This window comes from Taudactylus pleione, unplaced genomic scaffold (genome assembly GCF_031769625.1).
Source record: "Taudactylus pleione unplaced genomic scaffold, aTauple2 ptg000089l, whole genome shotgun sequence".
Lineage (NCBI taxonomy): Eukaryota > Metazoa > Chordata > Amphibia > Anura > Myobatrachidae > Taudactylus > Taudactylus pleione.
Window position 1 is genome coordinate 7,753,392 of NW_028284491.1, and position 59,182 is coordinate 7,812,573.

Consider the following 59,182-nt stretch of genomic DNA (forward strand, 5'->3'; position numbering starts at 1 on the left):
GGAAAAGAGGAAGATTGCTCCTCTTCCAGACTATTTATAATGAATAGTAGGTGCCTTGCCCCTTAATACTGCCATAGGCTGCAATTTTGATGGACACATTTCTAGCTACGCCCCCTCCTTTCCTTTAACCCCTAATGAGCTAGCAATATTCCATCACTAAGCATGGTGCTTATCTTTCCTCAAACTTAGGCCCTGATTCAGAGCCGGACGCTCTGACCAGAGCGCTCGCTCTGAATCAGGGCCCACCTCCATTAATATGGAGCGTCCTCCTGGACGCTCGTATAGCTGTGGGTCACCACCCACAGCATATACGAGCGTGCAGGATGATGGTCGCGATGGTCTTGACCATCGTGGCCATCGAAACTGTGAGCAAAAGCCTGCGGTTGGGTTTTTCAACCGCAAGGCCAGGAGTGATTTTGGCTCTATCAGAGCCAAAATCACTCCCACTGACATCACTAGTGATGTCAGTGGGGCCAGCTTCAGACGGTAGGCGTTCCCTTGGGAACGCCTACGTCTGGCAGGCATGCCCACCAAAGGGGGCGTGCTGTCAGTCACCATCGACAGCACGCCCCCTTTGATGAGACACTCCGAGCGAAGGAAAGTCCTTCGCTCGTCGGGTCTCGCGCATGCGCACGACGGAGCTCCCTCGACCCACTTGCGAGCGGACAGCCGCTCGCGAGTGTGTCTGAATGAGGGCCTTATTCAAGTATTCGGATCTATTAATAATAAATGACTCATAGTAAAATACAATTTGAAAATGGGACAAGCAATCTCACAGTCTGCTTAGTCTTATCCTGTCATCTTATTGGGGTCTTTTAGTTACTATTTTGTTCATTGCTTATGATCATAAAGGTTGTGTATTGTTAAGGTATTTTCATGCTCTGGATCATTGCTTGTAGGATGGAGTACCAGGGCGCATGTAGGGGCCAAAGCAGAGTTTAATGCAAGTTGGTATTGCAGATATATCTTTTGTATTTCCGCACAGTGGGCCTGAATCAGAAATGTGTGCTAATGCCATGGCGGCTGCGATCCCGTACACATCTGCTGTGCGTAAATATACTAATGTCGCAGATGCTGAGAAATTGTATTGAGAATGAGATGCCCACCTGCGGCTATGTATATTCAAGCTTTTGTGTACGAACGTGCAGCATCGGTCGCAGATCCTTCAATAATCGGACTTCTATGTAGCCCTATGGTCACACAGAATGGCCGCGTGTACTGAGACGCTGGAGCCACTTTCACTGCATATGGCAGGCTGTGATGGGCCCCAAAAACGGTTGTGACATGTCTGCGGAGCCAAGAGTGTGACATGTCTGCCGAGCCAAGAGTGCGCAACTATGGGCAATGCTGAGTTGTATGCAATTCAATCACATCCCCACAAGGGTAAGCAGAGTTGTGCGTATGGGTTATCAATTATGACAGTTTTCAGATGTATCTATTGCACCAGGTAAAGAATTTGTTCATTATAAAGTATAATGCTTAGAGTTAGGGATGAGCGGGTTCAGATTTCTGAAATACGAACCTCCCTCAGCCCCCCCGATCAGATTCGTATCTGAGTCAGGCTCGACTTTTCCCGCCTGACTTGGAACTGAAATCGAGGCAAAACGTCATCATCCCGCCTTCCGGATCTCGCGGGTTTTGGATTCTATAAAAGGTCCCCGTGTCTGCGCCATTTCTCACTCCGGCTGTGGACAGCAAAGAGGGAGGGTGGGAGCTAGGGCTGGCTGGGCTGTGTTGTGCTGCTGTTGTCCATAGGGGCTGGCTGGGCTGTGTTGTGCAGTCAGTTGTCCATAGGGGCTGTGTCCACTCCAAAGTCTATAGGGGCTGGCTGGACTGTGTTGTGCAGTGTCCCATAAAGGCTGTAGTCCTAGAGGGGTCCTGTAGTGTTGTCCAGGGGGTGATCTGTGCATCAGGGGTGCTCCCCCAAAGTGCACTCCAAACAAAAAATATATATTTTTCTGTGTTTGTGAATTGTGTTCACAGTAGCCGCACGTGCATCAACAAAGTAACGCCAAGCGTGCGCCTGTGTCATAAGTAAAGGGCCGGCTGCCTTGACCGTTAAAGGGTGCTGTAACCCCCAAAGTGCACTCCAAACAAAATAAAAAATTATTTTCTGTGCTTGTGAATTGTGTGCACTGTGGCCGCACGTGCATCAAAAAAGCAGCGCCAAGCGTGCGCCTGTGTCATAAGTAAAGGGCCAGCTGGCTCGTCTGTTAAAGGGTGGAGTAACCCCCAAAGTGCACTCCAAACAAAATAAAAAAATATTTTCTGTGTTTGTGAATTGTGTGCACTGTGGCTGCACGTGCATCAACAAAGTAGAGCCAAGCATGCGCCTGTGTCATAAGTAAAGGGCCGGCTGGCTCGTCTGTTAAAGGGTGGTGTAACCCCCAAAGTGCACTCCACAAAAAAGAAACAATTCTTTTTTTTCTGTGTTTGTGTGCGAAATGTATGCGCAGTATCCGCAAGTGCATCAACACAGCAGCAGCGCCAAGCGTGCGCCTGTGTCATAAGTCAAGGGCCGGTTTGGACATCTGGTCCGGACTGAAGGACGTGCTAACATTGTCAATTTCTGACATGACTACTGTCACTGCATATGATACTGTCACCACTGACAGAATGGTGGAGGAATTATTTTCTGTGTTTGTGAATTGTGTGCACTGTGGTTGCACGTGCATCAACAAAGGAGCAGTGCCAAGCGTGCGCCTGTGTCATAAGTAAAAGCCCGGATGACTTGTCCGTTAAAGGGTGCTGTAACCCCCAAAGTGCACTCCAAAAAAAATAAAAAAATTTTAATTTTTTTTCTGTCTTTGTGAATTGTGTGGGCTGTAGCCGCACCTGCATCCTCAAAGCAGCAGCGACAAGCATGCATCTGTCTGTTAAAGGGTGGTGTAACCCCCAAAGTGGGCTCCAACCAAAATTAAATAATCTTTTTTTCTGTGTTTGTGTGTGAAATGTATGCGCAATAGCCACACCTGCATCCTCAAAGCAGCAGCGACAAGCGTGCGTCTGTCTGTTAAAGGGTGGTGTAACCCCCAAAGTGCGCTCCAACCAAAATTAAATAATCATCTTTTTTTCTGTTTGTGTGTGAAATGTATGCGCAGTAGCTGCACCTGCATCCTCAAAGCAGCAGTGACAAGCGTGCGTCTGTCTGTTAAAGGGTGGTGTAACCCTCAAAGTGCGCTCCACAAAAAATAAAAAATTCTGTTTTTCCTGTCTTTGTGAATTGTATGGGCTGTAGCCGCACCTGCATCCTCAAAGCAGCAGCGACAAGGGGGCGTCTGTCTGTTAAAGGGTGGTGTAACCCCCAAAGTGGGTGCCAACTAGGGATGTGCAGGCTCGGTTCTACTCGGTTCCGTTCGGTTCTTTTTACCGAATCTTATTGGCTATCCAAAACTCGTGACAGCTGAAACCCAATAAGATCCGGTAAAAAGAACCGAACGGAACCGAGTAGAACCGAGCCTGCACATCCCTAGTGCCAACCAAAATTAAATAATCTTTTTTTCTGTGTTTGTGTGTGAAATGTATGCGCAGTAGCCGCACCTGCATCCTCAAAGCAGCAGCGACAAGTGTGCGTCTGTCTGTTAAAGGGTGGTGTAACCCCCAAAGTGCGCTCCAACCAAAATTAAATAATCATCTTTTTTTCTGTGTTTGTGTGAGAAATGTATGCGCAGTAGCTGCATCTGCATCCTCAAAGCAGCAGCAACAAGCGTGCGTCTGTCTGTTAAACGGTGGTGTAACCCTCAAAGTGCGCTCCACAAAAAATTAAAAAATTCTTCTTTTTTTTTCTTTCTTTGTGAATTGTGTGGGCTGTAGCTGCACCTGCATCCTCAAAGCAGCAGCGACAAGTGTGCATCTGTCTGTTAAAGGGTGGTGTAACCCCCAAAGTGCACTCCAACAAAAATAAAACATTTTCTTCTGTGTTTGTGAATTGTGTGCACTGTACGTGCATCAACAAAGGAGCAGCGCCAAGCATGCGCCTGTGTCCCATAAGTCTGTTAAAGGGTGGTGTAACCCCCAAAGTGCGCTCCACAAAAAATAAACAATTCTTTTTTTATGTGTTTTTGTGCAAAATGTATGCACAGTAGCCACACGTGCATCTACACAGCAGCAGCGCAAAGCGTGCGCCTGTGTGATAAGTCAAGGGCCGGTTTGGACATCTGGTCCGGACTGAAGGACGTGCCAACAATTTCTGACATGTCTACTGTCACTGAATATGATACTGTCACCATTGACAGAATGGTGGAGGATTACATCGGTGACAGCATCCAAGTAGGCATGTCAGACAGTCCGTACCTGTACTGGCAGGAAAAAGAAGCAATTTGGAGGCCCCTGTACAAACTGGCTCTATTTTACCTGATTTGCCCCCCATCCAGTATGTACTCCAAAAGATTGTTTAGTGCAGCCAGGAACCTTGTCAGCGAAAGGCGTAGGAGGTTGCTTCCACAAAATGTGGAGAAGATGATGTTCATAAAAATGAATTATCAACTCTTCCAGGGAGACCAGCCTCCAGAACGTACAGAGGGATCTGTGGTGGTGGATTCCAGTGGGGACGAATTAAAACTCTGTGAGGATGAGGTTGTACACAACACTGAAGAGGGTAAGGAATCGGTGGATGAGGAGGATGAGGACGACATCTTGCCTCCGTAGAGCCAGTTTGTGCAGGGACAGATTAATTGCCAGCTTGTTTTGTGGGGGCCCAAACGAACCAATCATTTCAGCCACAGTCGTGTGGCAGACCCTGGCGCTGAAATGATTGGTTTGTTAAAGTGTGCATGTCCTGTTTATACAACATAAGGGTGGGTGGGAGGGCCCAAGGACAATTCCATCTTGCACCTCTTTTTTTTCTTTGCATTATGTACTGTTTGGGGCCTGGTTTTTCAAACTGCCATCCTGTCTGCCACTGCAGTGTCACTCCTAGATGGGCCACGTGTTTGTGCCGTCCACTCATGTCGCTTAGCATAGTCATCCAGCTACCTCGGTGCAACCTTTTGGACATAAAAACACTATTGTGAGGTGTGAGGTGTTCAGAATAGACTGGAAATGAGTGGAAATTAAGGTTATTGAGGTTAATAATAGCATAGGAGCAGCAAAACCCACAAATTTTGTGATTTTAGCTGTTTTTATGCTTTATTTAAAAAAAAAATACAGATCCAAAACACAAAACCCAGAACCCAAAACACGGAAGGGTGGTTTTAGCAAAACCAATCCAGATCCAAAACACGAAGAAAGATCCAGATCCAAAACCAAAACACAAAAAGTGGCCGGTGCACACCCCTACTTATAATTCAGTCATTTATTACATTTATTAAAAGTCACCTAAAATCAGTAATCCCAGCCCTATTCGTCAGGAGGCATTAGAGAAATGGCTGCATCTTAATGTTTTTCCTTTACCTTTATTTACAGTAACTTGTATGGCACATGGTGTTGGGAACTTGGTGTGATCCATAATTTACTTTCAATGGCCCTGTACAACATAAATTGTGACGACCCTCATTGTTGTTAAAAATTCGAAGACAACACAAAAATAATAATAAGAAAGGTACTCTAGGGTTTGGGGGGTATCCAGATAGAAGATCGACAATGTAAAGGTCGACAGTCAATAGATCAACACTAGATGGTCGACATTGACAAAGTCAACATATACAAAAGGTCAACAGAGCAGAAAGTCGATAGGGTTAAAAGTTCGAAAAGTTCAAATAATCGACCCACAAATGGTTGACACAAAAATAGTTGACACATTTTTTTATATGGTTTTTCAAAATTGTTAAGGTTAGGGTTAGTGTTAGGCACTTGGGGGAGGGTTAGGGTTAGGCTACCAGAGGGGGTTGTTAGATTTAGGCACTATGGGGATGGTTAAGGTTAGACTAGGGTTAGGTTTAGGCACTAGGTTGGAGGGTCAGGGTTAGGCACCAGGGGGAGTGTTAGGGTTAGGACCTAAAGGAAGTGTAAGAATTAGGGTTACATTACATAAAAAAATGTGTTGACCATTTTTGTGTCAACCATTTGTGTGTTGACCATTTGAATGTCTACCTTTTAACCCTGTCTTCACTGTCAACCTTTTTTCAGTCATCCTTTTGACCTATTGCATGTCGACCATCTGGTGTCAAACTATTGACTCTGGACCTTTACATTGTCGATCTTTTATACCACACCCCGTTTGGGAGCACGTAAGCACATAACAAAAATAAAACTAGTATTTTAATTAATATAAAAATACCATATTGTTATTAATATTATTACTATCCTTTATTTATATGGCGCCACAAGGGGTCCACAGTGCCTTACAAAGTACATTACAGCAACAATATGAACAACACAATAATAAAGTATTTTACAGTACATAACATAGCAGGACATGGACATGGTGTATAACTATACACATTTCTGCAGCAGTAGCAATGTTGGTAGATTGCATAGTGTGTATGCACTATATCGTTTGTCCGGTAGTTCAAGATAATTGAAGGGAAATCTGGACGACCATTTCATCGTTTGCTGGTCATCTGATGTTAACCCAGCGACTATATAATAGTGAGTACATGTAAACAGTGGTAAAGTATACCGCACAATAAATTTACTGGTTTCTATTCTAGCTCATGTGTAATTATTATTATTAGTAAAGCATTATGTAAGAAACATAATTGTTAAATCTATATTACTGTTGCCAGCACTGCCAATGTATAATTAAAATGTAGAGCGTTGCCCTTCAGGACCTTTATTATTAACAATATTAAAAGGTTTTATGTTACACTAGATTTTATTTTCAACATAATTCACAAAATATTCAAAGAGTTGCAGAGAGTTGGAGAATTTAATCATCAAAAAGCAAATATGACAAAAATGTATTTGACATGATCTTATATTACTAGATAACAGTTAAATAATTTCAATGAAAACAAATAAATATTAATCTTAAACTAGTAAAACAAAGATAAACAAGATAGACAAAGTAAGAAACTTAGCCAAGTACCATTAAATAAACTTAGCTAAGTCAGGGCCGCAACTAGCTGCACCCGGTGCCAGTGACCTCCAGCCCGGCGCGGCAGAGAGGCTCCAAGCCGGACGTCCGCTGGTAATATTTATTAACAGCGGGCGCCCGGCTCATTTTCTGCTGCAACGCGATGTAGCCGGAGCCGGAGGCTGGAGTTCTCTCCTGAACTCCAGCTTTCGGCTCTCCCCACGGGCACTATGGGAGCAGCCGGCGGACTGGACGCGACGCTGGATGCAGGAGCAGGGTTCAAGGTAAGTATTTTTTTTTAATAAGCTGCTCTACAGGGGCATTATTATGGGGGCATGGGCATTACTACAGGGGCATTACTATGGGGGCATGGGCAATAAGGTGCATTACCACAGGAGCATTACTGTGGGGGCATGAGCACTACAGGGGCATTACTGTATGGGCACTACAGGGATATTACTATGGGGCATGGGCACTACAGAGGCATTACTATGAGAGCATGGGCACTACAGGGGCATTACTATGAAAACATGGGAACTACAGAGGCATTACCACAAGGGCATTAGTATGGGAGCATGGGCGCTACAGGGGCATTACTGTATGGTGGGCACTATAGGGGCATTACTATGGGGGTATTAACATATGGGCATTACTATGGGGGCATTACAATTTGGGCACTACTACAGGGGTATTACTATATGGGCACTACTACAGGGGCATTGTTATGGGGGCATTATCATATGGGTACTACTACAGGGGCATTACTATATGGGCATTACCTCAGGGGGCATTACTATAGGGGCACTGCTGCAGAGGGAATTACCAGGGGGGGCGCCAAATTACTGTCCTGCCCCTGGAGACAAAAATCCTAGTTTCGGCCCTGGCTAAGTATTACCTTTAGCTATGCTCAATGTAACTTAGCTACCCTAAACAAATATATTTTTCTTAGAGCTTAAGCAACACTAGAGTGTAGGGTGATAGAGCATAATGTTATTAGGGGTGAGTGGGTTCCGATTTCTGAAATCCGAACCCCCCCGAGACCCCCGATCCGAGGCCGATCCGAGTCAGGCTTGACTTTTCCCGCCTGACTCGGATCTGAAATCGAGGCAAAACGTCATCATCCCGCGTTCCGGTTCTCGCAGGTTTTGGATTCTATATAAGGTACCCGCGTCTGCGCCATTTTCTCACTTGGCTGTGGACAGTGAAGAGGGAGGGTGGGAGTTAGGGCTGGCTGGGCGGTGTAGTGTAGTGTAGTGTAGTGCAGTGCAGTGTAGTCTTGTGCTGTGCTGTGCTGTGCTGCGCTGTGCTGCTGTTGTCCATAGGGGCTGTGTCCACTACTCCAAAGTCCATAGGGGCTGGCTGTGTTGTGCTGTGCTGCTGTCGTCCATAGGGGCTGTGTCCACTCCTCCAAAGTCCATAGGGGCTGGCTGGACTGTGCAGTGTTCCAGTCCTAAAGGGGTGCTATAGTGTTGTCCAGGGGGTGCTCTGTCCATCAGGGGTGCTCCCCCCAAGTGCAAAAAAAAAAACTTTCTGTGTTTGTGAATTGTGTGCGCAGTAGCCGCACGTGCATCAACAAAGTAGCGCCAAGCGTGCGCCTGATTCATGTGTAAAGGGCCGACTGGCTTGACCGTTAAAGGGTGCTGTAACCCCCAAAGTGCACTCCAAACAAAATAAAAAATTATTTTCTGTGTTTGTGAATTGTGTGCACTGTGGACGCACGGTTATCAACAAAGTAGCACCAAGCGTGCGCATGTATCATAAGTAAAGGGCCAGCTGGCTTGACCGTTAAAGGGTGCTGTAACCCCCAAAGTGCACTCCAAACAAAATAAAAAAATATTTTCTGTGTTTGTGAATTGTGTGCACTGTGGCTGCACGTGCATCAACAAAGGAGCAGCGCCAAGTGTGCGCCTGTGTCCCATAAGTAAAGGGCCAGCCGGTTTGTCCGTTAAAGGGTCCTGTAACCCCCAAAGTGCACTCCAAACAAAATAAAAAAATATTTTCTGTGTTTGTGAATTGTGTGCACTGTGGCTGCACATGCATCAACAAAGGAGCAGCGCCAAAACTGCGCCTGTGTCATAAGTAAAGGGCCGGATGGCTTGTCCTTTAAAGGGTGCTGTAACCCTCAACGTGCGCTCCACAAAGAATAAAACATTCTTCTTTTTTTTCTGTCTTTGTGAATTGTGTGGGCTATAGCCGCACCTGCATCCTCAAAGCAGCAGCGACAAGCGTGCGTCTGTCTGTTAAAGGGTGGTGTAACCCCCAAAGTGGGCTCCAACAAAAATAAAACATTTTCTTCTTTGTTTGTGAATTATCTGCACTGTACGTGCATCCTCAAAGCAGCAGCGCCAAGCGTGCGTCTGTCTGTTAAAGGGTGGTGTAACCCTCAAAGTGCGCTCCACAAAGAAAAAAAAAATTTCTTTTTTTTCTGTCTTTGTGAATTGTGTGCACTGTAGCTGCATGTGCATCAACAAAGGAGCAGCGCCAAGCGTGCGCCTGTGTCCAATAAGTAAAGAGCCGGCTGGCTCATTTCTTAAAGGGTGGTGTAACCCACAAAGTGCACTAGTCTCCAACAAAAGTTCAGGAAAATGACCTTAAAAAAAACATTTAAATCATCTGAGGAGAAACGTAAACTTGCCAAAATGCCATTTACGACACGGAGTGGCAAGGAACGGCTAAGGTCTTTCCCTATGTTCATGACTAGTGGTTCAGCTTCACATGACGATGGAAGCCCTCCTCCCGCTAAAAAAATCAAACGAGTTAAGCTGGCAAAAGCACAGCGAAGAACTGTGCGTTCTAAGAAGATATCACAAATCCCCAAGGAGAGTCCAAGTGTGGTGGCGGTTGCGATGCCTGATCTTCCCAGCACTGGACGGGAAGAGGAGGCTCTTTCTACCATTTGCACGCCCCCTGCAAGTGCTGAAAGGAGCACCCACAGTCCACTTGCTGATATGCAAATTGAAGATGTCACTGTTGAAGTACAACAGGATGAGGATACTGGTGTAGCTGGCCCTGAGGAGGAAGTTGGCGAGAAGGATTCTGATGGTGAAGTGATTTGTTTAAATCAGGCTCCGGGGGAGACAGTTGTTGTCCGTGGGATGAAAAAGCCCATCACGGTCATGCCTGGGCAGAAGACCAAACATTCCACCTCTTTGGTGTGGCAATATTTCTATCCAAATCCGGGCAACAACTGTCTTGCCATATGTACCATATGTAAAGGTGAAATAAGTAGGGGTAGGGACGTTAACCACCTAGGAACATCCTCCCTTATACGGCACCTGCAGCGCGTTCATAAAAACTTACTGTCAAGTTCAGAAACTTTGGCTAAGACCGTAAGCAGTCCAGGGACACCTAAATCCTGTTGTCCTGTTGTATCCAAGCGCCTGCAAACCACACCGTCAACTCCCTCCTCGTCAATTTCCTCCTTAGTCAGGATCGGAAGTAGTCCTGCAGGCCATGTCACTGGCATGACTGACTCTCCTATCCGGGATTCCTCCGGAGGATCCAGCATTGCTACGCCAGCTGCTGCCGCTGCTGCTGCTGTTGCTGCTGCTTGGAGTTGTTCATCATCCCAGAGAGGAAGTAGGAACACCACTTCTTTTACTAAACAATTGACCCTCCAACAGTCCTTAGCGAGGAGGATGAAGTACGACAGCAGTCATCCTGAAGCAAAGCGTATAACTGAGGCCTTGACTGCTATGTTGGCGTCCGGTATCCGCCATTAGTGTAGTGGGATTTAGACAATTGATGGAGGTAGTGTGTCCCCGGTTCCAAATCCCGTCTAGATTCCACTTCACTAGGCAGGCGATACCGAGACTGTACAGAAACGTCAGAAAAAGTGTCTTCAGTGTCCTGAAAAATGTGGTCGTACCCAATGTCCACTTAACCACGGACATGTGGACAAGTGGAACAGGGCAAACTAAGGACTATATGACTGTGACAGCCCACTGGGTAGATGTATCACCTTACGCAGCAACAACAGCAGCGTCACCAGTAGCAGCATCTCAGAAATGCCAGCTTGTTCCAAGGCAGGCTACGCTGTGTATCACCGGTTTCAGTAAGAGGCACATTGCCGACAACCTCTTAGAGAAACTGAGGGAAATCATCGCCCAGTGGCTAACTCCACTTAGACTCTCCTGGGGATTTGTGATATCTGACAACGCCACAAATATTGTGCAGGCATAACATCTGGGCAAATTCCAGCAAGTCCCATGTTTTGCTCACACAATAAATTTGGTGGTGCAGAATTTTCTGAAAAGCGACAGGGGCGTGCAGGAGACGCTTTGGGTTGCCTGAAAAATTTTTGTCCACTTTCGTCATTCAGCGACTGCGTGCCGAAGACCGGAGCACCAGCAAACACTCTTGAACCTGCCCCGCCATCACATGAAGCAAGAGATTGTGACGCGGTGGAACTCAACCCTCTATATGCTTCAGAGGATGGAGGAGCAGCAAAAGGCCATTCAAACCTATACATCCACCTATGACATAGGCAAAGGAGGGGGTATGCACCTGACTCAAACGCAGTGGAGAATAATTTCCGTGTTGTGCAAGGTTCTCCAGCCCTTCGAACTTGCCACACGTGAAAATCAGTTCAGACACTGCCAACTTGAGTCAGGTCATTCCCCTCATCAGGCTTTTGCAGAAGCAGCTGGAGATAGTGAAGGAGGAGCTAAGATGGAGCAATTCCGCTCGGCATGTGGGACTTGTGGATGAAGCCCTTCATTCGCTTTGCCAGGATTCCAGGGTGGTCAATCTATTGAAATCGGACCACTACATTTTGGCCGCCGTGCTCGATCCTAGGTTTAAAGTTTATGTGGTGTCTCTCTTTCCGGCCGACAAAAGCCTGCAGAGGTGAAGACCTGCTGGTGAAAACACTGTCAGCTGAAGCGGAACGTGACACGTCAACAGCTCCTTCATTTTCTCCGGCAAGTGGGGCTGCCAGGAAAAAACTTAGGTATCCAAAGCAACCCGCTGGCAGTGATGCAGGGCAGGCAGGACCAAGTTTGGACATCTGGTCTGGACTGAAGGACCTGGCAACAATTTCTGACATGTCTATTGTCACTGCATATGATACTGTCACCACTGACAGAATGGTGGAGGATTACATCGGTGACAGCATCCAAGTAGGCATGTCAGACAGTCCGTACCTGTACTGGCAGGAAAAAGAGGCAATTTGGAGACCCCTGTACAAACTGGCTCTATTTTACCCGAGTTGCCCCCCCTCCAGTGTGTACTCTGAAAGAGTGTTTAGTGCAGCCGGGAACCTTGTCTGCGAAAGGCGTAGGAGGTTGCTTCCACAAAATGTGGAGAAGATGATGTTCATAAAAATGAATTATCAACTCTTCCAGGGAGATCAGCCTCCAGAACGTACAGAGGGACCTGTGGTGGTGGATTCAAGCGGAGACGAATTAATACTCTGAGGATGAGGATGTACACAACACTGAAGAGGGTGAGGAATCGGTGGATGAGGAGGATGAGGACGACATCTTGCCTCCGTAGAGCCAGTTTATGCAGGGACAGATTAATTGCCAGCTTGTTTTGTGGGGGCCCAAACGAACCAATCATTTCAGCCACAGTCGTGTGGCAGACCCTGGCGCTGAAATGATTGGTTTGTTAAAGTGTGCATGTCCTGTTTATACAACATAAGGGTGGGTGGGAGGGTCCAAGGACAATTCCATCTTGCACCTCTTTTTTTTCTTTGCATTATGTACTGTTTGGGGCCTAGTTTTTCAAACTGCCATCCTGTCTGCCACTGCCCACTAGTGTCGCTTAGCATAGTCATCCAGCTACCTCGGTGCATCCTTTTGGACATAAAAACACTATTGTGAGGTGTGAGGTGTTCAGAATAGACTGGAAATTAGTGAAAATTAAGGTTATTGAGGTTAATAATAGCATAGGAGCAGAAAAACCCACAAATTCTGTGATTTTAGCTGTTTTTATGCTTTTTAAAGAAAAAATACAGATCCAAAACACAAAACCCAGAATCCAAAACAAGGAAGGGTGGTTTTGGCAAAACCATTCCAGATCCAAAACACGAAGAAAGATCCAGATCCAAAACCAAAACACGAAAAGTGGCCGGTGCACACCCCTAATTGTTATGAATCTGTATCTGAAAGTCTTACCTCCCACTATGGGCATATGGGTAAGTCATGGAGGCCCTAAAACTACAGGCCAGGAAACTGCAATGTAATATGCTGCAGCTGACGTCTTAATGCTCACCCTACCATAAAGGAGAGGAGGATATTAAAGGAATGTTCCGGACGAAGTCCACTGGTAAACATGTGAAGTGATCCAGATATTGGGCAGGATGTATCGTGCATCACATATTGCATGCGATACATCCCGCCACTTATTACATGCATAGCAGCGTTTATTAATCCTGCATGCATAGCGGCATTATTAATCCTGCATGCATAGCGGCGTTATTAATCCTGCATGCATAGCGGCGTTATTAATCCAGCATGCATAGCAGCGTTATTAATCCTGCATGCATAGTGGTGTTATTAATCCTGCATGCATAGCGGCATTATTAATCCTGCATGCATAGCGGCGGTATTAATCCTGCATGCATAGCGGCGTTATTAATCCTGCATGCATAGCGGCGTTATTAATCCTGCATGCATAGCGGCGTTATTAATCCTGCATCCATAATCATAGAGCCCTACTGTACATGTGTAACCGACGGCCAGCGCATGTGCGGTGGGGGGGGGAGAAGGGGGTTAGTTGGATCCATCTTAGGGGAGTTCTTCTGTAAGACGCCTATAGGCTTCTATAAGTAATCCCATCTATAGATGACGATGTCTATCAAGCACAAGCTCCAGAAAGTGTTTCTTTCGATGGGGATTGGTTGCTATATGCAACATCTCCACTTCTAAAAACTCTCCCTTTAGTAAATATACCCCAGTTGTAGATAGTTGGAAAGATTTTTATGTGTTATTGTTATATTTTATGACAATTTTTTTATGTATTTTTTAATATATAATATAATAGCACCAAAAACCTGCTTATTCTGATTGTTTTGTGAATGGTTATCAGTTGGTTTGGTAGCCCTTCTTTGGCTGGTATAGGCAGTAATCAGTTTGGGAGCGCTGAAGGAAGCCAGATTTTATGTGTTTCAAGTAGACAGATAATTTCTGGCAAAACTAGGGCCGATTTGTGCAATAGGAACAGGAATATATACACAATGTATATTCAATAAGAAGTGAAAAGCCGAGATCCGCGAAAAAGTAACGCCGATTGCGACTTTTCGCCATGTGTAAATTTATCTCCGTATTCCATTCCATCTGCTTTTCGTGTACACGGAAAGTCAATGCATTGTAATAGGCGAAAAAGATTCGCCTCTGAATAGCAGGAGAAAAGAAGTGCAATTTTTTTATTTAGGGGTGCAAAGTTGGGGAAACCACTCAGAACCCTTGGGACAGCCCCCAAAGGACAACTGCATCAAAAAATACCCCCAAAAGATAGGAGCACCCAAAAGAGTACTTTGAATTTGGGGGCAAAAAAACACAAAGTGGGAGGACAAGTTCGCAAACTAGCAAAATAAGGTTCCAGGGGTGCACTAAGAAGGGGTCAAGTGTTTTTGGCAGGTGCTTTTATGAGGGTGGAAACTCGCAGTTATTGAAAGTGCACTTTAGAGACATTAAAATATGCTAGCACCCATTTGCAGGTACCCCAAATTTGACAGGACTACTTATTTTCTCAAAAAAAATACTGCTTTATGCCATTCTTCACCACTTGTGCTAATACGTTAATTAGTGGCAATTGTGCAAACTTAAGTACCCCAAACAGTTTTATTAGGGCTAATCAGGCACTACTACATTGATCCACCCAGGAGAACTAAGGGCCTGATTCAGAGACTTGCGACGGAAGATTCGGAGACTTGCGACGGAAACCCTGCGGTAGGGTTTCCCAGCCACAAGCCCTGGAGTGATTTTGGCTCTATCAGAGCCAAAATCACTCCCACTGACATCACTAGTGATGTCAGTGGGGCCGGCTTCAGACGGTAGGCGTTCCCATGGGAACGCCTCCGTCTGGCAGGCACGCCCACCAAAGGGGGCGTGCTGTCAGTCACCATCGACAGCATGCCCCCTTTGGTGCGAGACCCGGAGCGACAGCTTGGCTGTCGCCGCCCGGGTCTTGCGCATGCGCATGACGGAGCTCCCTCCGTCGTACGCATGCGCAGTGGGGAACATCGACCCACTTGCGAGCGTACTGCCGCTTGCGAATGGGTCTGAATGACCTCCTAAATTCTCTCCATGTAGAGTGAGTCCGGGGCACAGGCATAACTACTGTGGCAGGGGTGCAGTTGCTTCCGGGGCTTGCCTTCCCCCCCTTTCACGCCATTGGTCTAACAGGACACAACTGTCTGATTTTGTGGGAGGGACTGTGTGTTGGCAGCCTCCCTGCATTCTTATCCGTATTATCAGTCTCCCTGCATTCTTATCCGTATTATCAGCCTCCCTGCATTCTTATCCGTATTATCAGCCTCCCCGCATTCTTATCCGTATTATCAGCCTCCCTGCATTCTTATGCGTATTATCAGCCTCCCTGCATTCTTATCCGTATTATCAGCCTCCCTGCATTCTTATCCGTATTATCAGCCTCCCTGCATTCTTATCCGTATTATCAGCCTCCCTGCATTCTTATCCTTATTATCAGCCTCCCTGCATTCTTATGCGTATTATCAGCCTCCCTGAATTCGTATGCGTATAATCAGCCTCCCTGCATTCTTATCCTTATCATCAGCCTCCCTGCATTCTTATGCGTATTATCAGCCTCCCTGCATTCTTATGCGTATTATCAGCCTCCCTGCATTCTTATCCTTATTATCAGCCTACCTGCATTCTTATCCGTATTATCAGCCTCCCTGCATTCTTATCCTTATTATCAGCCTCCCTGCATTCTTATGCGTATTATCAGCCTCCCTGCATTCTTATGCGTATTATCAGCCTCCCTGCATTCTTATCCTTATCATCAGCCTCCCTGCATTCTTATCCGTATTATCAGCCTCCCTGCATTCTTATGCGTATTATCAGCAGCAGGGCATCAGGGACAGTTTCCTCTGGGCCCACACACAAAGTGACAGACTGGGCACTTATTGCATATTTGACTGACTGACTCATCAACGCCCAGCCCAAACCCCTGGACATAGAAACATGAATATCAATGAGTATATGCCTTCCATGACGTAGGTACCCACTAAGAAGGTGTTTTTCTAAATTTGATTCCAAGAGGTAAATTTACTAAAGTGAGAGTTTTTAGAAGTGGAGATGGTGCCCGTAGTAACTAATCACATTCTAGCTAATATCATCTAGAAGGTGCTAGTTAAATGTTAAGTAAAATCTGATTGGTTGCTATGGGCAACATCTCCACATCTAAAAACTCTCACTGTAGTAAATATACCCCCAAGGGGGGTAAAAAGGGCTAAAATGTTTCTCCCCTATGTGCAATGTCCTGACTGATTGACAAATCGCAGCTGCAGCACAGTTGAATTTTCAAACACCAACTGTCGCCAAAGTGCTGCCAATCATCACTGGCAGTTGGTGTGGCTCCACTATTTGAACGTGAGGGAAGAGAATGTGTTACTACACAGCTATGATAAGGGAATGTGTTACTAAACAGGTGAGAGAGATGAATGTGTTACTATAGAGGAGAGGGAGGGGAATGTGCTACTACACAGGTGAGGGAAGGGGAATGTGTTACTACTAGGGGTGTGCACCGGCCACTTTTCGTGTTTTGTGTTTTGGTTTTGGATCTGGAGCTTTCTTCGTGTTTTGGATCTGGATTGGTTTTGCCAAAACCACCCTTCCGTGTTTTGGGTTCTGGGTTTTGTATTTTGGATCTGTATTTTTTTTAAAAAAAGCATAAAAACAGCTAAAATCACAGAATTTGTGGGTTTTTCTGCTCCTATGCTATTATTAACCTCAATAACCTTAATTTCCACTCATTTCCAGTCTATTCTGAACACCTCACACCTCACAATAGTGTTTTTATGTCCAAAAGGTTGCACCGAGGTAGCTGGATGACTATGCTAAGCGACACTAGTGGGCGGCACAAACACGTGGTCCATCTAGGAGTGACACTGCAGTGGCAGACAGGATGGCAGTTTGAAAAACTAGGCCCCAAACAGTACATAATGCAAAGAAAAAAAAGAGGTGCAAGATGGAATTGTCCTTGGGCCCTCCCACCCACCCTTATGTTGTATAAACAGGACATGCACACTTTAACAAACCAATCATTTCAGCGCCAGGGTCTGCCACACGACTGTGGCTGAAATGATTGGTTCGTTTGGGCCCCCACAAAACAAGCTGGCAATTAGTCTGTCCCTGCACAAACTGGCTCTACGGAGGCAAGATGTCATCCTCATCCTCCTCATCCACCGATTCCTCACCCTCTTCAGTGTTGTGTACATCCTCATCCTCACAGAGTATTAATTCATCCCCACTGGAATCCACCACCACAGGTCCCTCTGTACGTTCTGGAGGCTGGTCTCCCTGGAAGAGTTGATCATTCATTTTTATGAACATCATCTTCTCCACATTTTGTGGAAGCAACCTCCTACGCCTTTCGCTGACAAGGTTCCCGGCTGCACTAAACACTCTTTCGGAGTACACACTGGAGGGGGGGCAACTCGGGTAAAATAGAGCCAGTTTGTACAGGGGCCTCCAAATTGCCTCTTTTTCCTGCCAGTACAGGTACGGACTGTCAGACATGCCTACTTGGATGCTGTCACCGATGTAATCCTTTAACAGACAGACGCATGCTTGTCGCTGCTGCTTTGAGGATGCAGGTGCGGCTACAGCCCACACATTTCACAAAGACAGAAAAAAAAAGAATTTTTTTATTGTTTGTGGAGTGCACTTTGAGGGCTACACCACCCCAGACAGACGCACGCTTGTCGCTGCTGCTTTAAGGATGCAGGTGCGGCTACAGCCCACACATTTCACAAAGACAGAAAAAAAAAGAAGAATTTTTTTATTGTTTGTGGAGCGCTCTTTGAGGGTTACACCACCCTTTAACAGACAGACGCACACTTGTCGCTGCTGCTTTGAGGATGCAGGTGCGGCTACAGCCCTCACAATTCACAAAGACAGAATAAAAAAGAAGATTTTTTTTATTGTTTGTGGAGCGCACTTTGAGGGTTACACCACCCTTTAACAGACAGACGCACGCTTGTCTCTGCTGCTTTGAGGATGCAGGTGGAATCTAGATGGGATTTGGAACCGGGGACACACTACCTCCATCAATTGTCTAAATCCCACTGCACTAATGGCGGATACCGGACGCACGTCTAACACCAACATAGCAGTCAAGGCCTCAGTTATACGTTTTGCTTCAGGATGACTGCTGTCGTACTTCATCCTCCTCGCTAGGGACTGTTGGAGGGTCAATTGTTTAGTAAAAGTAGTGGTGTTCCTACTTCCTCTCTGGGATGATGAACAACTCCCAGCAGCAGCAACAGCACTAGGAGTAAGTGGTTCTTGATCTTTCCCTATTTTATTTTTATCGGAGAAAGTTTGGTGCTCCATTTATGTTATATTGATATATACGTGCGGCTAAGGCGCACACAAACACAGAAAATATTTTTTTATTTTTGCTGGAGAGTAGTGCACTTTGTGGGTTACACCACCCTTTAAGAAATGAGCCAGCCGGCCCTTTACTTATGGGACACAGGAGCATGCTTGGCGCTGCTCCTTTGTTGATGCACGTGCAGCCACAGTGCACACAATTCACAAACACAAAAAAATATTTTTTTTAATTTTGTTTGGAGTGTCCTTTGGGGGTTACAGCACCCTTTAGCGGTCAATCCAGCCGTCCCTTTATTTATTGGACACAGGCGCACGCTTGGCACTACTTTGTTGATGCACGTGCGGCTACTGTGCACACAATTCACAAACACAAAAAAATATATTTTTTTATTTTGTTTGGAGTGCCCTTTGGGGGTTACAGCACCCTTTAATGGACAAGCCAGCCAGCCTTTTACTTATGGGACACAGGCGCATGCTTGGCACTACTTTGTTGATGCACGTGCGGCTACTGCGCACACAATTCACAAACACAAAAAATATATATTTTTATTTTGTTTGGAGTGCTCTTTGGGGGTTACAGCACCCTTTAATGGACAAGCCAGCCGGCCTTTTACTTATGGGACACAGGCGCATGCTTGGCACTACTTTGTTGATGCACGTGCGGCTACTGCGCACACAATTCACAAACACAAAAAAATATTTTTTTTTATTTTGTTTGGAGTGCCCTTTGGGGGTTACAGCTCCCTTTAGTGGTCAATCCAGCCGGCCCTTTATTTATGGGACACAGGCGCACGCTTGGCGCTGCTTCTTTGTTGATGCACGAGTGGCTACTGCGCACACAATTCACAAACACAAAAAAATATATTTTTTTATTTTGTTTGGAGTGTCCTTTGGGGGTTACAGCACCTTTTAGCGGTCAATCCAGCCGGCCCTTTATTTATGGGACACAGGCGCACGCTTGGCACTACTTTGTTGATGCACGTGCGGCTACTGCGCACACAATTCACAAACACAAAAAAATATATATTTTTATTTTCAGTCAGAAAATACAGTACTTGCAGTCAGTTGCGCTCCTCTAGTATACAGAGAACTGAATTCCAATGCCTTTTCGATTTTGCTAGTAGAACCGTTATCTGAAAAAACTTCTACAGTGTTTCCAATATAGTCCACCTTCTTAGGGTTGCTAAGGGTAGCTTCCAGAACTGCTTGTAGAAGGTAGACAACTGCCACTGTGAGAGTACACAGACGTTACTTTCTACAAACAAGTCAAACAAAACAATTTGGAGAGGAAGGGAAAGAAAACGGGTGACAAGAATATGTTGATACCCTGCTGAAGAAAATGGTTCAACCCTAAGAAGGTGGACTATATTGGAAACACTGTAGAAGGTTCTACTAGCAAAATCGAAAAGGCATTGGAATTCAGTTCTCTGTATACTAGAGGAGCGCAACTGACTGCAAGTACTTGATTGGTGATTGATTTAGAGGTTGTTGGTGACCATCCTCGCCGTTAGTGCAGCACCAGTGAATTTGGAGCGCAAGTTTTTTGTTATATATTTTTATATATTTTTATTTTGTTTGGAGTGCCCTTTGGGGGTTACAGCACCCTTTAACGGACAAGCCAGCCGGCCTTTTACTTATGGGAGACAGGCGCACGCTTGGCGCTGCTCCTTTGTTGATGCACGTGCAGCCACAGTGCACACAATTCACAAACACAGAAAAAATATATATATTTTTTGGCACTTGGGGGGAGCACCCCTGATGGACAGAGCACCCCCTGGACAACACTACAGCACCTCTTTAGGACTGGGACACTGCACAGGACTTTGGAGTGGACAACTGACTGCACAACACAGTCCAGCCTGCCCCTATGGACTTTAAAGGAGTGGACACAGCCCCTATGGACAACAGCAGCACAGTGCAGCACAGCACAGCACAACACTACACTGCACTACACTACACTACACAGCCCAGCCAGCCCTAACTCCCACCCTCCCTCTTCACTGTCCACAGCCGAGTGAGAAAATGGCGCCGACGCGGGTACCTTATATAGGATCCAAACCCCGCGAGACCCGGAAGGCGGGATGATGACGTTTTGCCTCGATTTCAGATCTGAGTCAGGCGGGAAAAGTCGAGCCTGACTCAGATCGGCCTCGGATCAGGGGGGCTCGGGGGGGTTCGGATTTCAGAAATCCGAACCAGCTCACCCCTAGTTACTACACAGGTAAGGGAAGGGGAATGTCAAATGTGTTACTATGGGGTGAAGGAAAGGAATGTGTTAGAACATGGGTGAGCAGGGGGAATGTGTTACTAGAGAGGTGAGGGAGGGGGATGTGTTACTCTAGAGGTGAGGGAGAGCAATAAGTTACTGCAGGTGTGAGTGTAATGTGTTGCTACAGATGTGAGGGAGAGATTGTATTTCTAATGATGGAGGGAAATGTCAAAATGTGTTACAACACGGGCAAGGGAGAGCGATGTGTTATTACAGAGGTGAGCAAGGATAATGTGTTACTACAGAGGTGAGGGAGTAGAATGTGTTAGTATACAGGTGAGGGAGGGTAATGTCTTATTATAGCAGTCAGGTACAAAGAAATCGCTATATCTGTGGGGAACTTTTCTATCTATCTATCTATCTATCTATCTATCTATCTATGATACAGTCAATAGCCCAACGGCTGTGATCCCGGCACTGATAATACCAGCACTGGGTTCAGGGAGGTGGATTTCAGTTTCAAGCACTGGGGGGGGGGGAGGGAACGGGATACCGACTGCCAGCATCTCATACTAATTCTATCTATCTATCTATCTATCTATCTATCTATCTATCTATCTATCTATCTATCTATCTCTATGCACACACAATATAATACTGACTGTAGCAGGACTTGGAGAAGATATAATTTCATTGGTCGGGTCCCCCACAAGTTAATTGCCCTGGGTCCTCAAAAAACCTTAAACAAGCCCTGGTGTTGCCAGCCTGTTAGGAGCAGTAGCATCGGTAGCAATGGATGCGACCAGGGCCGTAACAAGGGTAGTGCGACCTGTGCCCTGGCACAGGGCACCGCAGGAGAAGGGGCGCTGTTTGGGCCTGTCAATTTTCCTGTTTATTATCATTCTCACTTGTAACTTCCTCTGCTTTTATCCCCAGCATCTCCTGGCCTACCCTATCTCTTCCCTTGTACTTCCCCATGAGGCCATGCCCTTTTTTTGGGAGCTTTGTGTCCCTATTTAAAAAATAGGGGAGCCACCAATGCTCTTTCTGGCACAGGGCACAAAAAAAGTCTATTTACGGCTCTGGATTCGACGGATCTAAAAAGCATGAATCAGCCAAGGATCAGACAAGGACTGGAGCTGCCAGGTCACTGTTGAGGTGACAGGTAAGCAGTGCTCAGACATTGGGCTACATTTATCATCAATACTTCCAGTAGTATCAGTGGCATATTTTGTTTAGTATAACAGTCAGTGGCTTAACTTGGAAGGGTCGAGTGGGTCACGTGCCCTAGGGAGGGGGGACTTTTAAAACAATTGATGGCAGCATTGTATTTATTTTGCTGGCTGCATTTGTGTGAAAGAGGTGCATGTGTGTATATCTGTGTCAGTGTGTGTATCTGTGTCAGTGTGTGTGTGTGTGTATCTGTTGCAGTGTGTGTATCTGTGTCAGTGTGTATCTGTGTCAGTGTGTGTCTGTGTCCATTAAATACACATGTGGAAATTTGACAAGCCCACAAAATTGTAAAAATTTGCTAAAAAAAGGGGTGATAGGTTAAAGAGTTAAATTTACTAAGCACTCGCATATACTTTTGTCTGTCCAGAGCGGTACCCTGTCCAGGTCAACCCAGTCACTCCTAGCTACAGTATATATATATATATATATATATATATATACAGGGAATATCCCACGTGGAGCTTTTCAGCCCCTCATTAACATGTCCTGATGGTGTGCTGAGAGATGATGCAGGGGGGGAGGCGATGGTTTGTTGAGAGATGATGCAGGGAGAGATCATGGTGTGGCTAAGAGATGATGCAGGGGGGGTGATGGTATAGCTAAGAGATGACACGGGGGGAGGTGTCGGTGTACTGAGAGATGACACAGTAGGGAGGTGATGGTGTGTTGAGAGATGACACAGGGGGATGTGATGGTGTGCTGAGAGACAACACAGGGGAGAGGTTGGAGTGCTGAAAGATGATGCAGGGGGAAAGGTGATGAGTTGGTGATGGTATGCTGAGAGATGATGTAGTGGGGAGGAGATGGTGTGGCTGAGAGATGACGCATAGGGGGTAGTGATGGTGTGCCAAAAGATGACGCAGTGGGGAGGTAATGGTGTGCTGGGAGGTGACACAGGGGGGAGGCGATGGTGTGCTGAGAGATGATGCAGGGGGGAGGTGATGGTGTGCTGAGAGACAACACAGGGGAGAGGATGGAGTGCTGAAAGATGATGCAGGGGGAAAGGTGATGGTGTGGCTGAGAGACGATGCAGGTGGCGATGTGATGGTGTGCTGAGAGACAACGTGATGAGTTGGTGATGGTATGCTGAGAGATGATGTAGTGGGGAGGAGATGGTGTGGCTGAGAGAAGACACATAGGGGGTAGTGATGGTGTGCCAAAAGATGATGCAGTGGGGAGGTAATGGTGTGCTGAGAGACAACACAGGGGGAAGGCAATGGTGTGCTGAGAGATGATGCAGTGGGGTGGTGATCATGTGCTGAGAGACAATGCAGGGGGGAAGGAGATGGTGTGACTGATAGATGACACAGAGGGGGGGCAATAGTGTGCTGAGAGACGAAGTGTTGGGGAGGTGATGGTGTGCTGAGAGATGACACAAGGGGAGATTGTGTGGATGAGAGACATAGGGGGATGGAAGTTACACAGGGGTAACAAGCCTGGTTGAACCGCTGTTGAATGATGATAATCTTGTTAATATTCCTACATAAACAGGTATCTTCCAATGTGACCTACATGAATAGTGAATAGTGACTGAAGATGCCGTATTCCCAGGTAGGATATATTTCTTCAGAGGTTCCACATTGTGAGAAACCACTGCATAGGTAAGGTGCATATGGAATGGAAAGGAATATTCCCAGAGTGACGAGAAATTACCATTTTTAGTGGTCATGTCCCTTCTGCATGTGACCACGCCCATTTTTTGCAGCACGCAAATAGAATTTTCTATGTCAGTGTGTGTGTGTGTGTGTGGGGGGTGCCTTTCTTCAACTTGCCCTGGGCTCCACAGACCCTACTTATGCCTCTGATTAAACGTATATAGCTGTAGGTATTTAACATTACTTCCCTGTCGAGTGAGGTCTAGCAATGTCCCCCTCCTCAGCAGATTCCTCTGCTCTGTTGCTGGTAGCTCACCATTCCCAGCAAAAAGCTGCAGCAAAATGCACATGCATAACAGCCATTTGCACATTCACATTGTGCTTCCACACGACGGGCACTCAGCAAAGCCTGGAAGACTTTGCTGAAACAGGAAATACTTTTGCTGGGACCCCATTGCCGGCAGTGGGGACTGTCCCGTCAACACCATCTATAGATAGCATTAGCAATACAGTGACAAACTGCGGTAAGCTAAGCTTACTGCTGTTTGTTAAATACTGGATGGAGAAGATAACCCCTTTAACAAGTGCTAAAGAAGTTATGTCTCGTTATATGGATCCCAGAGCAGGGGTGTAGCTATAATGCACACCCTGCACCAATATTATTTATAACTTACCTCTCCGAGGTCCTGTGCCGGGTGTCAGCGCTATACAAAAAGCCGGAAAAATGGCCGCCGTGGCAATTTTTCCTGAGTTTTGGCATGCGCAGTAGACTCCGGGTACACTCTTGTGCGCAGAGTCTACTAATGCTCCGGTGACCGGCCAGCCGCATCAGTCGGCTGCCGGCCACAGGGAAGAGAGGAGGTGGCCCCGCACAGTGAATGCACACGGGCCGCCTCCTCTCTAAAGATGCCCCTGTCCCAAAGTCAGAGAGAGCAGAAATCCTTGTGGCAGACGGGACTTGCCCTGATGGGTACCAAGGATCTGGACTAGCGCTGCCCTATATGATTGAATTAATAAATTATAATACTGTTACATTCAGAATTGCTGAGTTTTGGGGCACAATAAATAATTGTAATAAGCTACAGTATATATCAACTAATGGTATTAAAGGTAGCAGTAAGCACACCCCCTGGGCAGGACTATCCATACTACTGCGGTGGACCATTGCAGAGAGATGTGTCTCTCTAAAGGCTTTGGTGGCAGGGAAAGACAGAGCAGCATCACGTCTGTGAAGTTGGCCCAGGCCTCCTCATGACCTCATCCAACTCTCTCTCTCTCTCTCTATATATATATATATAGAGACCAGGGTCACCTCTGTCTGCCTCCTGCTCTGCCCTATCCAATGTAGGTGCTACCCACTGCACAGGCTACAATCCCTATGCAGAACACCCCCCCCCCACAGAATTGGTTATGCCCACAACATTGCTAGTCACAGCCCTGTAGTGCTGGCCATACCCCCTGCGGCAGCATACAATAGGCCCTTCATAAGTTTCAGCTCCAGGCCCATGTGGGCCTGCATCTGGCACTGCCTTTGGTGACTCTCCTTCCTCTACATAATCAAATTTATTCTTCTCATTCTTACTTTCAAAGCAATCACTCACTCCCACATCTACAAACTCATTTCAGTAGATACTCCCTCTCACCTCCTCCTCGCAATCTTAACTCATGCCCTCTGTCCTCCCTTTTTGAAACCTCTTCCCAGGTCATCTCCCAGTTTATCTCCACCCCCTAGACTCACACAAGCAAGATCCTCTGTCCACTTAATTCTCACCCTGAAATACCTTTGTCTCCAGTGTGCCCCACTCACTCACTCACTCATCTGATACTGTCTGTCTGCTCTCCCAAGGCACTGGGGGGAGATGTATTATCCGGCATTATGGGGATTAGTGATATCAGCGCACGTTATGTGTGCTGATACCGCTTCTCCCCCATGTATTAATGTGGGGTTGGGTGGTAAATTACATGCTATGCGCCCCTGTCATTATCGATGCTGCTATCTACAAGCTCGCCAAGGTGTCACCCAATGTATGAACGGTCAGACAGCTAGAGCTATAGATATCGACAGCTGCAGCTGTCGTTCCCCTGTGTGTTCAGACAGGGATTGCCGGACGGGGTAGTTTTTACTCTCGCACTCCTCAGATGAGCTTGTTACATGTTTAATCTAAACAATTTGTTAAAACAACAGTTTTTGTCCATTTTCCGGCGTTTGGGAGCAAATTGCTGGTTGTCATTTACTTTCATACCTTATCAGATTTTCATTCCAACCAATCAACTAGTTGCATGGTTGGATGTAAGTTGGTCTAGTGTGTGGTCAGCTTTATTGCTATTATCTGTCACACAGTTGTATAGAAATCTCACTGTTTGATTTCTCCCTTCCTGTACTGTCTGTTTGAACTTCATTTATTGTTTGTGTGTTTTATTGTAATTTCCCTGTATGGCACCATTGACACTTTATGGATGCCATATTACTGAAGAATAACAATAGTAATAAAAATAATAATAATAATTGTATTGCTCTGTTCCTTGAAACACCTTTCTTATCAATGAACTAATTCAACACAGGTGATGGCAATCATAAATTAAGGGAGGGAAGTCCTGGAACAGAGCAAACTATCCACCCTGGAAGGGGTCAGGTTTAGGGGTATTCAATATGGGTGCGATAACATCGTTTTTTGCGTTAATATCGCACTTTTTAACGTTTTTGCGTTAATATCACTTGTTTTAGTTTTACACCATATTCAATTTCAAAGACTTATCGCAGTTTTGAAAAGTCTTTGATAAAAAAACGGGGATAACTTTTCACCATTGAATAGGTGTCGAAAAAAAGTGCAGAATTGGGGTTTAGGGGTGCAGGCTTAAAAAAAATAGCCTGCACCCCTGAGATTGACATTTAAAAAAGAACTGTGTCAAAAAAAGTTTAAAAAAAAAATAGTGACACCCCAAAAAATAAATTAAAATATTGGGGTGCAAAAAAAAAAAAGGGAAAAAATTGCTTAACAATAGGGAAATAGGTTCTGCATGTATGCGGCAGGTGTTTTCTAGAATAGAATTATAGCGGCAGGTGCACAAATGCAGAATTTTTAAAAACTTACTTTAGGGACACCAAAATATGTTAGTACCCATTTTCATGTACCCCAAATTTGATGGGACCACTTAAAAAAATGAAAAAAATAACCTAAGTGCTCTTCTGCATCACTTCTTCAATGTCGGGAAAAAACACCTGCTGTGGCTATTTAAATCCCCGACTTTCAATTAAATGCTAAAACGGGGGTACCCATAGTGTTCCCCCATGTTTTTACAACTTTAGGGGGGTCTTACAATTATTTTAAGGAAAAATTTGTAACTTTACGCAAATCCAACTTCGGAGTTTCCTGTTTTCGTTAATTTTATTTTGAATACGGGGATAAGCGGGAGTGTGCACCATACCTTTACGCAGAAAAAAAACTACGATATGAAATGTTAACTTCGCCAGGGAAGTTAACCTTTCATATTGAATACCCCTCGTTGAGAGGTATACTGAAGTTCCTACTTACAACTGGTTTTATTTTCCATATTACCGAGCACAGCAAGAGTGTATAGCTTCTACTAGTAAATGAAAGGTTAAGGGGGTCTATTTATCAAGCAGTGAAAAGTGTGGAGAAGTGGACCAGTGGAGAAGTTTCTCATAGCAACCAATCAGCATTTATCAAGTACAGTCTATAAAATAAAAAGTAGGAGCTGATTGGTTGCTATGGTCAACTTCTCCACTGGTCCACTTCTCCACACTTTTCACTGCTTTATAAATAGACCACTTAATGTTACAGTAATTGATAAAGGGGCCTAGTCTTTTGATAAGTCATCTGAATAGTTATAGATTATAGATACGTGAGGATTTTTTTTTTTTTTGCAAACTAGCATTATCTGGATTATGTTACTAATAAAAAGGAAATACAATAAACACTTTCAGAATGATTGCATTTTATTGATCAGTTCCTATAAATGTAAGCAATTTAGCAGAAGCATAAACAAAGCAGAAAAACAACCCCAATTGCTAGCAATGAGATTAAAATTTTATATTTTACACACAGATCTGTGGTAAACAACATTTGTAAATCCATCTGCTGGGAAATCACAAGCTTGCATGGCGCGTTGTACCACAACAGAGAGTCACAGGTTGCCTAACACTTGTGCAGTGGTTCTCAAACCCGGTCCTCATGGAACCCTAACAGTGCATGTTTTCCAGATGATCTAGCTGGATCACAGGTGTGTTAAGTGACTGAAGGCGCGTATCCACTAGATGATATGCTCCATGAGCAATATCATTTAGTGTTTGCCCTGCACTGCCAGGCTCAATGTCTTTAACGACATTGAGCATCCACACTGAACGATATCAGTAACGATATCTTTCAGTGCCGGCACCCTCCCTCATCCCCATACTTGCAGAACCTGACGATATCGTCAGGTTGCCCTGCAAGTACAGGCGATGAAAGATATCGTCAACGACCAGCGGGAGAGCGCATCGATGGCCGTTGATGGCATACCCACTGGACGATATTGCGGCCGATGAACGATAACGATTTTGTTCCAATAATCCAATTTATCATCTAGTGGATACCTGCCTTAACACAATTGTTCTACAGGTGGTGCTAGTTATTCATAAGGATGCTTTGAAAACATGCACTGTTAGGGTTCCATGAGGAACGACCTTGTGAAACACTGCTCCAGTGTTTCTAATATCACACCCACAGGGCACTCTGACAGCGCACAAAGCCACAAGCTACATCATTATTATGACCTGTGGGTCTATTAAAATGTGCCAGTCAGTAATGAATACACCTGTGCTCCAACAAGGAGATGAGGAAAACATGCACTGTTAGGGTACCATGAGGACTGGATTTTGGGAAACACTGCTATATATAATATTCAAAGCAAGAGTTTGTTTTACTAGTGCACATCATTGCGCTTCAGGTGAAGGGATTATATGGATCAGTTTCTCATTATTTTAGTTGATATTTAAATCCAGAAAAGAAATGCATACAAAACTTAATATAAGGAAAGCTTGTTGATAGCAACAATTTAACTTCTTAAAACATACAGTATGTGTAATTTCTATGACAAAATATTCAGTGGTTGGGTACAGGGCTTCAGCCCTCAATACTATATGATCTTAAAACTTCCGGGAGGCTGTGGATGTTGTTGTTACAACTTTCACACTGGAATTACTGCCACTTCCAGATACAACGGCTGGTTTTAAACTGTTAACACTGCAGCTTCCACCACCAATTCCTTGCCCAACGCAATCACTGCTTCCACCACCAAGACCGAGTCCACTACCACCGCTAAAACTGAATCCACTTCCACTGCCGACACTGAATCCGCTTCCACCAACTGCGAATCCTCTTCCACCGCCAACTCCAAAACTATGGCCTGCTCCACTGGCGCTATAGTTTGAGCTTGTGATAGCTGTTAAAAACAAAATAACAGTTAGATACTGTACATGCTTGATTCTATAGAGATCAAACTGAACATACTGTACAAAGTCAACTTACAAATGTTTACTGGTCCAACACCCTCTCCAGCCAACCTGAATATAAGAGAACATAATTATAAACATATTGCAACAATGATTTATAACTTTGTCTATTTGGGTAACTAATTATAACATGCAATTATTACCAATAAATGTAAAATAAGAGATATGGTAAGACCTTACCTTTGTTATCTCTATTTCTACGAAGTCCATAGGGATCCACAGGAGACCCTGGGGTATAGGTTGATTACGTCAGTCGTCGAGCATCTCAATAGTTACATTTGTGCTCTCAGGATGCACCGGGCTCCTCTCCTATACCCCGCCCCCAGGCCAAGGCATCTCAGTTTCGTAACAAGCCAATGGCCGGAGGAGGAGAAGAGAGAAGAAGAAATTCTGGAATACTCAAGTATCACATTCTCACATACAGAAGGAGATGGAAAACCGGTGACCAGAACACAGCCCATCTGCAGTACAGGTGCGACAGGGCGAGAGATCTGTGGATCCCTATGGACTTCGTAGAAATAGAGATAACAAAGGTAAGGTCTTACCATATCTCTTATTTTCTACTGCAGGGTCCATAGGGCTCCACAGGAGACCTTGGGGATGTCCCAAAGCAGTCTCCTTAAGGGTGGGGATGCTCCTTTGAAGAAAGGAGAATCCACCACCCAAAGGAAGCATCCTGAGAGGCAAAGGTATCAAATGCATAATACCTTAAGAATGTATGGACAGTAGACCACGTGGCCGCCTGGCACAGCTGAACAGCAGAGGCGCCACGAAGAGCTGACCACGAAGGACCCACAGACCTAGTAGAATGAGCCTTTACAGAGGACGGTACAGGAAGGCCCTCATGAAGGTAAGCCTCTGAAATTGGCAGGCAAATCCAGCCTGCCAAAGTCTGCTTAGTGGCAGGCCATCTTTTCTTTCTGAAACCAAAAAGGGCAAACAACGAGTCCGACTTCCGAAATGAGTTGGTACGGTCCACATAAGTTTGTAGAGCACGTACCACATCCAAAGAGGCCTCACCAGCTGAAAGGTCTGGGGAGTTAAAAGCTGGTACAACAATTTCCTCATTAATGTGGAAGCTGGATACCACCTTAGGTAGGAAACCAGGGCGAGTACGAAGAACCGCCCTGTCCCTGTGAAAAATCAGAAAGGGAGGGGGCGACATGAAAGAGCCCCCAAATCTGACACTCTTCTTGCTGAAGCAATGGCTAGAAGAAACACAGTTTCAATTGTGAGCCATTTTAAATCCACTGAAACCAGTGGTTCAAATGGCGGTCCTTGTAGAGCCCAAGGACCACAGTCAAATCCCAATGAGCCACTGGTGGGATAATGGGAGGTTGGATGCGAAGCATACCTTGCATAAAGGTGTGTACATCCGGAAGAGTAGCAATCCTATGGTGAAACAGTACTGACAGGGCAGAAACCTGCACCTTCAGAGAAGCAAGGAGAAGACCGTGATCTAAGCCCACCTGTAGGAATGCCAAAATCCTGGATAATCCAAATGTCTGAGGATTATAACCTCTGGGGTGACACCATCAAAGAAGGTGTGCCACACTCTGTGATAAATTCTTGCAGAAACAGGCTTGCGAGCTCTGAGCATGGTGTTCACCACCGAGCTGGAAAAACCCCTGGAACTCAAGAGGGCAGTCTCAAGAGCCACGCCGTCAAAGACAGACGACTCAGGTCCAGGTAGAGGCAAGGACCTTGAGACAACAGGTCCAGACATTGAGGCAACAGCATCGGAGTGTCTATGGATAGACTCCGAATATCTGCGTACCAGTGACGTCTGGGCCACGCTGGAGTACCAGCAGTAGCATACCTCCTTGATTAAACTTCCGAATCACCCGAGGCAGAAGGTAGAATGGAGGAAACAGGTATGTGAACTGGAAGGTCCATTTGACCGACAGAGCATCTACCAGCATTGCCCCCACATCTCTTGTTCTTGAGCTGTACCTTGGCAACTTGTGGTTGTGCCGAGATGCCATTAGATCTACTTCGGGAAGTCCCCACTTGTTCACCAGAAGCTGAAATACTTCCTGGTGAAGTGACCATTCCCCTGGGTAGACATCGTGATGGCTTAGGAAGTCCGCTTCCCAGTTCAGGACTCCCAGTTAAAACACCGCCGATATGGCTGGGACATTTTCCTCGGCCCAAGTCACGATGCAGAACACCTCCTTTAGTGCCGTCTGAATTTGAGTGCCTCCATGGTGGTTTATGTAGGCCACTGTGGTGGCGTTGTCTGATTGGACTTGCACGGGTTTTCCATGAAGTATGAGCCTTGCTTGCTGAAGAGCCCTTAGAACTGCCCTGAGTTTCAATATGTTTATTTGAAGCACGGACTCCTCTATTGTCCACCTTCTCTGGAAGTGGTTGATCAACCAACCGTGGCTTTGTAGCACTGTTATTGTCAGCTGTAGATGCTGAAGAAGTATTTCCAGAGACCTGGCTAGCAACAGCAGGTCGTCCACGTAGGGCAACAGATGGACCCCCTGCAGCCGCAGTTGGGCCGCCATCACAGCAATAAGTTTGGTGAACACCCTGGGTGCTGTGGACAGTCCAAACGGCAGGGCCTGAAACTGGAAGTGTTGTTGCAACACTGTGAACCTGAGGTACCTCTGGTGAGCAGAAGCTATCGGAATATGCAGGTAGGCATCCTGAATGTCCAGAGACACCATAAAATCCCCAGGTTCCATAGCCAGTATAATTGACCGCAGGGTTTCCATTTTGAACTGAGGCACTCGGAGAAACCTGTTTAGGGACATGATTTTTAGGATAGGCCTGTATGCACCATTCGGTTTTGGAACCAAAAAGAGAGTGGAATAATAGCCCATTCCCCTCTGGGGAGTAGGTACCGGAACTATAACTCCCTGTAGAAGCATAGATCGTATAACTTTCTGCAGTTCCAATGCCTTTTCCTGATCCATCTGAAGTCCCGTAGGGAAGAATTGATGAGGAGGTCTGTATTGGAAGGAAAGGGCGTACCCTTGAGAGACCACTTCCCTTACCCAAGTGTCTGTTGTGGTATGCCACCAACACTGGGCGAACTAAAGAAGTCGGCCTCCCACCTTGGGGTTCCCCAAGGAGAGGCCCACCCCATCAGGCTGAGGCTTTGGCATCGGGCTTGGCAGCTGGACGCCTGGTACTCCAAGCCTGCTTCTTGGGCTTTGTGACTTTCTTAGCTCCTGACAGTCTGGGAAAGGACTGAACTTTGGCCTTACATGAGGACGGAAAGTCCGAAAGGACTGAGTTACAGATCCTGATGGCATTGGGGCCGAAGGTAAACAGGCAGACTTGGCAGCAGCCAAAGTGTCCACGATTTTGTCCAAATCTGGCCCATTAAAGGGTAAACCTAACCCTTTCTTGGAATCAGCATCCACTCTCCAAGATCGCAACTAAAGAGAGCGCCTAGCTGACACTGCAGCTGATGAAATGCGAGATGTTAGGAGACTAACATCCAAAGCAGCCTCATTCACATATGTAGCCGAGTCTCTGAGGTAACTTACCAGTTCAATTTGTTCACTGGTAGCCTCTACAGGCAAGGACACTTCCAAGGCATTTGCCCAACGTTCCATGGCCCTGGCCACCCAGCATATAGCCATAGCTGGCCCAGCGACCCCCCCCCCCCCCCGAGAGGGATTAAATGGACTTTAGGCACACCTCCACTTTTCTGTCCGTAACATCCTTTAATGACGACATGGACGGAATAGGAAGTGTCTCACTTTCGACAAGGCATGTAATATGAGAATCCACCTGAGGAAGAGTTTCCCATTTAGAGAAATACTTCTCCTCAAATGGATAAGTGGCTATGGTTGAAACCTCCTGCCTGGAGTTTTCCAGGCTTTTTCCAGATGTTTAACTAGCTGATCCGACAGGGGAAAAGCCGTCGCTGAACTTTTCACTTCCTTAAAGAAAGCATGTTTGGATTTGGCTGCTGGGGTATCCTCATCCCCGATATCCATAGCCACACGACTGCACGAATGAGGCTGTGTACATAAATTTTGGTCTTAGGCTCCGCCTCCTTTTGAGGGAGCTCTGTATCAGATAAGTCCTGAATTTCCCCATCATCAGTCGACACATCATCTTGATAATACGTGGACGGGGTGGACAGTACCTCCTTCCTAGCAGAGCGCTGGAAAGACTCCCCCTGTAAAACCTCCGGTAGATTTTGCACCATATTGCAGAGAGTATTAACCCAACTAGATTTAGTCTGGTAGGGAGTACGTTGTAAGGGCAACCAACTGTCGGGGAATCCCCTGTGACGTAGATGGCATAGCAACCTGCGGGGCGTACCCCAATTGTGGGGCCATTGGAGGTTCAGCAAGCCGACCCATCAGGGTAGTTAGTGCTTGTGCAAAACAAGCCCAGGGCGGCTCTTGAGAAGAGCTGGGCCCAGCAGGTAATTCTGCATTCTGGTACACAGGGTACACACTCCTCCCACAATAATCTATCCCTCCTTTTGTCCAGCAAAGCACCGGTTGCAGGACTGTGTAAGGGGGATATCAGCCTGAGCAGAATCACTGCCAGACATAATGAATGTATGTGTCAAACTCCTCAGCTCAACTTAGGCTCCGCCTTCACCACTGAACTGTGAAGTAATTTGATCCCTCAGCAGCACTGTCACCGCAAGGGCTAGTGAAGGAGAAAGTACAGGGATAGCTAAAATGGCTGCCAGAGAAAAAGAGTTTTACAGTCAGACAGCGCTAGCAACAGACACATACAATGCCAGGAAAACCTGCACTATACTGCACTATTATCAACTAACTAGACCTTGTGTCTAGTAGGAATAGTGCTAAATACACCACCCTGCTTGGAGGAGGGGTATGTAGGGGGACCCAGGCTCTGCAGCTCCCTGTGAGACTAGCATTTTATGCACATTAAAATGGCCGCCGGAGGACTCACAGGGGGCGTGCCTGAGGGAGGAGAGCTGCCTGCACCCACCAAACCGTTGTGGAGAGGTGCGCAGTGCAGCGGGGGAGGGGCCGGCTGTGCCATACAGGGAAGGCCCGCTCCCCTGGCGTGCTATTAAGCCCTGGGATCCCACAATGTCCGCAGGTCGTGGCCCCCTATCCCTGGTGGTCTAGTGACAGAGCAGGCGTCGTGTCTGGTGCCACACCTCTTCCCAGGGACCCCCCAGCCCTGGGTAGTAAATGAACTGTGTTATCAACGGGCCCCCACCGCGGAAGCCCGCTGCTTACCTGAATGTCCCCCGTGACGTCCGGCCACAGTCCTGGGCATTTGGGGGCTTTTGCTAGCCAAAACCCCCCAGACACCTGCTGCGATCCCTAGCGCAGTGCCAGAATCTCGGCGCCAGCGGGCTGTCGGACTGGCAGCATGGGCATCCGCTGGACAGCCCATGCTGATCACTCTGCAGTAAAAAACAGCTATTTTCTGGGCTGTCAACGCAGCCCCTCTTGAAGTGACCCGACTCTGTGCTGAGCACCTACGAAACTGAGGTGCCTTGGCCTGCGGGCGGGGTATAGGAGAGGAGCCCGCTGCATCCTGGGAGCACAAATTAACTATTGAGGTGCTCGACGACTGACGTCATCAACCTACACCCCAAGGTCTCCTGTGGAGCCCTATGGACCCTGCAGTAGAAATATAATTTCATAGATTATGGAATATTGACAGAATCTTTATTTGTTACCTGCTCTCTTCCCCTTCCAGTAGTTTCCTGTAGGTGGCAATCTCAATATCCAGAGACAGCTTGACATTCATCAGATCTTGGTATTCTTTCAGTTGGCGAGCCATGTCCTGCTTGGCTTTCTGTAGAGCATCCTCCAACCCTGCCATCTTTTGTTTGGCGTCCTTTAGTGTAACTTCTCCGTGCTGTTCAGCAGCCGCAATTGCAGCCTGCAGTTTTGCAATCTAGATTCATAAATTAAAAAAGATATTTAAATCATTGGTACTAAAATAATGTACATTTCCAATGGTCGAGGGGATATAGAAGACATAAAACATGACCTGTGTCAGTGTACAGTATATAAAGCTTTTCTTTAGTTATAAATGCATGATCTTTAGAGCCCTATACTATTCCAACACTATGAACAGCATGGTATACTTATTGACATAATTATTAATAAATGTAGAAGCCTATGATGCTGGAAAATTTTGGGACTCTAAATAACTGCTGCTATTTGTTTAAAAGAAAAATCCCTAAATGTCTTAATTCCTGTTACAGGTATGTTTCCTAGGCAACGATAGCTTTCACTGAAAATGTGACAGTGTAATAACCCTTATACTCCAAATGGTACCATGTACCTCTAACATGTTCAATATTAATCTCTAGAACTATTCCATTTACCTGTTTCTTCACGCTGTCGATTTCTGAGCGCAGTCTGTTGATCAAACGGTTTAGCTCTGAGATCTCAGTCTTTGTGTTCCTGAGGTCGTCGCCGTGTCTTCCAGCTGAGACCTGGAGCTCCTCGTACTGCAGAAACAGCAAAAATAAAGAACAGTACTGCGCTTTGAACAAAACACGGGGATACGCAAACATCTCTAGTTCTGTTGCAATATATTTAGATCTACAAGTTTCAAACTTAAAATATAGAAAATTTAATTTATATTGGCCCCAATATAAATGAATTGACTCTTTCAGTTGTTGTATTGTTGTTGTTGTAATTCATATCAGCACATGATAAGGTTATCGGAGTAAAATGTTCCCCTCTGGCAGAATACCCATAGCAAAGAACATTATTTAATGCTGTATTTGGAGGAGAGGAGTGTTATTTAAACAATTAACTCACTTTGTTTTGGTACCATGATTCAGCTTCTGCCCGGCTTCTGTTGGTGATCTCCTCATACTGGGATTTGACCTCTTCGATGATACTCTGTAGGTTTAGATCTCTGTTATTGTCCATGGACAGTATGACAGAAGTGTCTGAGATCTGTGTCTGTATCTGTGCATGTTCCTGAAATGAGAACATAGATCAGTTATTGCAAGCACATCAGACGCACTATATGAAATCATGAAGGAATTCATGTGAAATAATTGAAAAAAATTAAAATTAGTAATTAATAGTAAGCCTATTCCACATTCTGTTCCTCAGGCCTAATTTCTACCAGGCCTACATCCTGCTGCCCTTCCATTTCCTCAGTGCTATGGTATCATTCATTTAATTGGTAGTTATTTATCTTCCCAGTTCAAAGCTCAAGTCCAATCTCCTAGTGTGTTCCCATAAATTGTAGAGTGCGGTCAGGCTATTGTCTCATATGTTTCATATGTTCCACACAGGAAGGAGCACACGTTGACATCCTTCTCAAAGTGAAGGACTTCACATTCTATTGCCAAATCAGTTTTGACAGTTCTGTGCTCCCTCCAAAATTTACTATGGCCCATTAGTAGCAAATTTCAAAATGTCTGAAATAAAATGTCTGTTATAGCTCATAATCTAGGCCCAGTCTGGGGGGAGAGGTCTTCTGGTGTATATTCTATTTTACATCTCAACCAAATGTATTTTTTTCTTTATTTTCATTGTTTTTATTCATCTACAATTTTCTTAATTACTTTTTTAAAAAATCCAACATAACATAACACAGCCCAAACTACTAACACACCCACAAATAGATTAGTAGCCATCCACTTTGTTAGCGGTCATTAAAGGAAGCCATTGGCAGTCATTAAGTTATTCTGATATATTACATATACTGTAGTTATAAGAGTGTGTTATGCATCAGCAATAACTGAATAGAGTATTACCGCTTCATACAGGGCCCTCAAGAAGTTGATCTCATCGGTCAGTGCAGACACCTTGGATTCTAGCTCTACTTTGTTCATGTATGCTGCATCCACGTCCTAATAAAATAATAGAATCAGTCATCATTGTATAACATATCAGCATTGTAAAAGTGATATGAATGTTATACAATAATTATATCATGTTTACCTTTTTGAGGACAACAAATTCATTTTCAGCAGCTGTGCGCTTGAGAATTTCATTTTCATATCTAATGGCATGCAAAAGAAAAAAATATATATATGTATATATATATATATATATATATATTCAAACTGTTTAATGATAAAGTTACTATTGCCAACTAAATATAAAAAGTAGCAACTTACTTGATGTGTGTACCATACAATTTAAGACAAGTGTAAAAAAAACTACTATAAATAATTATTCTGATTTTCAAAATACACATTTTATGACCTAAACAACTTGATGGTTTTTTGCAAACTAAGGCCCTGATTCAGAGCCGGACGCTCTGACCAGAGCGCTCGCTCTGAATCAGGGCCCACCTCCATGATTATGGAGCATCCTCCTGGAAGCTCGTATAGCTGTGGGTCACCACCCACAGCCTATACGAGCGTGCAGGATGATGGTCGCGATGGTCTTGACCATCGCGACCATCGCCAGTGCGAGCAGAAGCCTGCGGTTGAATTTCTCAACCGCAAGGCCTGGAGTGATTTTGGCTCTATCAGAGCCAAAATCACTCCCACTGACATCACTAGTGATGTCAGTGGGGCCGGCTTCTGACGGTAGGCGTTCCCTTGGGAACGCCTCCGTCTGGCAGGCACGCCCCCGGCACGCCCACCAAAGGGGGCGTGCTGTCAATCAACATCGACAGCACGCCCCCTTTGATCAGACACAATGAGCGAAGAAAAGTCCTTCGCTCGTCGCGTCTGGTGCATGCGCACGACGGAGCTCCCTCCGTCGTGCGCATGCGCAGTGCACACCATCGACCCACTTGCGAGCGGACAGCCGCTCGCGAGTGGGTCTGAATCAGGCCCTAAATTACAACAACCACTACTAGAAAATCTCCATATGCCACCTGATTGGCCACAATTTAGATGCAGAAAAACTGATACTGTATGTGAATTTGTTATTGATATTTGGATGTTTCCATGTATTTCTAATGTAGTTTCAATATACTTTGTACATTTGGGCCAGCATCATTGTCTATTGTATTGGTATATTTAGATGTATTTGTTGACTTACTTGACCTTGAATTCCTCCACATTATCCTGCATGTGTTTTAAATCACCATTCAGACGAGTCTTATCACTTGATAAGCTCTCTAGCTGTCTCTGCAGTCCATTAATGTAGGCTTCAAAGAGGGGATCAATATTATTTTTCACTGTCTTTACCCCCTGCTCTTGCAAAAGTTTCCATTTGGTCTCTAGAACTTTGTTCTGTTGTTCTAGGAATCTGACCTAAAAAATAACCAGATTCTAAAATAAAATGTCCAGCAACAACAGGCTAGTGACACAAATAGAGATATAAAGGAAACTCAGTATTGTGTTAATAATTCAAAAAGAGAATAGAACATGTTGTTATAAAATAATTAATGAATGTCCTTACCTTGTCAATGAATGATGCAAACTTGTTGTTAAGAGTCTTAATTTGCTCTCTCTCTTCTGTGCGTACTTTCTGAATTGCTGGGTCGATTTCCAGATTAAGAGGAGCTAATAGGCTTTGATTAATTGTCACCTGTTGGATTCCACCAGGTGGGCACACGGGAAATTGAGAACCTCCACCAAATCCATGACCAACACCAAAGCCAGAACTGATTCCAAGTCCTGAACCGCTTCCATCTCCAAATCCAGAAGTACTTCCGTAACGGGATTGTGAACTTGCATTGATGGAAATTCTTTTATTTCCTGTTAAATTGTATAGACTTGTGCTACCAAAGCCACCAGAGCTAGCCCGGCCATTATTTACACCTCCACAACTAGAGCGAGTGACCGAGGATGAACTGAAGCTGCGATGGTTGGCCACTGATGGGGCAGCAGAAGCAGCACTGAAACCTTTTGTTGTATGGCGAGAAACAGACATGGTCCTTCTGGAACTCTGATGCTGAGGATGAGCACAGAAGGAAGGCACTGTGAATGGCTCAGCAATTAAGCTCCCCTTTTTATCTGTCTCAGTAGAAGGGTTTGGTCTCAGGGTTGTGTATGCATCATCTTGCAGCAATAATGGGTTTGGTATGCCTCCTAACAATACAAACACTGAGCTCATCTGATTAACTCACACCTTTAATATAAAGTGTAAAAAAATCTGCTTGTATGTGAAAATATTGACCATTTCTATATTCAAGAAAAAAAAACTAATTTCTCTTGGCAACAAGAAGAAACAGGAATATGCTGAATTAGTGAGATCGCTGGAAAGACAATGGTTCACATTAGATAATGATCATAGTGATTTCAAGGCAACAATGTGAGTGTAAAAAATCCTGAACAAGCAGGGTGTGATGGCTGCATAACACTAATACTAAAAAATAAAATTAATATTTATCCTTTCAGCCCCAACAACTTAACATAAATATAGAAATATGTGTGATCCTCATGTAGAATACCTTTTGTTATATACAGTAAATGACAGCTAATTAAATACATCTTTTATATAAAATTCATTGGTCTGTTTGTTTATTAGTTTATTTGTTTGTCTGTCTGTCCTGTTACGCATTCGGACACCCCTGCACCGATTGGGATGAAACCAATGCGAGGTGGTCCAGTTGGATCATGGCCAGGTTTTTTGGGGGTTACGGTCCCAGTCGGACCTCCCACTGGTGTACACTGGGTAGAACTTTGACACGGGAAGGATGTTCTGAGCTTTCCACTGGATGGATTTAGACAACATCACATAATTTTGACAAAAACTTCACATAGTGGTAACATTGCATCCAAGAAGACATACTAGGGGGTTGACCCCCAGTCAGATCTCTTGTTGGTGTATGCTGGGCAGAACTTTGACCCGGGAGCCTGTTCTGAGTCTTCCACTGGATGGATTTGGACAAAAACTTCCCAGAGTGGTAACATTGGATCCAAGAAGACATACTAGGGGGTTGAGGTCCTGGTCAGACGTCCCGTTGGTGTACACTGGACAGAACTTTGACTGTTCTGAGCCTTCCACTGGATGGATTTGGATGACATCAAATAATTTAGACAAAAACTTCACTCGGTGTTAACACTGGATCCCAGAAGACATACTAGGGGGTTGAAGTCCCGGTTTGACCTCCCGCTAGTGTACGCTGGGCAGAATTTTGACCTGGGGAGCCTGTTCTGAGCCTCCAGTGGTGGATTTGGACAAAAACTTCACAGAGTGGTAACATTGGATCCCAGAAGTCATATTAAGGGGTTGAGGTCCTGGTCGGACCTCACGTTGTTGTACGCTGGGTAGAACTTTGACCTGGGAATGCTTGGCAGAACTTTGACCCTGTGAGCCTATTCTGGGCCTTCCACTGGATAGATTTAGATGAAAACTTCACAGAGGGGCGGAAATTGGTCTGGGATGTCTAATGGAGTGATTGGTGTCCCGGTTGGACCTCATGGCGGATTGCGCCAGGTGGAACTTTGACCAAGGGAGCCTGTACTGGGCCTTCCACTGGATGGATTTTGATGACATCACATAATTTGGATGAAAACTTCACAGAGTCGTAACATTGGATCCCAGAAGGCATACTAGGGGGTAGAGGTCTCAGTCGGACCTCCCATTTATATACGCTGGGCAGAACTTTTACCCGGGAAGCCTATTCTGGGCCTTCCACTGGATGGATTTAGACGACATCACATAATAACTTGAAGATCTAAACCCAGGCAATGCCGGGTACTTCAGCTAGTTGTTCATAATTTAAAAACTAGCCACTTTAATAACCCAGTCAATTTGTATGTCATTTGGAGTTAAGGACTATTATAAGAGATATAGGGGTCTATTCATCAACAGGAGCCAGGCGGCCCCTGATGATTAAGTATCCACCTTGCCACGGGGGATGCTTCTTGCCGGAGTAATTTATCGTTGCTCCGATGCGAGGACAGCTGCTCTGAAAAGCAGCTGTCCCCGCAATTAGTAACACTGCTACAGAAGTAGCAGCATTACTTACCTCCCCTGTGGCTGGCTAGGCGCATGTGTGACCGCTTGGATTCCTCTTTGCATCCCCGGAACTCTTTCCAATCGGAAGGAGCAGGGATCTGAGAACAAGCGCCATCGAGTTTATCACAGGAAAACTCCGAAAATATCGGGTGGCCCTATCGGACCCCTGATGATGAATGACCCGTTACTTAAAATATGCAGAAATCAGCATTTCCGCATGTGTAACTGTCCATTTAGTGATGATGAATGGAACCCATAATGCTTCTCATATATACAAGCTGTAAAATTTAAAAAGATCAGAAATCACACAATACTGGCTGAATATAAATCACTTCAGAAAATGCCCTTGTGGGTTATACATATAAAATAAAATAACATAACATAGCATAATACAGTCTTGAGAATGAAATAGCCTAAGTGAATATGAAATAGTTCCTTTTATATCCAAGTAAGGAGGAGAGTCCCAGGATACCAACATTTTTCACCTAGAAAAGTATGTTTAAAGAAAGCCCCAGTTTATGGTCGCTTTGAATATGGGTCTTTACTGCTGCATACTCAATCCTCCAGTGATCAGTCTATACATTGTGGCGTCATAAAAATAAATAGGAATGCATATATTGAGATACCATTGTTGATGAATTTACTATAAAAAACAGTTGCACTCACAGGAAGTATTAAGGAATATAGTAAATGCAATAAGTAACAAGCTTCTTCTGGGATATCACAGCCTCCTACCAAATATGAGTGGTCACTTTGCAGATAGTATTACTAAAGTCCTGGATCCATGTCTATTTATACATGGAACGTCTGGTCCACAATCCTGGTCATCAGCTGGAGCTTCAGGTCGATTTACTTGATGGTGAGGGGTTGCTTTTCAGTTATTAGCCAATTGTACATAACTTTTTTTATATACATTAAAAATATATACAAACTTTTTTTACATGTTTTTATATCCTGATATGTTCTTTGTATGTTTGACCATGGATGACTGAATGTCATTCACTTACAAATAAAATGTGTGAACTTTGTATCATATGCAGAAGTTCATTACAAGTGAACCCACAATATTTAAAATAAGTGAAACATCAGCCTCATATTACTATTCTGGGCCTCATGTGAAATTAGGAGCAAATCCTGCAAAAGAATGTAAATTTGCACATTGCAATTTAATAGTTGGAAATACACTTTTTCATATATTGAAATACTCCCTGATTTTGTGTGCAGAGAAAAAGAGGTCTCCCGCTCTGTATTCCAGATTAGAGGTGTGTGGGTCGATTTGGACAAATTTTAGACATTTGCTTCCAGCAAATTAATTCATTCATTAATGCATGAATGGGTCGCGGTTTGTCAAAATTTCAGCAAATTGATAACACTAGCAACCATTTACAATGCAACCATGAACACTGACCATCTATCAATCAAGATGGATGAAAATATGTTATTCTCCGTTTGACTATGTTATTTTATATTTAATGAAGTGGTGAACAAAAATTTCAGGGAGTGTCTTATTTTATTAAAGTTTGTGTGTTTTTACTTCATTGGTATAATGAGCAAGGGTCTTCAGTCCATTAAACTGGAACTACCCAGGTGGTGGTCTTGCCACTCATGGGGTCCCAATTTTCTGAATTACTTTGGCCCCAAAGATCATGGAAGTTGGGAAGAGCTCCAGCATTTTTTAGCATGGACCAGCCAGATAATTGTTATCAGTATGGCAGTGGAATCCAATGCTCTAGGCTCTCTTTATTTATTTAATTTGACTTTAAACTAGTACATCTACTTTTTTAAAATGAAATTCAAATCAGGTTGAAATTTGAAGTGATTCGTGAATCTTGAGCTGAAATTTGGATTATTCTTATTGAGCAGAATTTCTGAAATGTCATGCACTCCTGCTTTCATCTATGCAAGTATTCTACATTTCATACTTTTTCTTTCCAAACTGACCATAAAGTACATAAACACTTACAGTGTTCTACAGGCTCCAGAACTATCAGTTTAACTGTACCACAATGCTGGATGCTTATAAATAAGATGTATGCATATTAATTAAAAACATGGGTACAGCATCTGTGCACTGTGGAGGTCTAAGAAAGACAGCAGACTACGTCAGTGGTGTCTTTTTATGAAGCCTTCTTGGTGTCAGCATGGTGGCAATTACGAAGTCCAAGGTATAGGTAGACCACCTATACTCTACTCCCACAAGATCTCAGTATCTCAGAGTGATACCAGCAGGGCCATAACTAGAGGTTGGCCAGGATAGCACCCACCAGGGGCACTGGTTGAAAGGGGGGCACCATTCTGGCTATAGGCAAAACTACAGCATTCCTCCTGGCCTGAGAATCACCTGGATTCCTCTTGGCCTGGCATTGTGATTCCTAAGAGGAATCACAATGCCAGACCAGCTGTGCCTCATTCAGCATTATACTGTATATGATGCAGGTGGTGCTCCAGTTTGTTGAATCGCCTCTCCCTCCTCCTTCGCCAGTCTGCATAGCGATAATGAGAGGTCACTTGGAAAAAGTGACAAGACAGGATATAGGACTGGAGCTGCTGCAGCATTCATAGAAACTGATATCAGTAAGTTAGTAAAAAATAATATGTGTGGAAGGGGGGAGTGTGGCATATAATTTGAATTGGGGACACAGGGTGTCATAATGTGATTTGGCTGCATGCACAGTGTGGCATATAATGTGATTTGGGGAATGTATAGTGTTGCATATAGTGTGAATTGGCAGTATGCACAATGTGGCATATAATGTGATTTGGGGAATGTATAGTGTGGCATATAGTGTGAATTTGCAGTATGCACAATGTGGCATATAATGTGATTTGGGGAATGTATAGTGTGGCATATAGTGTGAATTGGCAGTATGCACAATGTGGCATATAATGTGCCATGAGTTGGAATAATGATGATGGAGTAGGTACAGACATACCATTTGGGAAGTGGAAAACACACCCATGCATGCTGACCACTGCATGATGTGGGTACCTTTTTCCTTCCATGAGATGTTGCTGGGTATATCTCATGTGACATATAGAAGAGGGGAATGATGGTAAGTAGGAAGCCACAAGCTTACAATTACTATATAAGAGGAAGGACCATGGACCTCCAACATCAAAGAGTACTTATAGTACATGAGGAGCACATACCTGGGCAAAGATTGGGGTGACAAACATATATGAAACACTGAAACAGTCCCCATACATATGCCTTTTGCATTAAAGCAATTACATAAAACAAAACAAATATCTTATATTAATCGTATATTTCGAATTAAAGATTGACAATGACATTACTAGTATACATGAACTACAGTTCCGCCACTCATCTAAGAGATAAACTAATCGGGATAATTAGTTACAATGCACATTTCATACCATGTGGCACATATGTCTCTTTTATTTCTTTGGTTCCTAAAGAAAAAGTCAAACACAGTCGATGAGTGATTGATCAACATCCCAAACCACCAGCACTGGACAATTCAGCCAAACCACGGGAACAATGCTGTTTTAAAATCAGACTTTTTAGTAGCCCTTAAAGCCCATGCATAGAGCTCGTATTACTAATGTATTACTTAGCTTTATGACTCAAAGAGATATTGAAAGTGGTTTGATTGATTGATGTGTAAAAGTACTGTATACTCATTATAGGATAAAGTCAGCATTGTGCCATAGAGGAAAACCGTCATTCTATAGGGTGTGGCTGGAGCAAAGAAAGACAATAAGAGGTGTATACATTAAAGATGGGTGGGTTGTGGAATGACCCTAGAGATCATAATATTTAGCCAAGGAACAACATTCTCTTTCACCAACATAATCCACTATCAAACAGCTAAAAATGCAATGCTAAACAGAAATATATATATATATATATATATATATATATATATATATTATATAACATATATAATGCCATCGTTACTCAGTTCTATATATCTAAACTCTTTGATGCTAAGAGTAATTTGATCTTGGTGGGAGTTTTCTTTAACCTGTATTTACCCCTCGACTGCTCCGTGAAGTAAGCCCAACAGTGGTAGTGATGACGCAGTTTACTATGGATTGTGTCGTTGCGTTCCTGCTCTCAGCAACACATAGACAGGAATCTCGCCAAAATGTCACAGGAGGCGGAGCCGCAATTATGTGAATCACAGGGCCCTGCCCCCCATCCTGCCCACCTGTGTTGTCTTCACCGTGGAATGCTGAAGTCTGTAAGTATGCTTCCCCCTCCTGGCTGCTAATATATGAAGTAGCAGGGGAAGGGAGCTGCTGCTTAAAACATTAAAAAGTTAGTACTGTAGCACTCCTGTCTCTAAAACTGTGCATGTACAAGACTTCCTGATCAAGTAGATTTTAAGAGATTTCCAGGTATTTACAATGATACAATACTGAGGGCCTCATTTATCAATGAATTTTATTACTCACAACGAGTGATAAAACTTGTTGCGTATGATAACGGTGCTCCAGCCAATCAGCTCCCAGTTGGGATCTGATTGGCTGGAGCACCATTTATCATATGCAACGAGTTTTATCACTAGTTGCAAGTAATAAAACTCGTTGATAAATAAGGCACTGAATGTGCCCGATCTCATCTAATCTTGGAAGCAAAACAGTGTCTGGCCAGATTAGTACTGGGAAGGGGGACCACCTAGGAATACCTGGTGCTGTAAGTAAGCTATCTTCTTATCATGTTGTCTGAGCCTTTCAGCCTTATTTATGCTAAGCTAGCATTAGTTTTACCTAGCATACTTGTGCCAGATTTTTCAGATGTCTTTATTATAGCTTTACACATGCCTTACCAATGTTACTTAGGTCCCTTTACATGAATTAGTGTCTGTACATTATATGCAATATTATTTGTGTGCCGATTTAATCTTTTTGACCATATATATGGTCTTGTAAAATTGTAAAATACCTTTCTCTCTAGTATTTTATATTTTTTCGACTTTTTCCTGTTATCCATCAGTGTCCAAGTTTGTTTTTTCATATGCCAGTGCCACAATCATAAGTTTAAGTCTGCTATTAATGTTTCTCACATGGTGTTGTTGTTTTTTCCAGATGAATTCCTTTTACACATACCCTCAATTCTTTTATTGTTTCTATTTTCTATACATCTTTTTATTACTGTTTTGTTTATTGATAATTTTTTTGTGTCATAATGGGGGAAATTCAATTGTTTAGCCAGCGGCTATTTTTTTAAGGTGCCCGACAGAGCAGTTACATTTTTGCTCCATTTGAGTGTGATAGCCGCCTGCGCTGGCATTCTGCTCGGACGCTCAGGAGGATGTGTGCAAAAATGTGCCAGAAATCTGTGGTTAGGGCATCGTAACTGCAGTTAAGGAATCCTAACCAGGACTTTAGATGAGTTTAGCTATTTTACACGGCTAAACCCTGTCTAATAGGGTGCCAAGAGGGCAATAATTAATGAGCGCCCAGAACAATTGAATTGCAAAACAGGGTGCTCATTTATTATCGCTGGCCATGCAACAATTGAATCACCCCAATGTGTGTTATTTTCAACTTTTATATGTGTTATGCTTTACTTCTGGGTCCTTGTGTGCCTTTTTGTGTTATCATTTTATTTGCCTTGAATACGTTTGATAATAAAGCTTATGTTACACCAGGCACATTGCCACTTCTGACACCCGGGTGGTGATGTCATGTTGCAGCATCATATGCCGGTGACGTGGGACATCATGACGTGCACATATGTACTGCTTGTGTTTCACTGGTGTACTTGATAAAAGTCTGTTGACTGAAACATTGAACGGAGAAATACAGTTGTGGAGATATTCTTCAGTACAAGACCCGTGAGTGCCGCTGCTTCCCTGCATATATGTTAGGCATTGTTGGGAGGGCAAGTTTACCTTTTTATTGTGGAGTGCTGGCTTATTTTGCTATTATGAAAATATAATACGCGAGTGTGTGTGTCTGTCTGTTTGTCCTTTATGCACGGCCAGAGTTTTGGACCTAGCACCACCAAATTTGGCATGGTGGTGTAGTTTGAACATGATTGGGTTTTTGCCTAGGTTTGAACCTTGTCAGGGCCACACGCTGTCACACAATCCCATAAAACTGATACACTCTTAAATTACACAGGTTCTAGGGTTGAGGGGCTGGTTTCATACACACACTGTCACACTCTGGTAGGCTCATGAGCAGCTCAGCACTCGATACATTCAGACTGTGGCAAACAGCATAATCTATACACAATCTTTGATCCTGGCAAAGTTTAGCATATGGAGATTACAAACAGCAGGGAAGATGGATCGCAGCCACACAGTGTCACTGCGGGTGGGACCCCTTCTGTCAGGGAACGGGACTCCAGTCCCGGCATTCCCCCCCAATGGCAGCCTTGCTAGACAGTGTTGGTCTGAAGAGTGATTTCAGGGGGTAATTCAGCTGCGGACGCAGTGACAGGAATCACGATAATCAGGAATCTGCACATGGGCCTGACCTGTACTGCGCATGTGCAGTATGGGTCTGCGATCCCACACACAGTCCAGTAGCAGAATGTCAGCGATTAACTGTCTGAAGCCGTTTCTGGGCGGGGAGCAGGCGGCAAAAGCCTCCGTTTCCCAAAATGTAAGCGTGTTGCCGCAGTTGGGGGGGGGGGAGTGAAGAGACCAGGATCTCCGTTGGCTGGCGGAGCTTTCCTGCCCTCTTTTACACATCTGTGGTAGCCCCATGGTCACTCAGCTGCCCGAAGATATTGTAGATGATACGATGCTGCATCCTTGGACGCAGCTCAGATCAGTAATGCATGCAGGTTGTGTAACGCCTCATGCTGCATTACCATATTACAGCTGTCACAGCTGCTAACATGTTAGCAGCTGCGATAGCATATCTGACCGCAGCTGAATCACCCACTCTGATCTGCAGTGATTTCTGAAACCCAAGGGATTTTGGAAGCTATTCTGAGTTCTGTTCTGTAAGTCAGTCTGCTACTGATATAACCCATTCCAAATGGCAGGGCCGCCATCAGGGGGGGGACTGCGGTACTGGAGTCTCGGGCCCGGACACTGGCAGAACGGGAGGGGGCAATGGGGGCGGTGCCAATGTGGCAAGCCCCACCCCCATACACCCACAAATAGTGTCATTGCAGAGGGAGCGTGGCCTAATGATACAAGGTGCCCGTCCTCATTAGTAACCTCCTGTTGCATCTAAATGTAAGTCATAAGTATGTATGTGTTTTAGCAAATGTATGTGTCTGTATGTGTTAGTGTGTATGTATGTGTAGTGTGTATGTACTGTATGTTAGTGTGTATATATGCGTATGTATATGTTAGTGTGTATATATGTGTATGTATGTGTTAGTGTGTATAATGTGTTAATGTGTGTATACTGTATATGTGTTAGTGTGTATATACTGTATGTGCATGTATGTGTTAATGTGTATATATACAGTATGTGTTATATATAATATGTTTGCTATATACTGTATATATTATATATATACATTTATGTGTCTTTATCCTGCATTTTGTCCCTGTCCTTGTTCAATAAAATATTTTTTTCCTTTGCAGTCGGCGCACGTGACGTAATGACATCATGCCACACCGCTGGAAGCAAGAGGTCAGAGGAGCCGCGGTGTGTGAGGAGCAGCGCCAGCCAGACCTGGAGGAGAAGAAGCCAGAAGGAAGGAGCATTCTTAAAGGCGATAAGGTAAGGACTCATGAGACTTAGTGGGGGAAGGGTGTCCCAGGGGCCCTTCCCCACAAATTCTAATGGCAGCCCTGCCAAGCGGTATGAGAATACGCCTGCCTACACTGTCATTTACTCCTAAGTTGTATAGTTATCCAGGCTATAGTTGAGCACAGTGTGTAAACATGTAGGCTGCATGTGCACATCAGTGTCGAGTCTTGGACAACGCCCCATATCCCAGCTAGTATATATATATTGCCAAAATCACCCTTCTGTGTTTTGGGGTTCTGGGTTTTTTGTTTTGGATCTGTATTTTTTTTGAAAAAAAGCATAAAAACAGCTAAAATCACAGAATTTGTGGGTTTTTCTGCTCCTATGCTATTATTAACCTTGATAACCTTAATTTCCACTCATTTCCAGTCTATTCTGAACACCTCACACCTCACAATAGTGTTTTTATGTCCAAAAGGTTGCACTGAGGTAGCTGGATGACTATGCTAAGTGACACGAGTGGGAGGTACAAACACGTGGCCCATCTAGGAGTGACACTGCAGTGGCAGACAGGATGGCAGTTTGAAAAACTAGGCCCCAAACAGTGTTCTTCAGTGTTGTGTAGATCCTCATCCTCACAGAGTGTTAACTCGTCCCCGCTGGAATCCACCACCACAGGTCCCTCTGTACGTTCTGGAGGCTGGTCTCCCTGGAAGAGTTGATAATTAATTTTTATGAACATCATCTTCTCCACATTCTGTGGAAGCAACCAACTACGCCTTTCACTGACAAGGTTCCCGGCTGCACTGGAGGGGGGGCAACTCAGGTAAAATAGAGCCAGTTTGTACAAGGGCCTCCAAATTGCCTCTTTATCCTGCCAGTACAGGTACGGACTGACTGACATGCCTACTTGGATGCATTTCACCGATGTAATCCTCCACCATTCTTTCAATGGTGACAGTATCATATGCAGTGACAGTAGACATGTCAGAAATTGTTGCCAGGTCCTTCAGTCAGGACCAGATGTCCAAACTTGGTCCTGCCTGCCCTGCATCACTGGCAGCGGGTTGCTTAGGATACCTAAGTTTATTCCTGGCAGCCCCAGTTGCGGGAGAAAATGAAGAAGGAACTGTTGACGTGTCAAGTTCCGCTTCAGCTGACAGTGTTTTCACCAGCAGGTCTTTGCACCTCTGCAGGCTTGTGTTGGCTGGAAAGAGAGACACCACATAGGCTTTAAACTTAGGATCGAGCACGGTGGCCAAAATGTAGTGGTCTGATTTCAACAGGTTGACCACCCTGGATTCCTGGCAAAGCGAATGAAGGGCTTCATCCACAAGTCCTACATGCCGAGCGGAATCGCTCCGTCTTAGCTCCTCCTTCACTTTCTCCAGCTGCTTCTGCAAAAACCTGATGAGGGGAATGACCTGACTCAAGCTGGCAGTGTCTGAACTGACTTCACGTGTGGCAAGTTCGAAGGGCTGGAGAACCTTGCACAACATGGAAATCATTCTCCACTGTGCTTGAGTCAGGTGCATACCCCCTTCTTTGCCTATGTCATAGGTGGCTGTATAGGCTTGAATGGCCTTTTGCTGCTCCTCCATCCTCTGAAGCATATAGAGGGTTGAGTTCCACCGCGTAACAACTTCTTGCTTCAGGTGATGGCGGGGCAGGTTCAAGAGTGTTTGCTGGTGCAACAGTCTTCAGCATGCAGCCGCTGAATGCTGAATGGCGAAAGTGGCCAGAAATATTTTGGGCCACTCAAAGCGTCTCCTGCACACCCCTGTCGCTTTTCAGAAAATTCTGCACCACCAAATTTATTGTGTAAGCAAAACATAGGACATGCTGGAATTTGCCCAGTGATACACAGCGTAGTCTGTCTTGGAACGAGCTGGCGTTTCTGAGATGCTGCTACTGGTGACGCTGCTGTTGTTGCTGCGTAAGGTGATACATCTACCCAGTGGGCTGTCACAGTCATGTAGTCCTTAGTCTACCCTGTTCCACTTGTCCACATGTCTGTGGTTAAGTGGACATTGGGTACAACCGCAATTTTTAGGACACTGAGGACACTTTTTCTGAAGTTTCTGTACAGTCTCGGTATCGCCTGCCTAGTGAAGTGGAATCTAGACGGGATTTGGAACCGGGGACACCTCCATCAATTGTCTAAATCCCACTACACTAATGGCGGATACCGGACGCACGTCTAACACCAACATAGCAGTCAAGGTCTTAGTTATACGTTTTGCTTCAGGATGACTGCTGTCGTACTTCATCCTCCTCGCTAAGGACTGTTGGAGGGTCAGTTGTTTAGTAAAAGTAGTGGTGTTCCTACTTCCTCTCTGGGATGATGAATGACTCCCAGCAGCAACAGTAGCGGCAGTAGTAGGCGTAGCAATGCAGGATCCTCCGTAGGAATCCCGGATAGGAGAGTCAGTCATGCCAGTGACATGGCCTGCAGGACTACTTCCAATCCTGACTAAGGAGGAAATTGATGAGGAGGGTTTTGACGGTGTGGTTTGCAGGCGCTTGGATGCAACAGGACAAAGGGCTTTAGGTGTCCCTGGACTGCTTACGGTCTTAGCCAAAGTTTCTGAACTTGACAGTAACTTTTTATGAAAGCGCTGCAGGTGACTTATAAGGGAGGATGTTCCTAGGTGGTTAACATCCCTACCCCTACTTATTTCACCTTTACATATGGTACATATGGTAAGACAGTTGTTGTCCGGATTTGGATAGAAATATTGCCAGACCAAAGAGGTGGAATGTTTGGTCTTTTGCCCAGGCATGACCATGATGGGCTTTTTCATCCCACGGACAACAACTGTCTCCCCCGGAGCCTGATTTAAACAAACCACATCACCATCAGAATCCTCCTTGCCAACTTCCTCCTCAGCGCCAGCTACACCAGTATCCTCATCCTGTTGTACTTCAACAGTGACATCTTCAATTTGCATATCAGCAAGTGGACTGTGGGTGCTCCTTTCAGCACTTGCAGAGGGCGTGCAAATGGTGGAAAGAGCCACCTCTTCCCGTCCAGTGCTGGGAAGGTCAGGCATAGCAACCGCCACCACACTTGGACTCTCCTTGGGGATTTGTGATATCTTCTTAGAACGCACAGTTCTTCGCTGTGCTTTTTCCAGCTTAACTTGTTTGATTTTTTTAGCGGGATAAGGGCTTCCATCGTCATGTGAAGCTGAACCACTAGTCATGAACATAGGGAAAGACCTTAGCCGTTTCTTGCCACTCCGTGTCGTAAATGGCATATTGGTAAGTTTACGTTTCTCCTCAGGTGATTTAAATGTTTTTTTTAAGGTCATTTTCCTGAACTTAGTCATTTGGGATTGTATATGCCCTCTACTATGACATTAGGCATCGGCCTTGGCAGACGACGTTGATGGCATGTTATCGTCTATGTCATGACTAGTGGCAGCAGCTTCAGCACTAGGAGGAAGTGGTTCTTGATCTTTCCCTATTTTATTTTATTGGAGAAAGTTTGGTTCTCCATTTATGTTATATTGATATATACGTGCAGATAAGGCGCACACAAACACAGAATATAATTTTTTATTTTTGTTGGAGACTAGTGCACTTTGTGGGTTACACCACCCTTTAAGAAATGAGCCAGCCAGCTCTTTACTTATGGGACACAGGCGCACGCTTGGCACTGCTCCTTTGTTGATGCACGTGCAGCTACAGTGCACACAATTCACAAAGACAGAAAAAAAAAGAAGCATTTTTTATTTCTTGTGGAGCGCCCTTAAACAGACAGAGGCATGCTTGGCACTGCTGCTTTGAGGATGCACGTACAGTGCAGACAATTTACAAACACATAAGAAAATGTTCTTTTTTGTTGGAGTGCACTTTGGGGGTTACACCACCCTTTAACAGACAGATGTACGGTTGGCGCTGCCGCTTTGAGGATGCACGTACAGTGCACACAATTCACAAACACAGAAGAAAATTATTTTTTTTTGTTGGAGTGCACTTTGGGGGTTACAGCACCCTTTAACAGACAGACACACGCTTGGCGCTGCTGCTTTGAGGATGCACGTACAGTGCACACAATTCACAAACACAGACGAAAATGTTTTTTTTTGTTGGAGTGCAAGATGAGCCAGCAGGCCCTTTACTTATGACACAGGCGCAGGCTTGGCGCTAGTTTGTTGATGCACGTGCGGCTACTGTGCACACAATTCACAAACACAAAAAAATATAATTTTTTATTTTTTTTGTAGTGCACTTTGGGGGTTACAGCACCCTTTAATGGACAAGCCAGCCGGCCCTTTACTTATGGGACACAGGCGCATGCTTGGCGTTGCTCCTTTGTTGATGCACGTGCAGCCACAGTGCACACAATTCACAAACACGAAAAATAAATTACTTTTATTTTTTTTGGAGTGCACTTTGGGGTTTACAGCACCCTTTAATGGACAAGCCAGCCGGCCCTTGATTTATGACACAGGCGCACGCTTGCCGCTACTTTATTGATGACTGTGCGGCTACTGCGCACACAATTCACAAACACAGAAAAAAAAATAAATTTTTTTTGGAGTGCACTTTAGGGGAGCACCCCTGATGCACAGATCACCCCCTGGACAACACTATAGCACCCCTCTAGGAGTACAGCCTTTATGGGACTCTGCACAACACAGTCCAACCAGCCCCTATAGACTTTGGAGTGGACACAGCCCCTATGGACAACTGACTGCACAACACAGCCCAGCCAGCCCCTATGACAGCAGCACAACACAGCTCAGCCAGCCCCTATGGACTGAGTTGTCACACCCCCTATGGACAACTGACTGCACAACACATCCCAGCCAGCCCATATGACAGCAGCACAACACAGCCCAGCCAGCCCCTATGGACTGAGTGGTCGCAGCCCCTATGGACAACAGCAGCACAACACAGCCCAGCCAGCCCTAGCTCCCACCCTCCCTCTTCACTGTAGACAGCTGGAGTGAGAAATGGCGCAGACGCCGGGACCTTTTATAGAATCCAAAACCCGCGAGATCCAGAAGGCGGGATGATGACATTTTGCCTCGATTTCAGATCCGAGTCAGGTGGGAAAAGTCGAGCCTGACTCGGATACGACTCGGATCAGGGGAGCTCGGGGGGGTTCGGATTCCAGATATCCGAACCTGCTCATCCCCAATATATATATATATATATATATATATATATATATACATATAAGTGAGTTCAAGGTTGCATTGACCTTTACAGTGCTGTTAGTTTTGATGAATTGAAAACCCCCATATAATTTAGATTGACTTACCCTTTGATAGTACTTTACATTATCTAATATTAAAATATGCATTTGTTACTTCTTCTTTACCTGAGATAGTTTGATACAGTACAGTATACACTTACTTTAAGGCATTGCTTCAGTTTACGTGCATTACTCGGCTTGTAAAAATATCATTATGTCAGCATTACCGCGCACAAAGTAAATCTCATAATTTTTTTTTATTAACAGAGTAATTTAATTGCAAAACCAACTACCCCCAGGAAAATGTTACATATTTCTTAGCTATGGGGAGGCTCCTTTACCAGGCTATCAAATCTTTTTTATGAGAGTGTCTGAATAAATGGAATAACTAAACAGTTAGTCAGATCCTATTTAAATCTTGTCACTTTGGGGCCTATTTATATAAAAAAATATATATAATAATAATTAACAACTATTATTTACACCAGGGGTTCTCAAACTTTTTTGCTCTGGGACCCCGTCTAACAATAAAAATTATTACAGAACCCCAGCATGTTACTGCAGAATGACTGCCACACGTGTGGTCAGCAGACCGCTCATGCACAGTGGAGACACAAAACTGTGAGGTGTCCGATAATGCGATCATTTCATTTTTTACACATTGCAGGGACTAGCTCTTTTCGAAGCCCCTGTCCATGCAAGACTGAGGAGACAGTGGGTTACTGGTGAGGCAAAGGGTGACGTAGGAGGAGAAGCTGTGGGTGACAGGGAGAAACAGAGGGTGACAGGGGTGAGGAAGATGGTGGCAGAGGGTGGCATGGAAAGGCAGAGGGTGACTGCGGAGGCAATAGGTGATGTAGGAGGCAGTGAGTAATAGGGAGAAGCTGTGGGTAATGGGGAGGCAGAGGGTGCCGGGAGGTGATGGAGAGGCAGGGAGTTGCAGTGGCTGGCAAGGAGCAGCATAGGGTGGCAGGGGAGACAGTGGGTGGCTGGGGAGGTGGTGAGAGGCAAAGGGTGACATAGGAAGCAGTGGGTAACAGGGAGAACCAGATGGTGATGAGGGAGGCAGATAGCGGCAGTGGGTGAAGCAGAGAGTGGCATGGAAAGGCAGAGGGTAACTGGGGAGGCAATAGGTGACATAGGAGGCAGAGAATAATAGGGAAGAACAGGGGGAGGCAGAGAGTGTCTGTGGGTGATGGAGAGGCAGTGGGTGGCAGGGAGAAGCAGTGGGTGACAGGAAGTGAGTGGGTTGCAGGAGGAGGCAGTGGAAGGCAGCAAGGAGCAGTGAGTGACAGGGGAGGAAGTGGTGACAGAGAGAGGCAGTGGCTGGCAAGAAGCAGCAAAGGGTGGCAGAGAGAGCCAGAGGGTGGCAGGAAAGACAGTGGGTGACTGGGGAGGCAAAGAGTGACATAGGAGGCAGTGGGTAAGAGGGAGAACCAGTGGGTGACAGGGGGAGGCAGGGGGTGAAAGGGAGAGACAGAGGTGGCAGTGGGTGACGGGGAGGCAGATGGTGACAGGGGGAGGCAGTAAGTGAGAAAGACAGATGGGGCAGTGCATTTCAGGGGGGAGGCAGTGGATGACAGGGGGGAGGCAGTGGGTTTTTAATAAATTCATTTATTTTCTGTTTCCCCCCTCCAGTTCCCACACTATGTGCTCCCCTGTTCCCCCATGGGGTCTGTGCTCAGCACTACCCTCATTCATCATGCTCCCCTGCTGATGTTTCTTCCCCCTCCACAGCAATCATCACACATTCTGTGTCCCCCCTGGCAGCAACGGTCCCCCAGGCTGCACTTACATAAGAACATCTGCACTGACTACAGAGAGAGTCCGGCACCTGGCTCCTCTGGGTCTGTCTGCTGCTGAGGCTTGCTGCCTGTGTGTCAGTTTCTGCTGCTGAGCAGGAGGACAGGAGACGCTGAGCACTGGGGTGGGGGCAGGGCTGCCTGATGACTCCTCAGATCTCTCAGCCAGTGATCCGAGGAGTCTGAAATAACAGACAGTTCAACTGGTTTCACTCTCCTCAGATCACTGGCTGAGAGATCAGAGGAGTCATCAACCTGACCCCATGTGAGTCGCGACCCCAAGCTGGGATGGCCGCGACCCACTTTGGGGTCACGACCCACAGTTTGAGAACTGCTGATTTACACTATTTGCAGCTATAATAGATGAATAACCACAGCAATTTAACTTGACAGTGCTCTCATAAGTTACCCTCGTGAAGAGTTTTCAGTACGATATTAACAGCCTAAACATAATCCTTACTGCAGTCTAACCCTAATTTCAAGTGTCGGTCTGCCTGTCGACATTAATTATGTTGATTTCAGGCGTGTGCAGTCAGGCAGGGCCTCCCTGTCATACTCCCTCCCCTATCATACTCCCTGTCATACTCCCTCCCCTATCATACTCCCTGTCATACTCCCTCCCCTATCATACTCCCTGCCATACTCCCTCCCCTATCATACTCCCTCCCCTATCGTACTCCCTGTCATACTCCCTCCCCTATCATACTCCCTGTCATACTCCCTACTCTATCATACTCCCTGTCATACTCCCTCCCCTATCATACTCCCTGTCATACTCCCTCCCCTATCATACTCCCTGTCATGCTTCCTCCCCTATCATACTCCCTGTCATACTCCCTTCTCTATCATACTCCCTGTCATACTCCCTCCCCTATCATACTCCCTGTCATGCTCCTTCCCCTATCATACTCCCTGTCATACTCCCTCCCCTATCATACTCCCTGTCATACTCCCTGTCATACTCCCTCCTCTGTCATACTCCCTGTCATACTCCCTCCCCTATCATACTCCCTGTCATACCCCCTCCCCTATCATACTCCCTTCCCTATCATACTCCCTGTCATACTTCCTCCCCTATCATACTCCCTGTCATACTCCCTTCCCTATCATACTCCCTGTCATACTCCCTCCCCTATCATACTCCCTGTCATACTCCCTCCCCTATCATACTCCCTTCCCTATCATACTCCCTGTCATTCTCCCTCCCCTATCATACTCCCTGTCATACTCCCTCCCCTATCATACTCCCTGTCATACTCCCTCACTACAGTGTGGTATAATGTGAACTGGGGGCACTACAGTGTGGTATAATGAGAATTGGGGGCACTACAGTGTGGTATAATGTGAACTGGGTATAACGGTTTGATAAAACACTGCAATACATAAAGGAAAACATAACACTGCTTTAGTAAAAATGAAACATATCTGGCTGCTATAATATAGCAAATAATAAAACAAATTGCAAAACACACCTTTAATTGCCAACATAAAGATATACACATAGCAATGGCCAAGCAGTGCATAATAGGGAAAAAGGACCCTCAGCAGCAGCCGGCTAATGAATACGGCAAATTTCCTGTTATAGCGAATCAATATAATGTGTTTGTACACACCTTAAAAGTCACCCTACTTTGTAATATGCTGGGCTTAGTTATAGATATCCACTTGTAACCACAGCACAATAACAATTACAACTGATAAAAAGTTTCTCCTACTTTCGATGAAAGCTGAACGGAACACTGGCCATGTGGAGATCATACTCAGAAAGGCAATTGTGGCTTCCTCTCTAAGCTTCCCAGTGGGTTTATTGAAAGAGGCAATAATAGGGTGCAAGGGGACAACATTTAAAAAAACACTTTTATAAATGGGAATACACAGCAAGTAACAAACATGGTCAGACTTACAGCTGACCCTTATAAAAAAACCTATGTACACACAATGCTCTCTACTCTTAACTTAAAAATTGATTAACATGTACAATCTAATAATATGGTTGTCATGATCATTCACAGTATCTGATCACAAAACATGGGATGGTGCAAACTGTATATTGTATTCATGTATATCTTGTATGGAAAATATGTTGTTTTCAAACTGTATATCCATTGCTATTATGTATGAACTCTTGTACAGAAGTCAGTGTTGACATCAAAGGGCAGGACAACAGAGTTTACTTTCTCCAGCATGACCCCAGAAAGGGAGATCTGTGTTCCAGACCTCCTCATCTTCCTTCCCCTTTGAGAGCACAAAGGAATTGTGTCACTGTTCTATGAAGGTGACAAAACCTTTTGAAGCTAGAGGAAAATGAAATTAACCAGGTTATATGACGTTACACACCAATGAATCTCAAATATGTCCTGCAAGATGGATAATACAAGTTACATATCATTATGACAAGAGGTATATTGTAAATTCTATTGTAAATTCTATGGGCTTTGCTAAAGTGACAGATTGAATCTGTTTGAGGAAAAAACAAAAAGAGAACCGAGTGTCCATAAAAAGGAGTATAGCCCAGCATTCACTGTCTATTTCCAGAGAGAAGCCTTTAGGCTGAGATGTACCAAACTAATTTCCTGTGATCTCCTGCACAAGAGATTTTAACCTGTTGTAAGTGTCCCAAAACTCTGTGTAATTCCTTTTATTTCTGAAATTGTTTGCATGTATAAGTCTGTATGTCATTTTATGAATCATTTTTGTAACTAAACCATGGAAACATTTCAGAATAAACAAATTTAATCTAGCATATTCTCTGTGAATCTTATTGTTCCTGTGAGCCTGTGAGGCCCATGCTACGTACCTGTGTGTAATGGAAGGTGAAATATGAATAAGTGTTCGGGAAATGCAAAGAGCCCGTTATTCTCTTTCATGGTGGAAGCAAGATTGTGTATTTTGGTAAGTGACCGAGGTGCGCCGACGTCACAACCAGCTGGTCCTGGTTGCTGTATCTGAGAGACAGCTGGAATCGTGACGCGACGACCGCAGGGCATGCTGTGAGGGATCCGATCAGATCCCTCCTTGCAGAACGATGCGGTAGAAGCCCATAGGCTTTTATAGGGTAACGCCAGCAAAAGCTGGCGTTACCCTCCGCAACGGAGCCCGGCGGCCAGCTACTTGATGCATACGGAAAATGCGGTAAACAGGGGTTTTACCGCATTTTCCGTTTAGTGCATCCCGCCCCAGGTCTGTTTTTCACTGTTTGCTGACATAAAGTAGTAACATCTCAGCTAAATGGATTCAGTGAAATTATGGATTTCATAGTTTATACAAACCCAAAGGTTACAGGTGCATTGAATGTATTTAATGTTAGCTACAGTAGTAGTGTAGGACAGATGTATTACTCATGAATTTGACACATTTAACCATTATTTGGATATTCTTTAGCATTACAATTACAATGTTTCATGTCTACTAGTGTACTTTGTATTCATGCGTTAAACTCGAGGAAATGTGTCAGTGTATAATCACTGCTTACAGTATGTTGGCTTTAAAGTATAACTCAGGCGTTTCTATAATGGGTGCAGTGTGTGTGGGGCACATGGGAACCTGGGTCCAGGAGGGGCCCACACCGCACATCTTGCACCCATATTTTTAATACTTACCACTCCGTCCCACATTGGCACGGTATCTGCGCTGTCAAAATCGCATGGAAAATGGCCCCAGCGGCCATTTTCCCAGTGTTTTGAGCATACGCAGTGGACTC

General features: G+C 45.0%; 1 protein-coding gene across 1 annotated transcript; it reads right to left on the minus strand.

Moving 5' to 3' along the window:
* Window positions 1-27,505: 27,505 nt before the first annotated feature.
* On the minus strand, window positions 27,506-38,826 carry LOC148527334 (keratin, type II cytoskeletal 6A-like). The gene is made up of 9 exons (XM_088469262.1): window positions 38,332-38,826; window positions 37,969-38,183; window positions 36,913-36,973; window positions 36,726-36,821; window positions 35,773-35,937; window positions 35,331-35,456; window positions 34,674-34,894; window positions 29,046-29,080; window positions 27,506-28,959 (listed from the first exon to the last, which is right to left on the minus strand). Exons 1-9 carry the CDS (start codon window positions 38,803-38,805, stop codon window positions 28,664-28,666), a joined length of 1,689 nt encoding a protein of 562 aa, XP_088325388.1. The 5' UTR covers window positions 38,806-38,826; the 3' UTR covers window positions 27,506-28,663.
* Between the last annotated feature and the right edge of the window lie 20,356 nt (window positions 38,827-59,182).

Coding starts and splice junctions, on each gene's coding strand:
- LOC148527334 (XM_088469262.1), bottom strand. CDS start 38,805: ATGTCTGTTTCTCGCCATACAACAAAAGGTTTCAGTGCTGCTTCTGCT. Junction 38,184..38,331: donor TTGCATCATTCATTGACAAG/GTAAGGACATTC, acceptor GTTATTTTTTAG/GTCAGATTCCTAGAACAACA. Junction 34,895..35,330: donor TCGACAGCGTGAAGAAACAG/GTAAATGGAATA, acceptor TTATGAATCTAG/ATTGCAAAACTGCAGGCTGC.